A 72,089-nucleotide genomic window follows, 5' to 3' on the forward strand; every position below is an offset into this window, starting at 1 on the left:
TTCAACTTCATATTTTCAAATCACGAGGCAGTTGGTAACTAGGTCAAGGTGCCCTTGCAGACTCGACTATTGGTAGGTGTCTCGACATTCAATAGCTGTACATTCGTCGAGTTTTTCTGCTAGACATCGAGTCTCCTTTTGATATGCATAGATAAACTTAATGTAAATTATTAGAATACATGTTGTAGACAATACATGTATATTTTAATTGAGTAATGCCAGTATGAGTTGGCAATGTCTATCACTATTTTGATTCAAAATTATGAAATGTGACTTAGCAATATTTGATGGAATGATGAGTAGGATAAATAGATAGGCTTGCTTGGGCTTAGTGGACTACGTCTATTGGGCCCTTGCGTCGGTCATGGCTCAGAATTTGGGTCGTGACAACTACTCTCTAACCAACGACAAATAACCCAAAATTTATCCTCTCTAATCGGCGACACCAAACCCAAAATTTATCCTCTCCATCGACAGCAACTAACCCAAGCTTTTCCTCTCCAACCGGCGGCACCAAACCCAAAATTTATCCTCTCCACCGATGACAACTAACCCAAGCTTTTCCTTTCCAACCGGTAGCACCAAACCCAAACTTTATCCTCTCCACCGGTGGCAACTAACCCAAGCACTCTACCCTCCAATCGGCGGCACCAAACCCAAAATTCACTTCCTCTTTTTATCCGAACCAAACCCTTTCAAAAAACCTTCGAATCTCTACTGACTATGAGAGAAAAAAATAGAAATCTTTCGCCCCCCCCCCCCCCCCGATTACTTCTTATTTTCAATTATTTTTCATAATTGTTTTTGTGGTTGTGGATTGTGGTTGCTAGAACTCTCTTAGGGTTTTTGATATTTTTGTTGCTGCTATGGTTTTTTCGCTTTGTAGCTGCTACAATAGCACTTTTATACCCATTCCAATCCTAGGTGCGGTGTGAACGCATTTGCTATACATGACTTTTTCATGTCTGGCAAAGCGCTCATGAGTTTGGTAGGGAGCTCTTGCGTCTAACAGGGTGCGGACGCACCCTGCTAGAAGCTAGTTGGCTTTTCTTTTATCTTCTTATTTTATTTTTACCACTATTATTTTGTCCTCATTCTCCATAACACTATAATGTTTAATTAACACATAAAACAAGTAAATAATATCCATAAAGAAAAAAAAGTATAGTGTCTACATATACATTAGGTTACACTTAATGTAATCAAAAACTTAGAATTTTCATAATTGAAAAATTTTCAAATAAACTTACGAAGAATATCGTGTCAACCACGCACACACAGGTAGTGTACAGCATCGACTTCAGCCTTATCATCTGCTTACAAAGTACATTGAGACATACGTCTATATGTTCACTACTCATTTCTTCTTTGGGATCCTCTAATGTTGTGAAAAAATCAACTCCTTGATCCCTTAAGATCTCGACGTTACACTTGCATATGTAACAGAATGAGTTTGAAAAGCCTTGGTGGATTAATGTTTCATTAAAAAACAATATTTGCAATGCTATTTATGAGCTTACCTCACGCAGTCGTCTTTCTTGAAAGCTTCGTACGCTTCAACAGTTGTGCTCTTTACATCCCAATGGCTCACTGAGGGGTTGATATATGGGCTTGCCTTGTATTTACTTGCCATTTTCACCTGAGCCCACTTAGTTGGGTCTGAAATTTCTACTGCATGATCATGGACATCAAATGACTCTGGTGACGACAACCGTGAGCCACTAGCTTCAAGAATGCTCTGAGGAAGATGGTCCCCTCCTGTTGCTGGCTCTACTAATGCATCGGCCTGAGGAAGAACCTCTCCTTTTGCCATGACTGAGTGAAGGTCCCCCTCCCTTCCAGCAGATGCATCGATAACCGGATCGACCTCAAGAACAGAGCTTCCCTCAGCACCAGCAACGTCATTGTGAATGTGCACCTCAAGAACAGGGTCTCCCTCAACACCAACAACGTCATCGTGAATGTGCACAGCAGGTTCATCATGGTGCCCATCATCAGCATCATCATGGTCCTCACCAGCGCCGTGAGATGAAAGACCGCCCTACATAACGAGACAAATGGGAAAATCCGTTAGCTCATATAATAACACAAACCATAAACCGAGAACAAAAAATAGAACTACACCTCCTAAACGTAAACGACCAATATATGAGCGAAGATAGAATAATGTACTAGTGATTTCAAGCCGTCTAGAATTTAAGCAACGACACAGTCCTCAAACGTTTGCATCGTTAGAGTCAACGACTGAATTGAAGCCTTCAACTTCGACATGTGCTTTTCATACCGGTGCATGATCCGTCGTAGCTGACGCTTCGTGACTACTCCGTCATTGACTCAACTGGGTCAACTGCAATAACATATATTATTGTGTTATTCAATAATCATATATGGAATTGTTGAATATTACTCGTTAGAACTTTAATATCCTTACCGGCGGCTCATTACCACTTTGTAGTTGAATAGGACCGATTGGTGGTTGAGGAGCTATCGTCGCATAGTCCAATTGCCAACACAAATACAGATATGTTATTTGACAATCACATATGGAATTGTTGAACACAAATCGTTATAACCGTCCTTACCGGCTCCTCGTTAGCACTGTCAGTATAGGAGGATCTATCGGTGGTTGTGGAGCTATTGTCGCATGGTCCAACTGCAAACACAGATATGTTATTTGATAATCACACATATGGAATTGTTGAACACAAACATTTAGAGCTGTCCTTACCTGCTCTTCACTACCATTGCCATGGTCATCACCTTCCCCCATCAACTTGAGGATTGAAAGCTCATCGATGAAGTAGAGGTGATGCACCTCGGCTTCATGGAACCGGTGGCTCTTTTGTGCTTCAAGTTTCTCCTCTTTTCCCTCACACCTAAGCCCCAATCCGCCTAATCCTTCATGTGCCCTATTGGCACATATTGGTGGCCCTTAGATAATGGGACATCAATGTCCACAAAATAATCCCAGCTTGCCTCATCCGGGGTGGGCTCCAAAGTCTCCACTACCCACAACTGCAAAATAGGGATTGTGATTAAATTTTAGAGAAAATTATTATACAAATTCATAGCAAAAATTAGTAACTGTTCACTCACTTGCTAAGATGACTCCAACATCTCAACTGCCTTTTAGAAGTCTTTTGGCTTCTGGTTGCATTGCCATCTGCACATGCGTGGGTAGACATCCTTCGAAGCAAAGGGGGCAACTATCTATTGTGAGGCTGAAATTGCCTCCATTGCCTAGAACTACAAGTCAAATGTAACTATTATCATACTGTAAATAATAAACGATTGCAACCATAAATTATTATGTCAAAAGGAAAATGAAAAATGTTACGTGATAGTACCTGTATCACCCACTCGAATCGTAAATGTTGTACCGTAAACGAACCTTTTGCACGTTTAAGGAGGGCACTTCGAACCCCTTCAAAAGGTAGTCCAAGATCAGCCTCCAAACGTAGTGATCCCATGGGAAGACATTCCAATTGTCGATGTCCTCCACCAACGAGAAGAGCCAAGGCGTCACCCGTTTACGGTAATCTTGACCAAACAAATTGTTATTCGTGATCAAGTTCAGTGCCATCTTGGTCGCGTCTCCCGGTCGTTGAAAATTACCTCTGCAGAACGTATCAAGCAAAGGCCTAAAGCTTAACAGTCTGCTACCCATTTCAGTATCATGCATGAATTTCGTCCGCAACAACCTCGTATGGTCGTGTAAACACATCTAGCATTCAACCAAACTTTAGTCTAGTGATAAGGCAGAACTCCTGCTTGGATATGCGCACTTTGCTTTTCCCAATCCCAAACCATAGCTCATGCTCCATTGAATCTGTCACAGTGATTCGACGGATCATGATGTTATGCAGGAGACCAGGGCAGAAGTAGCCTTGCAGATATACATCCAGCAACAACCCGAAGCACATACGCTTCACTCCATCATACTCCCTTTTCTCTTGGAGGGTCTTATTGATCTAATGAAGTTGGGACCACTTACAGTGGGTGTTAATAGTGACATTGAACGCCACTTCTCCCTTGGCACAATAAGCAAACTATCAAGATCCTCATACTGTCTGGACTGCATCTGCAAAACATGGCACACATGCACGAGTGAGTTAACCCATAATGTGGTAACACGCTATGCATATAACGTAAAATGTGGTAACACGCCATGCATAAATGTAGAATGTGGTAACATGCCATGCATTTAACGTAAACTGTGGTAACACGCCTTGCATATAAAGTAAACTGTGGTAACACGCCATGCATATAACGTAAAATGTGGTAACACGCCAACGTTGACACGCCAATCATTATAATTTCTATGTCCTTACACGAACTAGCCTAAAGTACCCGTGGTGTGTGACTCACCAATCAGTGTAATTACTGACCCGTTACACGAACTTCCCTAAAATAACTAATGTCATGACACGTTAAAAACCCCAAAAAGCAGTTTACCCACTATACACCATATCTGTTGTAGTTCAAAACTTTGGTACGACCATAAAACCAAGAAGAAAACAGTTTAAACATAACAATTGAAAAAGATTGAAAAAAAACCAACATATCAGACAAACCCAGCCAAAAATTAACAAACAAAAGAAAATTTTAAAAGGAGTTTTATATTCAGACTAACTGACCTCTTCACTAATAACTGAAATTATTTCTTTGGTGTCGTCAAGCTTACAAAGAAGAAAGTCGAGCACTCTGCTATATTTGGGAATGAGGAAGAATACAGACATTTGTAATTTTTGGAAAATATTCAATTAAAATAAAATGACCTCACAATCTCCTCTTATTTATTCATTTATTGAATTCATTTAGTTGAAGTCCAATTAGTTTCCTCATTATTTGCTTGCTTTTTTTCCCTTTTTCAAACCATGTCGTGTCACCCATCAATTGCCATGCCGTGTCACACATTCTAAACCCTGTTGTGTCACGGATCTCCATAGAGTTTGATAAACTCTGAACACTAGCATGTCACAGATTCCCTTCATGGCGTGTCATGACTTTGAACGCTGGCGTCTCACAAATTCCCTTCATGGCGTGTCACTAACTTTGAACGCTAGCGCATCACAGATTCCCTCCATGGCGTGTCACCAACTCTGAACACTGGCGTGTCACAACTGTGTCACACATTCCCACCATGGCGTGTCACAAACTCTAAACCATGCTGTGTCACAGCTGTGTCACACATTCCAACCATGTCTTGTCAGAAACTCTAAACCCTGCTGTGTCACAGCCCTACCACACATTCCCACCATGTAGTGCCACACATTCCCAACATGCCATTTCACAAACTCTAAACCCTGCCCTGCCACAGCCGTCTCACATATGGCCTGTTGTAGAAGGACCATTTCCTACTTTGGATTCACATCTTTCTCCTTTTGATTCACCACCGTATCATGGATTTTAGGTTTCACATCATTCTTCAAGCTTTTGATTCATCACGACCAGTTCCTCATTCGGTTTAATATCACTCTTCTCCTATTATCTAAATGTCATGTCCAAAATCTCTAAAACACCATCTCATACAACATTATTTTGTTTTGCACAAGCTTCGCGAAAAAAAAATGGATGCTTTTAAGGAAAATAATTATCTGTGTTTACAGTTGGACGATAATTCAGAAGATGGCTCAAAAAAATAGCTCATTAAGGGCATTTTTATCCCAAAATTTATTATTTTGGCTAAAAATAGTTAAAATTATCTGAAGGGTTATTTACAAAAACACGTTATTTTTAAGGGTTAAAAAAAATTTTATCTAATAATTATCAAACCCTGTTCTATAAAATAATTATGATGTCATTTACATGCTCAATAGAATGTTTACATGTTTAAGAAGTTCGAGGAATCGTTAAAAGACGATATTGCCCCTAATGGTACCATTAAGTCGATTAAGCCTCGAACTAGTTCAAATAGGAATTTTAAGGTGAAATTAAGAGTTTCACAGTTCAGGGATGACTCAAAATGGTAATTCGAAGTTCGAGGATCAATTTGGAGTCAAACCGAAATTTTCACTATCTAGGGGCAAAATGGTTATTTGCCACTTGGGGACAAAATGGAAATTTTAAGAAAAGATTTTTTGGCCCCATTTGATTTATTGGAGTATGATTTAAGGTTTAGAAGTGAAAAAAATTTTAATTTCGATATAAATTGGAATACAGGGGTGAAATGGTAATTTTGCCACCCCTGGGGTAAAACGGTAATTTTGCACCCCCAGAGTATTTTTCCAGCACAAGGTCTTCACCCATCATCATTTTTGACCCTTGAATAATGTGTGGTGGAGAGAGAAAGCTTAATAGTTAAGAAATGACACATGAACCAATAATAAGGTGACATGTGTCAAGTTTATATTCATTAATTATTTAGCTTTAAAATAAACATAAAATCAGCCAATTCTCTTTCATATGGCCGGCCAAACAAAGAAAAAGGAAGAACAAAAGGAGGAAAGGAAAAAACAAGAAACCTAGGTGGAAAAATTAAAGGAAAATTGGTGGATTTCAAGGAATCAAGCAATCAAAGGTAAAATTTCTTGATTTTGACTTGTGATCTACCTTTCCCATGCATTTCTCCTTATTTTCCATGGTTAGATTTCATGTTTTCATGGTGAATTCATGGCTGCCCAAATGGGTATGGAGAGAGAATGAAGTTAGATTAATTCGATTTTAAGTTATGTTAGTGTTTTTAGTTAGTTTAGCATATTTAGAAACAAAACAACAAGAAAAGAATTCATTTTCCTCCATTACCATTATTGGCCAAATTTTCTAGGGGAATATTGGCTGCTGATCTTGATGTTTATTTGAGGAATTATGATGAATTATGAGCCTAGAAAAATAATGGGAATTTTCGGAGCAAAAATACGAATTTTTACCCACTAGGGGTATTTTCGTAATTTACTATCGAGACTGATAATTTGCACCACATTGAGGAACATTAAGTCAATTTGGGTGCAATTGAGGTATAGAAACTGAAAAAAATTAATTTTGAGTTTAAACGGACGCGTATATCGATTTATCGGGTAAAAGATCGAAATAGGCTAACATCGTGTCTAGGCAAAATTTAGACATTTTGCACTTCATATCATGCATTAGTAGTATAAATTAGTTTATTTTGGTTTAGTACCAAAGTAGTAAACCTCTTAATTGTGCAATTTGTCAAGGTGGCGAATCCTCTGGCAAGGGCAAAAAAATCGCACCCGAGGAGTAATAGTTGGAGTACCCGAATTTAGTTTTCGAAAACTGTGAATAAACTTATTATCGTCTTAATTAACTAGAGTAGTTTTATATAATTGTGTGATTTTATGGAAAATGGGTTTAAATGGTAAATTGCTATGTTTTATGAGAAATTGTGATTTTATAAAATGATTTTATAAATTTCTAAAAAATCGAATATTGATTTTGAAAATAGAGTAATTGGGGACTACTTGCTTGTGTTGTAAATTTATGGTTTTAAATTGAATGGCTTATAACAATAAATGAGCATGAATGGCTAAACTGATTTTGGTGTTAGACTTATTTGTACTATGTATTCAGCCTTGAGAGGCTAGGTTGAGATAAATTGCCATGTCATGCAGTAAAAAGATTTTATAAATCAGGTGCTAGATAAAAGATTAGCTACTGCAGTGGCAGGGTTCCATGGACCAGCCTAGTAGAGGGGCACGGTAAACTCCTTTATATTCTCACCTTAGTCGTTGAGGCGCGTAGGGTATCTCCTAAGATGGGCTTTTTGAGTGCACTTCACGTGGACCATCGTGTGAGAGTGAGACTCAACCAACGCCAAGGAACGGCTATGTTGTCAAAATAAAAACAAGTTTTATGATTATATAAAATTTTTCACAGCCTTGGCGGACTCGGTTGGGTACCCCTGGTCCAGGTGTCCCCGAGTATAGGATTTGGCATGAGCCAAGTTTTGAGAAATTTACGAGCCATATTGATTATTTGGTTGAAATGAATATTTGTGTTGTGAAAAATTTGCTGAAATGAATTATTTTTAATTGTCTCTTTTTACTCGCCTTTAAATTATTTAGATGGTGTTTGTTTACTCACTGGGATTATGTAATCATAATCTCATCCCTCTTCCTATCCATTTTTCAGGCCAAGACAGTTTGTTGATAGTTGAGTAAGACAAGAATTAATCTCGGAGTTGCATCTTAGAAAGTAAGGGTTCGTAGCCCTACACCCTCTTGGTCAGTTAAGGGCCCACGTGTCACTGTAAAAGAAATTTTATACTTCAGTTATCTGATTTAAAGTATGTATAAACATATTTATCTTTTACACCATGTTTTTGGCGGGTTTCGGTATTTTTGAAGAAAAATGACGAAAATGCCCCTGTGAGCTAGAAAATAATATTTTATTATTTTGATTTGGAAACGACTTATGATTTCTTGAAATGCGAGATTTAATAACTGTCGCTCACCGGGGAGATGCGAAAGCTGATGCTAAGCCTTGTAGGGTTTCGATCGACATTCGGGGTAATGAGTGCCTATAGAAACGTCACGGCAGTTGTCACGGGCCCGATAGGAGTTTCGGGTCGTGACAATAATAATGCTGGAATTGTTTTTTTTTTTAATCTTTATCTTCACTTTTGACAAAATTTCAAGCATTAAATGTAACAAAATTTTTTCGAACATGGCGTGTAAAATTAATATTTTTTCAATATGATTTGTAACAACAATATTTTTTCAACATAACGTGTAACAGTAACTTTTTTTTCAATGTAACTTGTAACATGTTTTTGTGCATGGCGTGTAACAATAATATTTTTTTATCAACATGGCAAGTAACAACTTTTTTTAACCATGGTATGTAATATGTTTTTGTACATGGCGTGTAATAATGTTTTTTCAACATGGCATATAATATCATGTGCACTTGAATATGAGGAGGTTTCATTAAGGGTAATTTTGTTCAAATTGGATAAAAATAGTTAAAATTATACAAAGAGTTATTTTTGAAAATATCTTATTTTTGAAGGTTATTTTTTAAAAAATCCCTTTTGATTTTGTTTTTGTACGGTTGCTAGGGTTGGGGAATTGTTTATTTGACAAGGCTTTTTGCTTCCTTTGCCATTGTTGTACAACTTTCTTTTGCTATCCCAAAAAAAAAAAAGTACTTTAGACTCCTAAATTATCATTTTGCTATATTATACTCCCTCAAGTGATTGAGGAGAACACCACAAAAGCTTATGCTTGAATGGAAATATTGTTGATGACAAGCCTTTAGTGAAGAAGAAAACAAGTTGTGATTGAGAACAAAAATGAAAAATCTGAAGTAAATGCTTGTGGATAAGATCTCGAACGAAATAATAAGAAGCTGTGGCGGAGTCAGGATTTCACGTTTGAAAGGCAAAAACAATCTTTACAAAACAATCATCTTAGAAGTTCAATGTTAAACAAAAACATAAAATAACTTAGATGGAAAAATGGTTAAAATACTTGGGAAGTCCCTGCTTGAGTAGCCCCCTCAACCTTGCTTCCAATGTTAGAGGACTGATTACTCAAAATACTGTAAAGGGCAGATAAAGATGAACCTTGCTTTATAAATTATAAAATTTGGATCAAAGGACGAAGACCTCATAGCTGAGCTGTCACGACCCGGTACTCCCCTCGAGCCCGTGACAACCGCCGCGGTGTCCCGGTAGACACTTATTGCCCGGAATGTCAACCCGAAACCCCGCAAGGCTTTACTATCAGTTTCTCTGTTCCCTTGTGAGCAACCATTGTCAAATATCGTGTTCTAAAATATTTTAAGCTGTTTCCAACTTTAAACAAATAAAATATTAATTTTTCGTCTCACAAGGGTATTTTGGTCATTTTTCTCAAAAATCTTAAAACTGGCTAAAACGTAATGTACAAGTACAAAACACACAATTCATATTCAAAATGAGTTTAAAAGTCTAAAATCTTCATTTAAAACGAAATTATGGTTATTTGAATATAATAAGAAAATAAAAGAAATATTAAGTAAAATATTCTATTTTCTTATAAAACAATATTTATAGAGTTATACGTGAATAATTTTTATAACGTAAAAGCTAAATAAATTTATACATACTTAAATACAGTAAGCCAAAATATTTAATTTAATTTACAATAACAAGAGTGCCCCCGAATAAACAAAAGTAAAGAGGACTTTGAACCTACGGTTTGGAAAATGCAGATCCCACTGTAGTCCTCGATGAGATCAGCTATCTACAGTCTATATTGAACCTGAAATGGGTGGAAAGGAGGGTGGTGAGATTATAAAATCTCAATGAGTAAACAAACATCATCCTAAACATCTAGAGTTGAGTACATGGAGACAATAAAGTAAATCATCATAAACTGTGTTATAGCATTAGAACACATTTTATTCGAAACACGTAAAGAGGCTTATGAATCTCATAAAAATCTAGGCTTGTGCCATAAATCCATTCTCGGGGACACCTTGGCCGAGGCATCCTACCGAGACCGCCAAGGCTATTAAAATTCACATTTCACATAAATCATGTTTTTGTTTTGAAAACATAGCCGTTCCTTGGCGTTGGCTGAGTTCCCCCTCACGTGGTGGTTTAGCGTGAAGTGAACCCTAAACTTTACCTCAGGAGATACCCTACGCGCCTCTCCGTTCGAGGTAAGAATATAATGGGGTTTACCGTGCCCCTCTAAAAGGCTGGTCCACAGAAACCCCCTACTGCAGTGATTAATTAATATATAATCCACCATATAATAAAACTCAATAACATGATATGGCAATTTTGTAATTCGTAGTTTTTCAAGGTAACCAAACAATTCGCATTTCAATACAATTGCCAACTAGCCAATCATGCTCGATTTATCATAAGCCAGTTAATTTAAACAATCAAATTGCCACAATTAACAGTCTCCGTGTACTCTATTTTTCAAAATCACTATTAATTTCAAAACAATTTATAATTTAATTTCATTGAAACTCATTTATTCATAAAACATGAAAATTTATCTTTTTAAATTTCTTTTTCCATAGAATTCATGAAAGCATCTAAAAACCACCCTAGATAATTAAAATGACAGTAAGTTTACTCACAATGTCTAGAATGCAGACTTTCGAAGCACTCTGTCTACTGGTCCTCGGATGCAATTTCCTTGCCTTTATCGGAGGACTCACCACCTTGACACAATACAAAATCGAGAGTTTCACCAAGTTGGTACTAAATCAAAATTAAACTAATTTAGACTACCAATGCATGATATGGAATGCAAAAATGCACTGGTAACTATCTAAACCCGGTATTGGCCTAATTCGTCTTATCACCCGATTAAATTCCTAACGGGTCCGTTTAAACTCCAATTTAATTCTTTTCAGTTTCTATACCTCAATTGCACCCAAATTAACTTAATGTCCCTCAGTGTGGTGCAAATTATCAGTCCCAACAGCAAATTACGAAAATACCCCTAGTGGGTAAAAATTCGTATTTTTGCTCTGAAAATTCCCATTATTTTTCTAGGCTCATAATTCATCATTCCTTAACCAATTCTCCTAGAATAAAATCAAACTCATCCTCACTCACTACATGGTAAATTCAGCCATTAATGGTTGGGGGAGAAAATAAATTCTTTTCTTGTTGTTTTGTTTCTAAATATGCTAAACTAACTAAAAACACTAACATAAATTAAAATCAAATAAATCCAACAACTTTCTCTCTCCTAACCCATTTTTCCAGAATTTAATTCATCATGAAAACATGTAATTTAATCATGGAAAATAAAGAGAAATGCTTGGGAATAAGAAAACTCAAGCTTAATAGAAAAAACTCACCTTTTTCACTTAATTTCCTTGAAAATTCACACTTTTTCTTTGATTTTCTCTCTCTAGGGTTTTGTTTTTGTTTTCTCTCTCTTCTTGCTGGTTTGGCCGGCCATGGGGTGGAAGATGGGCTGATTTTGTGCCTTTTAAAAAGGAAAAAAATAAATTAATAAAGGCATGACACATGGCATCATGTCATTGGCCCGTTTTTAAAATTTTAAAAATTTAAACATTTTATCTCCACCACATGTTTAGTCAAGGGTCAAAGATGAAGACAAGGAAGACCATGTGCTGGAAAAAATATCCTGGTGGTGGAAAATTACAATTTTGCCCCTGAGGTGGTAAAATTACCATTTTACCCCTATACTCCAAATTATACCGAAATTAAAATTTTTCACTTCTAAACCTCAAATCATACTTCAATAAGTCAAATTATACTCTAATAAGTCAAATGGGGTCAAAAAATCTTTTCTAAAATTCCCATTTTGTCCCCAGGTGGCAAATGACCATTTTGCCCCTAGTTAGTGAAAATTCTGATTTGACTCCAAATTGATCCTCAAACTCCAAATTACCATTTTAAGTCATCCATGAACTATGAAACTCTTAATCTCACCTTAAAATTCCTATTTGATCTAGTTCGAGGATTAAATAAACTTTGTTGTACCTCTAGGTACAATACCGACTTTTGTAAATTTTTCGGGACTCTCCTAGCATGCAATCATGCTATCATCACATGTATGTCATGAATAGTATTTTATAAGGTCGGGCTTTACATGAGCCTACTAATTGTAATTTCCTTAGCAATTTCCTTGTTGACTATTAAGCTAATACATTGACGATGAAGGGTCTAAATAGAAGCATAATAATTTCCTTATGCTTTTGATAGAAAGCATGGACCAAATTAAAGACATAAAATATAACAAAACAAACCATTTTTATTAATTATTTTCTAAGAAATAGTATGTAAACATATAGTCCTTGGTCCTACTCATAGTCAAAGTTGTCATTTAGTTTTTTGGTTATGTGAACCGACTGGGGGTACAAAGGTATCACAATTTCAAAAGAGGAAATTATGGGAAATGACCTTCATATTAAGGTGACTTCAAAAATAATCGTCTCTATAATTTTAACTGTTTTTAGCCAATTTTTGGCATGACTTGACAAGAATACCCTTCAATCCAATTAATCCAAATGAAAACGCATCTCAGTTTCTTTCTTTCTACTCTTCCGTCATTCAACTTAAAATTTCAAAATTAAATCTCGATTTAGATTTAGATATCCCTCCGTCCAGCTCTCCAACGCCATCGAGGTCTATATCAATAGTCAAATTTCTCACGATCCCAAAGTACAAAGATGACATCAAGGTATTTGTTATGGGTTCTTGCGTTTATTTAGGGTTATTCATAGAATGAAAAAGTTGATGGGTAAATTATGTAAGTTTTGAAACTTAAATCTGGCTGGGGGTAGCGAAATCAATCAGTTTATAGGCGATGCATGAATATTTCTTAGGCATTAAGTCACTGGATATTAAGGTGTGTGACTGGATATTAGGAATCGTTACCTGTTTTTTTAGCATTAGGTGTCTGAATATTTGTTGAGCATTGTATGAGTTTTTTATAGGCATTACATGACTGAATATTTGTTAGCATTGCGTGACAGGCGTTACGTGACTGAATATTTGTTGAGCATTGTGTGACCTTTGTAGGCATTGTGTGACTTTAGCTACCTAATGCTGAAGGTGATTCTCTACTGATTATCTACAATAACCTAATAAGCTCTAATATAATTCTTGAAGTTTATATATAATTTCAAACTTGTATAGTAGCAATAGTATTAGATTTTGGTTGGTCTACCATGATGCCTAAATTTAAAAAAAAAAAAGGAAGAGAAAAGAGGTAACATTAAAATCCTTGTTGATTAGTGAAAAAGAGAGAAAACCTTTAAGCTACTTTTTATTAAGAATTTCTTGAAAAATGATGTTTGGCCTGGCTTTTGCTTTTAAGAGGTAGATAAGATGAAAGTGCAGGCCGAACAGGTACTTAATAACCAATTCAACCCCCCTTCATTGCACTGATATGGCTATAAAAAACGAAGAGTCAACTTTCATGCCTATAAATAAAGGGAACCATTAACCATTTGAATCAAATTCAATTATCTTAATCAATCTCAGATGATTGAAAAATGATGTCCAGAGATCCAAGAGTCGAGAAGGGGAAAGAGGCAGCCTCTAAAGAGGAGGAGGTGCCTTTGAGTGTGAGAGACCAGTTGCACATATTCTTGAGTGTGAGGGACTAGTTGCACATATTCCAACAGGAGATGCAAGTCCTCATCGACAACCTGATGCAAAGGACTTTTGACCTGGAGGCTGCCATCTTGAGCAACGAAAAGATTCTTGCCGAGATAGAGTTCAAAATAGATGAACTTATGAAGAAATGAACTACAGTTCATTTTTTTTGTATCATCTCCTTGTATTTTCGGGGGGGTCTTTTTAATAAAATTTGAATAAATTTTATAGTAATTTTTATTTTCATTTAGCACATATTTTGTTGAGTTATTTTGTTCGTTTAAGTTATATTATGCTGTATAACTTCGGGAGTAGATGTTAGGCATTAGGTGACCTATTATTAGGTATTGGGAGAGTGGGTTATACACGGTGCGTGAATTGTGCAATGCATATCTTCTGTTGAGACATTGCGTGAGTGGTTTGTATGTATATGGAATAGAGTACCTATGGTGACGTGTTGTTATGTATTGCGTGACGTTGGGCCAGTACATGATTGTTTAAGTTGGCATAACGTGAGTGGATATTAGGCATCGATTAACTTATTATTAGGTATTGCGAGATTGGTGGTGCATGACTTGTGTAATTTACCTCTTGTTTAGAGGCTTATTATTCATTGAGTGACTTATTCTTAGGTGTTACGAGCCTGGTGGTGCGTGACTGACTTGTGCAATTCATGTGTTGCTTTAAGGCTTTTGTTCAGTAGTTTTTTAGGCAGTGCGTAACTGATTTTTATATATTGCGTTACTTGTTGTAGCGAGAGTGGTGGCGCGTGACTTGTGCAATTCATGTGTTGTTTTGAGGATTTTGTTCAATAGGTTTTTAGGCTTGCGTGACTGGTTTTTATATATTGTGTTACTTGTTGTAGCGTGAGTGGTGGCGCGTGACTTGTGTAATTCATGTGTTGTTTAAAGGCTTTTGTTCAGTAGTTTTTTAGGGTTGCGTGATTGATTTTTATATATTGTGTTACCTGTTGTTATGTATTGCGAGAGTGGTTGCACGTGACTTGTGCAATTCATGTGTTGTTTAGAGGTTTTTGTTCAGTAGTTTTTTAAGATTGCGTTACTGGTTTTTATGTATTACGTGACCTGTTGTTATATATTGCGAGAGCGGTGGCGCATGACTTGTGCAATTCGCCTCTTGTTTAGGGGCGTTTGTTCACTAGTTATTAGGCATTGTATTAATGTGTATTAAACATTGCAACACTTAATTTCTGTTAAATTCCTGCGGTCGGCCAAATGTGACTTAGGCATTGCATAAGTGGTTTCTATGCATTGAAGGCCTATTTTTGATAAATTGACTGATCGTGACACTTATTTTTTGTTAAATTTCAACAACCTGCCAAATGTGAAGCTTATGATTACATACGGTGGTCATTGGGTCGATGACACTTACAAGGGTGGTGAGACACGAGTGAGGGGTGTTGGGAGTGATTTGTCATTTTCGAGACTAGTGAAGCTGGTTAAAGAGGTTGTTGGGGTCAACTCACATAATAATGAAATTGAGCTACATGCATCGCTCAGCCATGCCGTAGGGGTTTCGCACGCAGTTATTAGGGATGATGAAGATGTAGCGAGTATTTTGCGAGATGAGAGGGCAGTTGTTGTGTTTGTACAGTTAAGGCAGGAAATGCAAACAATATTCCACATGAGCACGGTATCCAACATAGTAATCAACAAGAACAGAATGTTTATTATTCTGACATACCACACCATGCATTTCCTAACAAACAACCATGGCAATCACGTTTGATGTATCCTCATGAGTTTCAGTAGCCCGGCGCACACATGAGGTGTTTGCAAATGATGTCTGCACAATTTTGATCGGAATGTGCATCGAACGAAATACTCGGTACTTTGCAACAAACACAACTGTTGCTCAGAAATGCATTGGGTCCATTGTCATTAGCAAACGTCACTATGATGGTTGTGAGTGATGACGATGCATCTGATCAGATTGAAGATGATGGTCCATTGTCACAACTGTGTCACACATTCCCACCATGGCATGTCACAAACTCTAAACCATGCTGTGTCACAACTATGTCACACATTTCTGCACAATTTCGATCGGAATGTGCATCGAATGAAATACTCAATACTTTGCAACAAACACAACTGTTTCTCAGAAATGCATTGGGTCCATTGTCATTAGCAAACGACACTGTGATGGTTGTGAGTGATGACGATGCGTCTGATCAAATTGAAGATGGTCCATTGTCACAACTGTGTCACACATTCCCACCATGGCGTGTCACAAACTCTAAACCATGCTGTGTCACACATTCCAACCATGTCGTGTCACAAACTCTAAACCCTACCATGTCATAGCCTTGCCACACATGCCCACCATGTAGTGTCACACATTCCCAACATGCCGTTTCACAAACTCTAAACCCTACCCTGCCACAACTGTCTCACATATGGCCTGTTGTAGAAGGACCATTTCTTGCTTTGGATTCACATCTTTCTCCTTTCAATTCACCACCGTATCATGGATTTTTGGTTTCACATCGTTCTCCAAGCTTTCGATTCATCACGACCAATTCCTCATTTGGTTTAATATCACTCTTCTCCTATTATCTGAATGTCATATCCAAAATCTCTAAAAAATCATCTCATACAATATTATTTTGTTTTGCACAAGCTTCGTAAAAAAAAATGGATGTTTTTAAGGAAAATAATTATATGTGTTTGTAGTTGGACGATAATTCATAAAATGGCTCAAAAAAGATAGCTCATTATGGACATTTTTGTTCCAAAATTTATTATTTTAGCTAAAAATAATTAAAATTATCTGAAGGGTTATTTACAAAAGCACGTTATTTTTAAGAGTTAAAAAAAATTTCCCTAATAATAATGTTGGAATTGTTTTTTTTTTTTTTATCTTCACTTTTTAGACATAGCACAAGCTTTTTTTTTAGTGTTGTAATAACACAAGGTTTTCTTTCATCATTTTAGACATAATAGACGTGCCAAATGTTGCCGCAAAGAATCATCCTCTATGTATCAAAGGATAATATATAATTATATTGAGATTTTTATAATATATAAAAAAAGTTAAACAGGGGCAATTTTTTTAATATTCTATATGGAATGGCCCAAGTGTAGAGAAAAGGAAGGTTGTACGGACGAATGGGGACCAAAATGCTGCATACTGTCATCCTGTGATAGGTTCTACTTTTTGTATTATCAATATCTGTTTTTTATTCTTTTTGCTTTGTACTTTATTAACTCTAACTATAATTACTTTAATATATAGCGTGGAACTGGAAGCTAGCATATGCTTCTTTAAACTTTTCAAAGGATTGTATTCGAACCTAATGGTCCATATTTTATTGTTTTGTAATAAACTAATAATATATACTCAACCTCGGACCTTATTAAAATCAACCATTAAAAAAAAGTGTAAAACGTTTTAATTTAACGCTTATGTAAATAAATCTTTTTTCATTTTAAAAGATCTCAAAATAATAATATATGGGCCAGAAATTTAGTAGTGTAATTATTTTAGGTAGAAGGATCCACATAGATGGGTGTAAAATTATTTGAGTTTTTACATTTTCATATCTATTTAGACTTTTAATTTTCATTATGTTAATCTAATGGTTAGATTTCATGTTCTATTTAGGTAAATCATGCATACCAAATTTCAAACTAATTAATAATGCCCAATTATTTGTTTAATTTATATAGTATTAACTATTTGTTATTCTGGGTGGTACGTCGAGTGAAAGCTTTAGAACGAAGGTTTAAATTCTCAGGTCTATTTATAATGGCAATAGATTCTAATTGGCATTAAGTGTATTCTCACAATAAATCAATGCATGATACTATGTTTTTCATTAAAAATATCAAAATAATAATCGAACATGAAAATATAAAAAGACACGCCGGTGTGTGAGTGAATCTTCTTTGTACATTCCATGGTTCAATCTCTGTTTACATTCGATGGTTCAAATACAATCTCTTGAAAATTTTAAAGAACCATCTGCTGGCTTCCAATACTGAAAAAATAAGCAAAGCGATCACGAGCCCTGCAATATCTGGATCCTTGCTGTATATATATATATCATGAGCTGGTCTTATAGTCCACCACGCATAATATAAGGATCGGGTTAGAAGTACCATTAGTACTTCAGCCAGAATCGCGATAACACTACTACCAGTAGCAAGTTGGAGTATGGCAATGGTAAGAGAGAATGACATAAAAGCCAAACAAAAGAGACTCCCGAAGAAATTTAAAAAGGTATTCACATCCATAACTGAATTGCTAACCCTAGTGCCATTGGGATCGTTGCCTTGCCAAACACCGCCCGGTGGACTGAGTAGGGATTCAAAAGTGGCTGTTATAATCAGTGCTAACGCTACTAGGAATGCATTCATACTCTCAACCGACATGTTCATGATTGGCCCCAATGCTCGAATTGCTGCTTTCTCGGGAAATGTGATCCTTGATCTAAACTTCTCGTGTAAGGGTTCAGCTTTAGGATTAGGTTTGAATAAAGCACTCAAACCAGCAGAACCTTCCGCATCGTGTAGAATCTTCAAACTGATTTCTTTGTCTTCAATTACACCATCCCTTTGGCGCCTAAGGACGTTTAAAGCAGTCAAATTTTCTGAATTAACCGCCTTCGTATCCACCATACAATCTAATAACAGCCTGATCATCTAAACAAATATATCAACCAAAGCCAAGATTTATTGACATGTATAATGTATAATATTGTTGATAACGAAAATGATATGTTAAATATTATTACCTTGGGTTGAATATGGGAAGCGGCTAAATGTAACACCGTGTTGCCATCTGTATCTTTTGCATTCAATAGGTGCTTTCTTGAAACTTTGCCGTAGAGATGAGTCCTTTCAAGCCACCGCACAAGGATTTCAAGAGCTTCAAATCTATGTTTTTCTGCTGCAATATGTAAGGCAGTCTTCTTTTGAATTGTTACATCTTCGATGCATGCCGGACAATCTTTGAGAAATTGAGCCAAAAGTTCAAGGTTCTCGTTCTCAACCACGTAGTGAAAAGCAGTGTAGCCCTGCTTCCCTTTTACGCGAACAAGATCTTTGTCAACGTCCAGGAGACGAAAAACCGTCGACGTTTGCCCTTGTTGCAAGGCAAGGTGAATGGGGCTAAAGCCGCCTTGGTTCAGCTTCCTAGCAAATGATGGCTTTAAGTACATGATCGCTATTGCAAAATCAGCATGGCCCCTCTCTGCAGCTACGTGTAGTGGAGTATCAGCAAATTCTGCATCATCATAGCGCCTCAAGACATCTGCATCTTCCCCAATACTGTTATACAATTCATCGATATCTCCTGCTTCAGCAGCCCTTCTCAACCTTTCCATCGCCATATGATTGACCGATAAGGATTCTTGAGAGTAGATAAAAGAAAGTTTGGTTTCTTACAGTGAAACAAGGAAATGTGTGGCAAAAGAGAAAGAGATAGGGAAAGGGTTCAGCTAATATGTATATTTATGTCACATATAGAATGTGTACATGTGTACATACACATTTAAATTACATTAGACTCCTTATTGCCGTGCACATTGAGAGGTTCTGTTTTTTCTCACTAGTTGCCTGGTATATTTTCATTTTTTATCCCCTATTTCTTGCTGTCCTTTAGTTGAGTTGCTTTTGTTTGAAAAAATTGTGAGAAATGACCATTTTGATAACTTGATTTCAAAAATAACACTTAAAATTAAATTAATTATTTTTAGTCATATTTAATCATGACTTGACAAAAATACCATTGAAACCATTTTAAATAAATTAAACTATTTATCACAATTTCCTCATATTCATTTATGCTTCGGATTTCTCTCGCTCACCATCTAGCTATATCTAATTTTATTAATTTTTCTCTTCAGCATCCGTTTGTTATACTCTCGATTTTTCTCTCTTGCACTTTCAGAACTCCAAGTAATGGTTTTAATGTACTTGCGATGGGTGGTCATTTGAGAAATTTGATTTTCAAGTGTTTTGCATGAAATTAAAATGGTAGAAATAATCACAGATGTTTGAAATAGCTTTTAATTGGATCAATTCGGAGCATAGACACTAATAAACTAAAGAATTTGAAATTTATAAATCTAGAGTTTTAAAGGAAAATTTTTCAATTTTTAACCGAAGCAGGTGCTTTATATATGGAAAATTGTGTTTTGATTTAAGAAAATATGTTAGAAATATTTTAATCGGTGCCAAATCGTAAAAAAAAAAACAAAAAGAAATGAAGAAAGTTGAGAGGATTTGAAATTTTAGTTCACAAGTAGCAACAGCATTTTAGGCATTAAATGTAACAAAATTTTTTCAAACATAACGTGTAACAATAATATTTTTTTTAACATGATATGTAGCAACGATATTTTTTAAACATAATGTGTAATAGTAACAGTTTTTTTCAACTTAACTTGTAACATGTTTTTGTGTATGGCGTGTAATAATAATATTTTTTTTCAGCATGGCATGTAACAACTTTTTTTAACCATGGTATGTAATATGTTTTTGTACATGGCGTGTAATAATATTTTTTCAATATGGCATATAACATCATGTGCACTTGAATATGAGGAGGTTTCATTGAGGGTGATTTTGTTCAAATTAGCTAAAAATAGTTAAAATTATAAAAAAAGTTATTTTTAAAAATATCTTATCTTTGAAGGTTATTTTTTAAAACGTCCCTTTTGGTTTTGTTTTTGTGCAGTTGCTAGGGTTGGGGAATTGTTTATTTGACAAGGCTTTTTGCTCCCCTTGTCATTGTTGTACAACTTTCTCTTGCTATCCCAAAAAAAAAAGTACTTTAGACTCCTAAATTATCATTTTGCTATATTATACTCCCTCAAGTGATTGGGGAGAACACCACAAAAGCTTGTTCTTGAATGGATGAAATATTGCTGATGACGAGCCTTTAGTTAAGATGAAAACAAGTTGTGATTAAGAGCGAAAATGAAAAATCTGAAAAAAATGATTGTGGACAAGATCTCGAACAAAATAATAAAAAGCAATAGCAGAGTCAGGATTTCGCTTTTGAGAGGCAAAAACAATCTTTATAAAAGAATCATATTAGAAGTTCAATGTTAAAAAAAAAAAACATAAAGTAACTTATATGGAAAAAATAGTTAAAATACCTGGAAAGTCCCTGCTTGAGCAGCCCCCCTCAACCTTGCTTCCAATGTCAGAGGACTGATTACTCAAAATACTGTAAAGGACAGATAAAGATGAAAGCGTAGGTTAATTTTAGAAGGTAAAGAAGTGCTCAATGATGAAGGTATTAGACTATTAGGTAGTCCAAAAGAGAACTTTAATCGTTATAAAGGGATTATCTTCTGGTTTAGTAGGATGGCAGGAAGAGCGAAACTTGGATGAAGTTTGAAATAACTAGTAATTATTACCATGGACGGAATCTTTATGCAGGAGAGGTCACTGATCATAGCCAGTTGCCAAGTTTTCTTGCTTTACAAATTATAAAATTTGGATCAGAGGACGAAGACCTTATAGCTCAGCCTCACTCCTACCTAATACCATAATAGTACTAATTGTAATTTCCTTAGCAATTTCCTTGTTGACTATTAAGCTAATACCTTAACGATGAAGGGTCTAAAGAGAATAAGCATAATAATTTCCTTATGCTTTTGACAGAAAGAATGGACCAAATTAAAGACATAAAATATAACAGAACAAACAAACTTTTGTTATTATTTTCTAAGAAAAAGTATGTAAACATGTAGTCCTTGGTCCTACTCCTAGTCAAAGTTGTCATTTAGTTTTTTGGTTATGTGAACCGACTGGGGGTCCAAAGGTATCACAATTTCCAAGAGGATCATCGTGTGCTTTGTCTTGTTGACTCCTCTCTCCTCTATGAATTTGTTTATTTTGAAATTAAACAAATAGCCATGGACTGTTTTTACTTTTTATATTTATTCTTAATTTCATTTCTTTTATTTTATGAAGTTGATTGTTCCTTACGTTGGGGGAATTTTAAGACTCTCGCAATATTTTGGTGAAGTCCCAAAAATGTTATCTCACCTTAAGAATTTATTTATAAAATTATCACTACAATATTCAAACAAAATTCCATCCTTTTTAAGGCACTTTTATTTATTCTCTATTTTTCTTATCATTTTCTAATTACGTATTATATAAATAACACGGGAATAACACCAAGTTGTACAAAATTAGAGAATTTAATGGAACAAATAGATATATCTCATTGGAAATTTTTCAAGAAATTCTTTTATTTTTTTTTTACTTATTTGAGTTCAAAATTTAAGGTTTAGGGTTAAGTTTCAAGAAATTTTAAAATCGAACACAAGTAAAACACCCATATTAGAAAAACTATTATTTTATCAGCTTATTACTGGGCTTGAGATTAACTCAGCCTTAATTTTTCTTGAAAATCTAACTCATGCTTCTAAGGAAAATTAAATTTCATCTACCAGTGCCCAACCATTTAAGCTAAAGCTTAAGTACAAGATTTCCTACAAGTTACTTAGACTTCGATTATTTGATATTTTTACTATTTATTTTTTTATTTTTTGTATATAAAAGTAAAAAATTAAAAAATAAAATACAAGTTTATATTTGATGCACTTTGTGTATAGTTTTTTTATATAATGTTATGTCATCAAATGATGTCAAATCATTATAAAAATTAATAAATTTATATTTAATGTATTGATAGTATATAGAAGCTATACACTATAAGCTTACTAAATGTTGTCACCTCGTTAATGAGGTAGAACTAAAAATTTTTAGAGATTTAAAATTAAATATTAATAATTTTCTTTAAAAAAGTAAATAAAAATAAAAAAATTCCTTTTTTCTCTCTTTTACTCCCTCACAATCTTGCTGTCCTCTTTCTACTCTCTCCAACTTCATCATCTTCTTTTCCTCTTCTTCTTCAATTAAAATTAGGTTTGGCAAAATTTGGACTTAGCAAAATTGTGCAACAGATAATTAAATATTTTAAGGTAATTTTTACTTGGGGACTTTAGTGATATATTTTTTAAATGATTTCTACGTATTTTAATTCTTATTCTTTCAACAAAAACCGAAAATACTCTTACCAAATTCCTCAATCTTTTAGGGTTTCAATAATTTCTCTCTCTTAGAGTTTCGATGCGGTGTTTTGCTACGAATTCCTATTCTTTCAAAAAAAACCCAAAATCCCCACCAAATTTTTCAATCTCTCTTTAAGGGTTTCAGTGATTTCTCTTTCTTTGGGTTTTAAAAAAATTATTTTGGATGCCTGAGGAAGAAAAGAAAATAACCTAAAAATGTGAAAGGGATTTTCGAGAAAAAAGTGATAATATTTTATTTTTTATATAATTAAAGATAAATACAATTTTTTCTCTCTCTTCAACTCCCTCCATCATCTTCTTCTACTCTTCTTGGTCCATTAAGAGCAGGTTTGGGATTATTTTTTCACCCTTATTGTCGATTGTGAGTTGCATTTGTACACCATTGAATTACAAGTGCTCAATCTCACATCTGTTCTATTGGTCAGTTGTAGCATTCCTTTTACATCAATCTCTGCCTGAACAGGAATAGCTAAACTAACAGATATCTACATTTTGGTAGGTCATATAGTTTATTAAAATTTGTTAATTCTGGAAATTCTTGAACATAAAACCTTTTTTACTTTGAACTTTGTGCTATAAGCAAAGCAAATAATATTGTTGAATAGTCAAGCCAACTAGTTAGGGAATATAAATATTAATTTATAAATTTTAGTCACAAAGGAAAGTAATTTGTAAGAGGATATCAAATGACCCAAATCTGAAATTTCAATATGAAAACTTCTAGGTGGAAAGGAGAGAATTATATCGCATCGTAATCTTAAACTTAATGTAAAAATCAGTTTAAAAAGATATCATTATAGTCAATAAGTAAAAGTTAATTACTTCAAAACTTTTGATTATCTAAATATTACTGAAGTTGCACAATTTTGTTAAATATTATTCAAGATAAAATTAATGAAAAAATCAAAGAAATCAACAAAACATATAGTGATAAACTTGAACCTTGAACCTAAGGGTTACAAAACATCCTTCTAACTATTACAACAAAGCCAAGCAAAGTTTCATCGTAGATAACTGTCATTTTGTATTTGAATATTTGACTATTTGCTAAAAAAAAAAAAGAAAGAAAGTTTAAATCCCTCTTCTTCTTTATTTAAAAAAAATAAAAGGGAAAACAAAACTTTGCAACTTTTGGCAATCGGTTATTTTTAGGCCTTTTTCTTTTATCTGGCCAAAAAAAAAAAGGATTTTAAAGAGCACTTGATAAGCTTCTGCTTTTTCAAATTGCACAATGATTTTTTTTAATTTTTAATTAAGAAATCCAGGTTTTTTTTTTGGAAAGAGAATCTAGGTTTTTAGTTGATAATGTATTTTTTTCAATTCATATTAATGTGTAAAATGTTTTAAGATTTTAATTATTCAGAAATTATTATATGCTACATTTAATTTAACGGTTCAGAGTCTATAAACGAACAGAAGCAAAAAAATATCTCAACACACCCAGTCGCCTGATTAGAAGTCAGACGCCTTGTCCATTAGGCCATGAGAGCTTCAACACAAGACATAAATCTGATAAAAACAGATATTCTAAATCTATTGTTACAAAATACCTGAAAATGAGTAAGGTCTTGAACGAATACTCAAGTTGTTGGACTTCAAATTAACCTGTTAATTTCCCACCTTTTCGCCTAGTTTGAGTTCATTTTACCTTGTTCATTTGTCACTAGAACCAGTGGGCAAATTAGGACATTTCAAAGCAAGGAAAATTATTTTGTAGTTTCAATCATTTTGAATTCCAATCATTCAAGTTCTATATTCAAATTATTCGATTTTAAATCATTTAAATTCGATCAATTCAGATTAAATCATTTAAATGTGGATCATTTTGAATTCAAATTATTATTTATAATCACATTTAGATCAAATTACTAAATGAATTATTCAAATTGAATTGGATTTTATCAACCGTAGTTAAGTTATTTACAATTACACTTTTATCAATTTGTAATATAAGTTATTTATTATTACACTTTTGTCAACTTGTGACATACGGCGCACCGCATACTTCCAATTTTTATTTTTGATATCATAAGAATTAAAAATCATTTACTAATATGAAATTATTTTATTTTTATATATAAAGTTACTAAGAATTTGTTTTCAATAAAAAAATATTTATGATTGATATTTAAATTTAATTATCATTACATTGATTATTGTTAACGAGTCATTATGATTTTTATATGAATTACGAGATTAAGCATAACTCTAGAAATTAGAAGTGGTGTTAATTAATTTTTCGAATACTAAAAATTTTATAGACAAATAAAAAAATTTTAAAAAAGTAAAAATTTTTATTTTTATTATTTGTAAAAATATAATAGTAAGCAATAGAGATTCTAAAAGATACTTTAGAGTTATTAAATATTAATAAACTAATAATTTGTATTACATTTATTTATTTTGATTCAATTAATTTTTAAAAAAATTAAAGAATACTTAATTTGGGTTTGAGATAAAAAAAATAGGTTCAAGTAAAAAGTAAACTAAACATCAAGTTCCTTTCATAACCAATAAGCAGCAGCCCCATAACTAGTACTTGAGACTTTTTAACCTTAAAAACCTCATAACCTCATGTTCAAAGTTATAAAAGAGTAGGTGAGACTTACACAACTGAGAATGGCACACTCATTGTGTTTGCTGACTGAGCATCTTCATGATAGCTACCTCATATATGATTTATTGAAGGCAAGTCAGTATGTCAAGCATACTGTTTTATGCTATACATGTCTTTTTATGCTTTCCTTGGATCATGGACTTGCTAAACTGTAAAACTTCTGATGAACATCAGATGCAAAATTGATACTAATCTTCAAGTTCAAGGATCTTCACCACTGATGCATCACCAAGCTTCTGGCAAACAACGACTCGGTCATGTGGCTTTATAACACCTGAAGCTTTTCCGTGATCTAGAGCAACCTTTAAAACCGATTCATTTGTGGAATTTTTCGACTCCGCCTGCAAAACCAAATATGTACACATTTGTTCTTCTAACTACTAAGAAGGTAATAAGAGCTTTATGAGATTAACATGAATACTATTGCTATATTATATTATTCCAGTGAGCAGCATTTGAAACAAATGGAACCCAATCAATTATATCCCTAAAAGTGAAATACCCTTAATTGTTTTACCCTTTTGTAAAAAATAAAGAAGCAAGCATGACTCAAACTGGCATCTTCCCAAAGAAAAAAAAAGATTTCAGACCAGTCAACATAAGGCAGGAGAGAGGTTATGGAAGAAAGGAGGGGGATGGAGGGTTGAAAGGATCATGGAGGACTATACCCAAAGTCCCAAGAGATGTCTTGAAGAAAGAAATACAGCTCTTCTTCATGTGATTTCTCATTCTAAACACTTGAAAAAAGTTATGCTTCAACAGTGGAAATCTCAAGCAGTGCAAATGCAGCAGCATTCTTAGTGTAAAGAAACAATTAATTTCAGGCACCAATGTGTTCTGAATGCCTCCTACGGCACGCCTACCAGAGTTGTGAACACTGAACAGACTGATGGGTCAAAGATTAATTTTCACAGAAAGTGAGTTCTCAGTATTAAATAGATTCTGAGCAATATCAATACTACTTAAAAAGGAATGGTTAATTATGAATGACGGACAACGCAAGCATCAGAATATCACAGCCAGGAGGACCAAATTCAGAAACTTGTAAACACAGGCTAGTTGATGGTGTTCTATGTAACTAATACGATCATCATTACTATTTCCGTCCTTAGCAGAAAATCTACGAAGCATAAAATGAATCTTACTGGATGTCGAGGGTCTGCCAGCATGGGGAAAAGGCCTCTGACAATGAGGGATTGCCTTGCCTGCCACAAGCATCCAAGAAAAGAAATAGTCATAAAAAAGTTTTGATTTCAAGTTTTCAACTAATAACCAGCTATTTAGAGTAAGGATTACTATAACACATATTCAAGATAAAATAAACAGTTCATCAGTGGAGGAAGAAGGCTGAACACATAAGCAGATAGAGTGTTGCATATTATGAACAAATAAACCAAATTGCTTCAAAGAAAATATGCAATTTATACTATTGGTATTTTGGTTTATTTCTTTTCTTTGGAACAATCATTATATACAGATATGTCAAATATTAGAAGGTAATTTTGCAAATAGCTTGAAGAGTGTTGCTTCATTTATTTGAATTATCATAAAAGCATTCAACAGAGCAGCATGGCAACAAGTCTCTGGAAGAGCGGAGAGAAGAAATTTTCTTTGAACTCCTCTGCACCTAGTTAGGTAATTCAAATATCTCATATAACCTGGTGAAACAAACTCATTCACATGGGAGCCCTGATTAAAGCATACCTCAAAAGCACCAGAGAAAGTCCACCGCAGTTGATTTGTCTTTAGCCGAGGGATAACAACAGAAATCACAGGCATGGTTGGCCTGTACTTTGCAATCAGCCTGCAATAATACAGAAGCTTTTAAACTTATAGTTAATCTAACAATGAATCAGCAAAAATATAAGTTTAAACATTGACGGATATACATGGTTGAAATTCCAGCCACAAGCATTCACATCCATTATAGAGAATAACAGCACATGCACACATACATACTCACAAACAAATGCAGAGACAAAATAGTAAACAAAAACCTGGCAGCTCTTCCAGATGAAGTGAAGCAAATAATTGCAGAGGCTTTCACTTTGATAGCTGCACGCACCTGCAGTATATTAAATTCAATTATGTTCCTGAGGAAACTTGGGAATTTAACTTCCAAACACACTTTAGTTAGAAAACCAATTTCACAAGGCAGTAATGTGTAAAATGGCAAATGATCAGAAAGACACAAATGGAAACAGTTTAAAGGAGGAAATATCAAACATCATTACCGCTGAGGACGCAATGGATTCCAGATGAGTCATTGGTTCCCCAACATATTTGACAGTTTTCTTGAAATACAAATCTTGATTAAATACTTTTTCTGCCTGCAGAAAGCAATTTAATTAAATAAGAATGCCAAGCTGGCAACATGGTGGAATAATGTACTAAAAATTCACAGTAAGAAACATGGAAGTAATAATTTTGCTTTGTAACATTTATAATAAAGAATTTGCATTATCACTACCACTCAAAGAAGTTTCTATAAAGCATTGATTCTTTTCCCATCTTTCCATTTAATAGCTTGAGCAGTTGAGAACTTGCAGGGGCAATGTTAAGAACAAAGGTCAGTAATGAGCTGATAGAAGGGTGAATTCAAACCGTTGTACTCTTACATAGACCTGTAAAAATGGGCCTTGTCCGTTGGGCTGGCCCATATTTTATTAAAATGGGGTGAGTTGGGTCATAAATATTTAGGCTCATATTAAAACCGACCCTAAATGGGCTAGCCCGTTTGATTAAGGGCCTGACCCAAGTTGGTGCGGGCCAGCCCTGTGGGCCAAAAGAAAAAAAATTAAATTTAAACCTAACTTAACTGCCTAAGGCTAAGTGGTGGGCTGGTGGGCGGTGGCTAAGTCCTAAGTCCCTAAGGTAGTAAGGTCACCTTACCGTGTAAGGAGCAGCCAACTAGCCAAGGGCCCAACTGCCCAAGGAATCAAGGACCCTAAGTCCCTAACCGGCTAACTTAGCCAAGCTAAGTGCTGCTAACCCCTTCTGAGTTCATGGTTTGTCGGTTACACCCTAACTCCCTAAGCAGTTGCTTTCTCAGTTCTTAGTTTCTCACTCTCAATTCTCGGCTTCTTGCCTTCTCGGTTTCACTTCTCACTCGATCACTCCCCATCCGGCCATCAGCATCTACGCATCACACCTTCCTTTTCTCCAGAGCTCCAATCGCACCTTCTAACTCCTTTGATTTGCTGGACGGCGGCAGCTTTATGGCTTTCAATCGGTTCCTCCTCACCTTCGCCTGCAACATATATCCTCACCTCTGCCAGCGACATAGATCCTCACCTCCACCGGTGACATATATCCTCAAATCTGAGTTAGATTTGCTTCTCTCATCAGGGCTAGGTTAGCATCTCTCCTCCGGCAGCCCCGGTAAACTTCCGATCAGCTTTTCTTAACTTTTCTCGATTGTTTCATTTTATTGCTATTTTAACTTTGTTTTGCTGTGTGTTAGTGTTACTGTGTTAGTGAAAAATGAAGTCTAAAAGTATCACTTTTTGTGTTTTGAGATTTTAATTGATGTTTCATGGCATATTTAATTGCTTGACTTGGCACTGGCAAGATGATTAGATGAATAACTAAAAAGCAGAAGGGAAGATTGGGTTTGATATTACATGATCCGTTGACAGGAATTGATGTTGTTATAAAGAGAGGTTTTGGTGGCTTGTCGGTAATTCTATAACATTAGAAGAAATTATTTTGTTCTTCTCTTTGAGGGATGAGATCTATTGTAATTAGGATAAACTTATAGATTAATTAGAAGCTACCTATTGGAATGAACTTGTACTTCAAAAAGAAACAAAAATGAAATTGTGGATTCAATGTATTGCCTTGAAAGGCAAAAACTTATTGAATTATGTAAGGTAAAATTGCCGGTGATTGTTGGTGTAAATATTTAACATTTATTATTGTTATTTGTTAACCAAAATAAATATTGTTATTTGTTGGTGTAAATTTTTAACATTTTTTATTCATATTTATGTTATTTGAATGTGATTGTGATGGATCAATCAATTGAAAACTGTATAAATTAGGATGATGATGTGAACATTTTGAATGGAGATGAAATTCCCTCCAATCTCATATATCTGAATCGGAACAATTAAGTAAGAAGGCCAAAAAAAAAACTTCAAATGTTTGGAATTATTTCACTAAAATAGGCAAAAAGCAAGATGGAGTAGAAAGGGCAACTTGTAACGGCTGTAAAACGGAGTATAAGATTAGCCCTAAACCTGGTGGCTCTAATTATGGCACTTCACATTTGCATCGTCACATTGACACTTGTAAATTCATTTCATATTTTAATTTACATCAAATGCTTATGGATTATGAAGGGAAAGTAAAGGCTCGAAAATTTGATCCTAGAATTTCACGTGACATGCTTGCTGAAGCCATAATTAAGCATGACTTGCCTTATGCTTTTGTTGAATATAATAAGATTAGAGCTTGGGCTAAGCTTGTAAATCCAGATGTGGTGATGCATTCTAGAAACACTGTTGTATCTGATGTCCAAAGAATTCATTTGAAAGAGAAAGAGAAACTCAAACAAGTCATGGCCAAAATACCTAATGGAATTTGTTTAACTTCTAATGTATGGACAACATCTACTTCTGAGGGCTATATTTATTTGACTATTCATTTTGTCAATGAAAATTAAAAGTTATATAGCAAGTTACTCAACTTTTGTCGTATGCCTCCTCCACACACTGGAGTTAAATTAGCTGTTATTGTATTTGATTGTTTGAAAGAATGGGAAACAATAAAAAAGTTTTCTCTCTTACTTTAGATAATGCTTTTGCTAATGATAACATGTAAAAGGCCATCTTCATTTGCAAAGTAGCTTGATTTGTGATGGTGAATTTTTTCATGCGCATTGTTGTACTCACATATTAAATCTTATTGTTCAAGAGGGCTTGAAAGTAGTCAATGAAGCATTGTTTAAAATTAGAGAGAATGTGAAATATGTAAAGGTATCGGATGGGAGGATGAAAAAGTTTCAAGAATGTGTTCAACACGTTGGTATTGATGCAGGCGTTGAGTTGCATTTAAATGTGTCAACTAGATGGAATTCAACACATTTGATGCTTGAAAGTGCAATCAAATATCAAAAAGCTTTTGCTAGCCTCCAATTTGTTGATAGAACTTATAAATATAATCTATCTAATGAAGAATAGGGTCAGCAATGATAATCTGTGAACTCTTGGAGCCATTTTATGATACCACAAACTTGATATCTGGTTCATCTTATCCAACTTCCAACTTGTATTTCATACAAGTTCGGAAAATTGAATCGATTTTAAACGAGAATTTGCATAATGAAGATAAGGTTATCAAAGATGTCTCAAAGGATGAAAATGAAATTTGATAAGCATTGGATAAATTATAATGTAACGCTTGCATTTGGAGCTATTCTTGACCCAAGGATGAAGCTTGATTTCTTAAAATTTTGCTATTCTAAGATTGATGCTTCTACTTGTCATGAAAAGTTAGAAAATGTGAAGACAAAGTTGTACGATCTCTTTGAAGAATATGCAAGCAACACTCATGCATCAAGTACATCTTCTCACTCAATGAGTAATTTGCCTATGCAAGCCAAAGAGGGAACTAAACTCAAGGGATTAGAGATCTTTAGTGCAAGTTTATGTCTTTCCTTCATCCTATTACATGAGAATTTATGTTACTTTATTTATGTTTTGATAATTTTTTTTTTTGTCTATGTATTTAAAAATTGTAAAAGTTCAAAATGTTTCAAAATGAAACAATTTCTACTGCTGGAAAGTCTGAGTTGGATATTTATTTAGATGAGGCAAAGCTTAATTATGAAGTGTTTAAAGACTTGGATGTGCTTAATTATTGAAAGAACAATGCTAAGCACTTTCCTGATCTTTCTATTATGGCACGAGATGTATTGAGCATTCCAATTACTATGGTAGCATTAGAGTCTACTTTTAGTATTGGTGGTCATGTTGTCACCAAGTTTAGAAGTTCCCTCTGCCATGAAAATGTTCAGATGCTTGTTTGCACGAAAAATTAATTGCGTGGCTTGTCCTTAACTACCGATGGTATTGTTTAATTTATTTTATATATTTCAATGTCTTTAATATTTACATGTTAAATTAATAATTTTAGTTAAAATTGAAACTCACTATATCTTTTTCTTTTATGGTAATGAATATTAGATTATACTGATTCAGACTTTGAGACATCATTGCTGTCCAAACAAGACTCAAATGTTTTTATTGAGGATGAAGATTGAGATGAACATAAATTAGTCTTGAAGTTTATAAATATTTGATTATATACTTATGTTGATGAGATTGTAGTTTGTGTAATTGTATTAAGGATTGAAATTTTATTTATGTTTGATGTAATATATTTGCTTATCTATGTTTGATGTAATTTATTTGTTTGTAACATGTTTTTATTATTCAATTGATGGATTAAATCATGGGATACTTTTATTGATAGGGAGTAAAAATAAATTTTTTTTGAAAAAAAATGAGCTGACTCAGCCTGGCCCATGGGCTAGCAAGGGGTGGGCTGGGCTGGGATTTCATAGCCTATATAAAAAATGAGTTGGCCCGGCCCAACTCATATTTTTTCAGCCCACAAGGGCCTAGACCCAGCTGGCCCATATTAACAAGTCTACTCTTACATACTTGTTCACAACCAAACATGAGTGCTTCATGCCAAACATAACCAGAAGAGAATACCAACAAAGTAAGAGGTATAGAATATGCATATGTGTGTATACAAGGAGAGAACAGGGCACAAAATTTTCCATACATTGCCTAATATGGTTTGTATAGTGCATTGATAAAAGAGATGAATGAGTCAGAAAGAAGATGAAGCCACTATGTTATATGAAAATAAAGGGATGAAATGAATATAAACAAGGGCATTCAACAGAAAATGTGCAGTGCGAACAAGATAAACACATTTAACATGCCGGAAACAAGAGAAACATCCACAGCATAAACTCACCTCTGCACAAATTTTCCCAACTGTAGAAACAGTCTCAACAGGGTATAAACCCCGCAAGGTCTCAGCACCTAGAATAATTGCATCACTCCCTGAAACAACAAAGTAGACGAAAAATAAAATTCCAAAAACCTGATTCCAACTATACTTGAATGCATACCAGAAGTTATTTATTAAATAAGGCTAAAGGAGATGGGGAAAGAGTAATACCATAATTAGGAGATTCCACCAAAACTTTTGACACACAGAAGGAAAAAGAAGCATTATGTGTCAGAGAAATACAATTTACCATCTAACACTGCATTTGCAACATCAGTTGCTTCAGCACGAGTAGGTCTTAGGTTGTCTGTCATACTGTCCACAACACGAGTGACCACTGCAGGCTTTCCCACCATGTTGCACTTGTAAACAGCAGCTTTTTGAAATAGAAACACCTGTAAACTCCAAATGGAAGAATACCAAGATACTGAATTTAAATGTGTGAAAATTTGCAAGCAAGAATGTATACAAAGCATGATCACCAAATATGTTAACATTGTGATAATTATTATTATAATCAGAAACAAAGATAACCTTCTCTGGTGGAAGATCTATCCCCAAGTTTCCCCGAGAAAGGATGATTCCATCTGCTTCTTGTAAGATCTCATCAAAATGAGTAAGCCCCTACAAGTGGTTATGATAAAAAGACAAGATTCATATTTGAAATCAAAACGAAGTCTCGAATACCAATCAAAAGAGTGTAAAAAATTGCATGGTTACACATCAGACCTCTATATTTTCTATCTTGGCCAAAATTTGAGTCTGGTTTAGGTCACCCAGTTTAGAAAGAAAATCACGAGCCTGCACACAGCAATGTTGAATATAAGTAGGAAAGTGAAAAGATTCATAACTGCGAGCTCTTAACATTGTGTTGGAATTTAAATAAATAAGGATGACGAAGATGCAAAGGGATAAGCTGAAATAGCAAAACAATATCCAAGCAGGAAAGTCCTTACATGGCGAACATCTTCTGCATGTCGGGTATAAGACAAAGAAAGGAAGTCTATATTGTTACGAACACCCCAGGTGCTTATAACCTGATATTAATCAATAAAACATCATGAATGCATTTAAAAAAATTTAAACATATACCTAGAAAGCAGATATATCAAGGGAATCCTTTTTTGTATAGTTGGACAAAACAATCTTGTGATGACAAAATGTTTATGTCTATTTAAAGTGAGTGTGGTTTGTAACTTAAGTGAATTATAAGATACAATGAATTATTCACAGAATCCATTAATAATGCTACATAATCTAGGTCCATCATCAAAATGGATCGTAACTGCTAGAAGGGATAACTTCAAGAAAAGAGATTTGCAGATATTTTTCCTACTGTAGGTTCTCCTTGAGCAACATTTCAAGTATAATAAACACTACCTCTCTCACAAGATTAATGGAATGATAGAAAATCATCAGATAAAAGTAAACAAGCACCAGACAGATATAGGCAATTACCTCTTTATCCTTATCTGTTAAAGTGGGCATATCAATACGAATTTGAGAGACATGCAAAGTATACAACGGCCCAGACAAGGTAGCAGAATTCTTGATTAGACAAACGACATCTTCACCACTCAACTCATCAACCTGAACAGTGAGACAAGCGCTGCATTAGTAGCCCTTTGCTGTTCATACCCCTCCCACTTCCCATCCCACAGGCAATATATTTTTCCTTATTAGTAACTGGCTTTCTTGCATGAGATCAACCTCAGTTCAACTAGAAGGATATGAGAAAGCCAAGTAACCTGTGTCCAGCTCTAATGAAGTGTCAATAGTCAAGAAATTTATGTCCATATTATGTCTGGTCAGAAATGTTTTACTCAGATTGACTTGATAACTGAGCCAATGAGCCCCCATCCCTTTAACATTGCCTTACCTCTAACCACACAGAAGTAGTTTCATTTCCAGTAAACAGGTATTGGCCAATAAAGATAGTATCGCCCTTCTTGACTGCCTGCAAGGACCAAATGAAACTTCAAATATGACAACAGAACCAACAAATGTGGCTAGGATGGAATAATTGCCACACTACTTTCTTTCATGATAAATTTTGGGGTAAGAGAGGACACAGAGAGAGATCAGAAGACAAAGAAGAAGTATATGGAAGTTAATAAAGTCCCCTTCTCTACAAAGTGGATTTAGAAATTCATCTAACTAGTATGTCAGGAGTACATAACGAACATGAAAATCCCCTTTATTAACATAAAACCTGTAGAGACAAGAAGAGTGCATGGAACTAGAAAGAATGCGACGGGAAGCAAAAGAGTTCACCCAAATGCTCTTCATAAAGATTCTTCACTTGGTCAAACCATTATGTTAAACTAGTTCCTGTACATTTGACACTCAAAACCAGTCAATTATTCCTTTTGAAACCTAATCACATCTAGAATACTTAGAAATGTAAGAAGAATATCAGAAAAATGTCAAACTGAAACCATCCATAAATAAAATTGACAATTAAAACACTAAAAAACAACAATGCACAAGTTTTAGTAAAACCATCAAAATTTTCCTTCATATCCATTTATAAGATATTCAAGTAAAAGATAAAGAAGATACAAGAAGAACCAAGACAAATATCAGACTAGAGAGAGTCCAAGAAAATTTATAAAAATGTTTCTCACCTTAGACAGCCCATGAAAATTAATTGGTAGCAGATTTGAAGTAGCTTGTTTATCTTGATCTGGGGTGAGGATGACCTTCGTATCTTCCTCAAGGGAAATGGGGTGCTCTGTTCTATTAACTACTTGCAATTCTGGACCCCCAGTGTCTAGCATAATCTGAAATAAAAGGGTACAACCTTGTAATATTTCTAGGTCTTTGGAGCATGAGAATTATCAAGAAAAATGAAACCAAAAGGAAGATCTCATTAAGCCTTGGATAAACCATTGTCTATACATATCAGGGGAAGGACTTTAATGGTGTAAAATAATAGTACAACAAATAAAATGACAGTTTTGAACCAAAGAAAAAAGGACACTTACAGCACAGAGCTTCTTAGTACTCTTAACAGCTATCTTCAGATTTTCCAATGTCTCTTGGTGAAATTCAGTATCACCCCATGAAAAATCGAACCTTGCCACTAAAAACAAAACACAATCACCTCAAAAGATTTAAAATCCACAAATGCCCAATTCTGATTTTCAAACACTCTGTTAAATATACAAGGACTTTAAAATCCACAAATGCCCAGTTCTGAACTTCACACGCTTTGTTAAATATACAAGGACATATATTCATTGTCTCTTTTCTTCTCTATGCACATGCATGATTGCATCCAGAAACTGCTTTATACACTATACGTTCACCATTTGAATATCAGCCAAACTAAATTCTCCAATCAACTGAGCCTGATGCAAATATCTTTTTTTTTGGAAAAGCCTGATGCAAATATCTGACACAGGTAAATGGAGAGAAACAACTTTTCTACGCAAATGAACCAAGATCAAGTAAAATTGCATTTCAAACTATGATCATTTAAGGCTAACATAAGAGAAAAAAAGGCAATACCAGACATTCCAGCCTTGAGACAGCCAGAAATTATCTCCACACTTCGTGATTTTGGACCGAGTGTCCCCACAATTTTGGTCATTGCAGGAAAGAAAGTCTGCAAAATACATTCATACCAAAATATAAGCAACGTCAGTCACATTAAACAAAAAAGTGCTTTTCTTCAAATATACTCAGTACCAGAACTATTTGTTCCTTGATTTCTCATTATTTTACTATGTACCCAAAAATCAGAAGCTTAATAAATTAACACCCCAAAAAATAAAACTTTAAAAACAAATCAACTTTACAAGAAAGAAAATGTGTTTTTTGTTTTCTGGGTATTGTCAAGAAAAAACAAAAAACTTACAGGCTTAGATGGCTCAAGAATGGAAGCCATTCTCATAGGTTCTTCAAGAAGTAAGTGATTTGAGTTCATCTTTTTTTTCCCTTCAAAACCACACTCAAGAAAAAGAAAGCTGAAGAAGAGAGCAAGAGCAAGTAACTGAAAGAAAGTGGAAGAGATTTTCTGCGTTGGTTTTTTTCCTTCTGGATTCAGATTTCAGAGAGATTTCTTTGGTTAATAGTACCAGGCTTGTATTCCTCGCATCACTTTCATTTTATATTCAGACAGATTGCGTGACTTTCAGTTTTCTTTTCCTCTCTTCTATTATTTTTGTTTGTTTATTTAGTTTTAGCGTAATAATCGTAATTTTATTTTGTTGCTTTCTTATTACACGACACAGATGGACAATTATTTAATACGCAATCATTAGTGTATTTAATAGTCAAAATGCTTGAAAAATCCCGTATTAAGATTATTTCTTTTACTCAAAATTATAATATTTTAATTCTTAATTTTTAAAAATTATTTTAATTTAATCCCTCTAACATTATTTATTTAAATTTACAACTAAGATACTATCATTAAAGCTAACGTGACATCTCATACTAACGTGGCATTACCACGTCATCACAAAAAGTGACATGACATTACCACATCACACTTTGAGTTCAAATGTTGACGTGGCACTATAATTTCACTTTTATATGGTAATATAGTAATGTCACATCTAAAAATTTTAAAAATATAAAATATTTCAAAAAGACATAACTTTGAGAAAAGAAAAAAAAGAAATAAAAAGAGAAAAAAAATAAAACACAAGCAAATTATAATTACGAGTAAAAGTTTGGATGTGATGGTAAAGGCTTTGACATACTTGTTAGAAATCTTGAATTTAAACCTTAACAAGAACACATCTTGTTTTGAATAATAAAAGTGTTATGTCAACGTCATATCAATGTTAACATCAACACTGTAATAATTAATTTAAATAAAAAATATTAAAAAAATTAAATTAAAGTAATTTTTAAAATTAAAATATTATAATTTCGAGTAAGGAGACTAAATTGAAGAAAACGCCTTAATGCAGACATTTTAGGTATTTTAACTTACATTTAATATAATGTTTTTTAGCGTCAAATTAATGGTGATATAAAATTCCACGTGTAATTTATAGGCCGATGACAGCAGTACTATCAACCGCAGCTAGTCATGGATTTTGCTGTCACGGTCACATGTTACTTATCCTCATTTTTTTTCATTTCAAATATTTATGGTCCTTTCCAGAAGATATGGGTTTTAAGTAAATTCACGTGTGGGGTTTATCAATTTATAAATAAGTCATTGATTCGTAAATTAGATATCGCAAAGTACATACCACCCTAGGTAAAAAGCCCACACAACGAAAATCCAACAACAACACACCAGGCTACGCACCATAACGAATAATTCTAGCAAACAAAGTTCAAGAGATCAAGACTGAAGTTAGTCAACTTTTGTTGGAAGGGTAAAGACGATGAGGAACAAAAGTTAAAATTTTTTAAAATTAATATATTAAATTTAATTAATAAGTAAAAGATTTATAATACATAATAATTTTATATAGCATATAAATTAAAAAAAAACAAGAAAAAAAAGATTTATAATAGATTTTTTGAAAAGTTGTGCTTGATGTTTGAAAAATTAAATGTGTTTTAGTAGTGAGTTATAAAGAAGAGATTAAAATAAAAATAAAAAGAGAATGCTTGTTAACTTCAGTTTCATAACATGTGCAACCCATCAAGACTTGTATTTATGCATTAAGTTATTGGTTTGAAAATTGATAGAGATTCTCTATGATAGTTGATAAATCAAGATCAGAGAAATGAATTAATTTTCTTTCGATATTGATGCATAGGTATAGCGAAGTCTGTCTAGTAAGGGCGGCAACCAATACCTGTTGAGATTTTCTGTAAACTAGAGAGCTTTACATGGAGTTTGTGTAGGACCCATGTGTTTCAAAAGGAAATGGCTCTAAACTTTAGTTATTTCTACTGGTAGACTGCTTCATTATACGCAACTTATTTCATATTAGAGACACATCTTATATGTTTGGGTTGCAATATTATCAAAATGAGGTAGGTTTTGTACACATCTATTAAGTAATGAAATTTCATCAATTGTTTTTTAAAAAGTAAAAAATAAAAAGATAAAAGAGAAGAGAAAGGGAAAGAGAAGAGAGAGAAAAAAGTGTAGAGAAACTTAAGAATTAGGATAAAATTGAGTAGGATTTATGGTATCATTTTATTATTTTTTATTTATATAAATTATTAAATAAAAAGTTATTTTAAAAAATTAAAAAATATATAATACTTATTTGGGAGGCAATGACCCTAATAAATATACTATCTTTCACTCTTGATTAAAAATATATATATATATATAATGAATAAATAATTTTAAAATTTTGGGGGGACATAACCACCCTCCGACTATGCAAAGGATTACATGAATCTATTAAGATAAGTACTAACATAGTCTTTAATAGCTTTTTAGCAGCAGCACTTTTCATGTGAATCTACAGAATAATAGCTCTCGCAGTAATTTGAGTAGAGAGACTCTTTGCTCAAAAACAAATTTGTTTCTATTTCACCATTAAGTAAGAAGAGGTAGTCACAAATGCAACTCAAAGCACTTCAGATTTCGCATGTTTCCCCTTTCTATTGTAAATCCAATCAAATTCAAGATGCTAACTAATTGGAAATCTTTGAAGTCGAACCAACTATACACGGCCTGCCAAACATCCTTAGCATGACTGCACTCGAAGAAAAGGTGCCACCTATTTTCATCAGCTTGTTTACATAACTCACAAAGACCATGAAGCACAACATGATATCGAACAAGTCTATTTAGTTAGCTACCTATCTTGCACAATAATCCAAGCAATAAATCTATGGTTGGGGATGCAAAGTGAGCACCAAACAAGTCTTCTCCAACCCACACTAGAATGCCCTACATAACCTTAAAGTAAGCTTTCCTTATGTTGAATTTGCCACTTGTTACATAGTTACCAAATTCATCTTAATTTGTATTTATGTCCATTACTCAAAACTTTCCTCATGACCCAAGATTTTTCACTCCAAAAATCATAGAAATAGGCCTTCCTTTGAAATGATACTCATGTAACCATTTAATCCAAAATTTCTCCTTTTCAACACTCAAACACCAATAGTGCTTTAAAACAACAATAGTATTCCACTTAAATACATGACATGTCTTCAAACCATCCTTGTTCTCTGCTTTGCACAGGTGAGACCAAGCAACTAAGGGCTTTTTTCCGCACCAAAGGATCTACATTCCATTAAACAGATTTACAAATAGCTTCAATTTTAGACACTATCTCCTTAAGTAGCAAGAAAATGTAGCTCCAAAAAGTTTGTAAATTGAAAATAATTGATAAAATTAACTATACTTTTCCCCATACGAAACAAATCTAGAAGTCCATGACTCAACTCTAGCAACAATTCTCTGAATCAAATGTTGACATTGTTGAACAGTTAACTTCCTAGCAAAAAGTGGTACTCCCAAATATTTAATTGGTAAAGTACCAAGTTCACAACATGTTGTTTGCAAAATTTCGATTTTATCTTTATAACATGCCCCAGGCCAAAAACACACAGCTTTTTTGAGGATTCGACTTGCGCCCAAATGCTCTAGAAAACTTTCCAAAAGCATCAAAAAGTAACTGAACAGAAGAAGTGTCTCCCTTACTATAAAGCAACAATTCACTGAAAAAAGTAAATGAGGAAAAATGTCTAGTGACGTAATTGAGGTTTGGTGGAAATTTCACTTACCCCATAATTTGGATAATACTCTTTTATTCGCTGAAAAAGGCAATATTGTTAATTACTAAGTTAATTCTAAATGAAAGGATAAGAATATATACCCTTTTATTTATTTTTTCACTTCATACTTTATTTCTTTTTCTTTTATTTTTTATCTCGTTTTTCTTTTTCCCAAGGTGTTTTATTTTTAAGTACAAAATTTCAAGATTTAATTAGTTACAAGTTATAGGATTGTAAGATTTAAATAGTTTTAAAATGATCTTTGATTACTTTCAAATTAAATTTTAATTATGTTAAATTATATACAGTTATGTATTAAATATATTAAGTTATATTAATTCAATTGACAAGAGTAATTGTGATTCATGAAGTTTTATTGAAGATAAGCTTACCTAAGTTTCAAAACACTCTTTTTGTCTCTTGAAAAAGTAACTGATACTAAGATTCCACTAGTCAAACTAATATTTGTTCAAAGCTTACTTTAGATAATACAGATACCCTCATTTTTTTTCATTTTAATACTTCTTTCTCGCTCCATCTTTTTCGCATTTTCCCCATTTTAATAAATTCTTTAACACTATACCTTTTTTGTTTCAAATTATTGGTAATTAATTGATTTCACTAAAGATAATTCTCAAAGATAATGAATAATTGAATTATATATAATTTTAAAATATTTAATATTTAATTGAATTAGAATATAACTTAACTAAAATTTAATTTGATAGTAATTAAAGATGATCCTAAAAATAATCAAATTTCTCTAACTAAATCTTCTAATTTTTTGTTAAAAAATGAAATAAAATAAATGAAAAAAGACAAAGAGTATGTTTGTCTTTTTATTTAAAGTTAATTTAGTAATTAATATCATAACCTTTTAAGAGAGAAGAGAGGATACTTTTTAAACTAATGAATATACCTGTAGCTTCTATTAAACCTTAAGAGAGATTGTGTATTTTACACCATTAATTTTTGGTAATGGAGAGGATCCTCTCCCACAACTATTTATTTCTATCATTTATTAAATTTGTTTATGAGTAGGTAAGTAGCTGTGGATTCTTATAAATTTGGCGTAAGGCCCAATTAGCTGGTTAGATTGAGTCCACAAGTGCTAACAATGTCATTTATGTTTTCACTAGTTATACTGGTTGTTCTTTTGTACGGTAGAAACCTAATCAGATTAAATCTCATTCAATTTATTTGAAAAAAACAACATACTCAAGTCAAATTACAGGTACTGGCCAAGTTGGTATCGGATTGGGTCATTTTCGAGTCACATATATTATTGGGTTATACGATATTCATGTCTAGTCATTTTCAAGTTGGAGTTGTTTCTTTTATTGGGTCACTCGAATTTTAAGTCATTTTAAATTGAGTTAAGTTGGGTTTCAATTATTAAAGGTGAGTAAACGGGTGGATTGAGTAGTTTGATCCGTCATATTTAAAAACCAAATTGATCAAATATTTTTAAAAAACTAATAAAAACCGACCAAATATAAAAGAAGACCAAGCTGATCAAACATAGAGTTGGATTGGTCAGTTTAGTTTTGGACTAATAGATCAAAATTTTATCATTTTTTTTTTACAAATTAAAATATTAAAACTTATAAACTTCATCCATAATTATAAAATATATAAATAATCTAAACATAAGAAAAAAAATACATTTGTTCCTTCACTTATATAATTATATATTTTTACATAAACCATCAAATTAACATTCAAGATTCAATATAACAAAAAGTTAAAGATAAAAAAATTAACATCCAAAAAATAAAACTATAATGCTATAATATTTCATATCAAAGTTTGTATAAATAATAACTAATTATGAACAATATGTTATAAAAACTAAGGTGATAACTAATAAAGTTATTAAGTGTAATCACATAAATAAAATTTATTATAAGTTATAGGAATTATATATTATAATATTTTAAGTTTTATATCAAAGTTTGTAAAAATAATAACTAATTATAAATAATATGTTATAAAAACTAAGGTGATAACTAACAAAGTTTTTAAGTGTAATTATATTAATAAAGTCTATTTTAAGTTGTAGTAATTTTTATGTATAAATTAAATATATGCATATATATAATATTACTTTATTATATATATGAAATTAATGACACAATTTATATGTTATAATGTTTTATATCAAAGTTTGTATAAATAATAACTAATTATAAACAATAGGCTATAAAAACTAAAGTGATAACTAATAAAGGTATTAATTGTGATCATATAAATAAAGTTTATTATAAGTTATAGTAATATTTATGTATAAATTAAATATATGTATATATAATATATTTATACAATTATATATATATATATATTTATAACATTTTGTATTATGAAACATTACTAAAGTGTAATAATTATAATATATTAATATGTAGGATATTTACTATTATATATTATAATATTAATAGATAAGTTATATCATTTAAAATATATAACTTGTAATTTCATATTAATACATGTTTATAAATAAATAAATATATATAGTTAATATTAAATTACTATAATTATGATTTTGTATACGTAAATATAATAAACTAATATATTTTAAATATACTATTAATTAAGTTTATTATCAATTCTTCTTAATCTATATAAAAATATTATTAATATAATATATATAATTAGTTTGGTTTTTTGAGTGTGACCAAAAAATTAATTAGACCAAATATTTTGAACCAATTGACTAATTGGACGAATTAGATCAAATCATCTTCACCAAATTGCATTTGGTTTGAATAGATAATTGGTCTGATTTGATTTTACTCACTCCTACAAACTACTATATATATCATTTTGAAATTCGAGTCATTATGGATAAGATTATTTCAAATTTAGGTCATTCTGAATACAAGTTATTTTAATGTTGGAATAATTATGAGTTAAAATGATTTAGATTTTGAGAAAATTAAAATTGGTACTCTTTTTGTTTATCTTCTAATATATTTTGCTTATAAAAATCATTAGTTATATCAATCTCGCTTTTAGATAACATTTTACTAACTTATTTTCAAGTATAGACTTTACGGATTGATTTGATAATTCATAATTGCTTAAGATTAAACCTTTGAATATTAATAACATTTAAAAGAAAATTTTATATTTTAATAGAAAATTATTATATTAAAGGAATTTTTTTTTTACAATCAATAAAATATTAAATTTGATTAATAAATGCATGAAAGTCTGATCTTTTTTTTTTTTTTGTTGAAAAGTCATGAAAGTCTGATCTTATTAATAAATAAAATAGATAGTTACTTCTTAATTAATATTTTTTTTTGTTTTTATAATATTATGAAGGACTTGTATATAGATAATAAGCTGTCCTCTCACCTTTTTAACATGATCATTAAGCGACAAAACTTTCATATATAATGTGCGCATAAGAAATTTAAAATATAAAAGTTCATTTCAATATAAAATTAGTTATGTCAAGAATCATGCAAAAAAGAAAAATAAGAGATATTTTATTAGAATGGAATTCAAATGATGCCGCTGTAAAACAATTAAAAGCAAGAAATATTTATTAGGATGAAATTCAACTAATAATTAAAAGTTTGACAGTCTAATTTATTTTGTTATATGTATCCCTTTCCAAAAATTGAATAATCTTGCTATCCAATTCTTTTTTATGTTAATAAAGTTTTTAATTTCTTTAATCTCTATACATGTTTTTGTATTTATTTTTAACATATATATATATATATATATATATATTTCAACTAGGTGATTATTCAACAAAAGAAATGAATATGTTAAATAATTAACTTTATTTATTGAAAATTTTGGTTATATAAGCATGTCTGGATTATTTTAAGATAAATTTCAGTTGAATCATTTTAGATTTTGAATTAAGTTAAATCGGATTAAGTCGGATATCAAATTACTTTATTTTTAAATTATTTTGAATTCAAGTTTGAATGATCTCGATTTGGATGAATTTAAATTTAAATTAAACTATTATATTATTGGATTGTTATTGGGTTTCATATTTGGAACGGATTGAATTTGTTCCTGGGATCAAATCAGTTCGGGCGCCGCCTATAACTCACACAAGTTTAAGTTTGTTTGAGCGGTGGACTGCTGCAATGATATAATCTTGATGAAGACAGTTTCAAAAGCAAAAGTTGGTGGCTTACTCTTGGCATTAAATAAATTTTGAAATGTCTTCCTTTTTCATCCGTCATTCAATGCCAACAACGAAGGGAAGACTTACCAAACTTAAAGGTTAGAAGCCATCTTATACAGTCTACATACAGTTGGATGAGTTGTATGCGTCTGGGATTTGTTTTTCTCCTTTTATATGTTTCTCTTTCTATAGATTTGACAGCTTTGGCTTAATCTCTTGGCTGATTATATACCACTCATTTGGCTTTTTTTGGTCATACCTGCGAGGAAGCCTCACCAACTAGGATTTACGATGTCTACCTTTAGTTTTGTCAATTTTTTTCCCCTCTATTCCTTGGAATGATGACTATTTCTTAATTGATCAACATTTGTCACGTTTGATTGGAAAAAAAAAAGGTAGATATTCAACATGAAATAAAAGGAATATACATGCATCATATTGTCCTATCTTCTTCTGACTGGAACTAGAGAATGACAGCTGCAATTGTCAACTTATGCTTCTCATGTGTTCTTGTCCTCTTCCAGCTACAAACCATAAGTCAAACGTCCAACTAAGAATGTCTGCGCTTCCGCGGTTGCGTGTCCAAATAGTTTGCATGTTCCAGTTCATGGTGATATCTTCTTTCTTCAGTGAGTTCATACCATAAAAAGAGGAAGAAGAGAAAAGAGTTGAGAAATTTCTTGGTTCCTGGATGTGCACATTAAGATTAGCTTGAGTTTGAGCTTGATCAAAGCTGTCAGAGGGTGTGTTTACTTCCTATAACAGGTGAATACATTCTTCACCCTGCTTCTCTTAACTTGCTCTTTAGTGAGGAAGATTTTAATTTACAAGCCAAACTTCTTTGTTCTATTGATGGCTGCATTTCATCTTTGTCATGGTTTACAGTTTGGGTTCTTCATTATAAAAAGCATATGACAATGTAAGAGTTTGCTGTTGTGATTTAGTCCTGGATAGAATAGGATAGGTACATTTTTACTTTTTAAATTGGATTACACCTTCCAAGAAACATGAAACTTGATATGTGAAGAATACAGTATTTGGGATCTGAGAGACCTTCAAGTTTGCCAATCTTTTAAAAGAAATATTACTAAAGTAATAATATATTTGGATAGAACTTTCCAAGAATGTATATATTAAACATCAAAGGAAATGGAATCGCCATTCTGAATAATCTTTCTTATCCATATTTATATCAAGGGAATGGCCATTCTACATTTTAGATGTTTCTTATTCTACATTTTAGAGAAGTGAGTCTATCAACACCCAAACAGTTTCTTATTCTAGACGTTTTACATGGTCTGTTTTGAATGCTCATTTTTTCCTTTTCTGTCACTGGACCCTTTTACTTATAAGCCACAAATCAGGATATTTAGTAAAATCGGCGAACCTAATGGATCTTTCTGAATAGAATAATATTCGTTGGAGACTTTTCCTCCTAGTCAATCTTATTTCTGGCAAGTGCTTCTTCATATGTTATTTATATATTTATTTATTCTGGCTAACAAGTTCTTGTTAGAATCTGTTTTGCTGCTAGAAGTATTGAGACTCCCTGTCAAGTTTCACAGCAAAGTTTGGCAATGGGATTTCTGGATCTGTTTGTTGTGGCAGTGATGCCAGTTCTAAAAGTATTATTGGTAACTGGTGTTGGCTTGTTTCTTGCTACGGATGGCATAAATCTCTTGGGGCCAGAGGCAAGGAACTACTTGAACAAAGTAATACACCCCTCTCTCCCCTTTTACTACTATCCATAATATAATGTTGAAAAACCTTTATATCAGTAGTCAGCTGATTACCATCATCTTTTATTGTATGTTTGGATTGATTCAATTGCCTTCAATTGATATAAAAGTTGGTTCTTCGATCTTATCAGTGGGATTTCATTTTAATATACTGACAATAGAATTTGATTAATTAACCCCATAAGCATCCTTTATGCTGCTTGCTTGACAAGTGAGAGTTCATAAAATATATGTTGTATAATTCTCTTTTATGACTATTATCATGATAAAAAATAAATGATGGGTAGAGTCCGGACATGATGTTGCTTCAATGCACAATCATTTATTTGATTATCAATTTCCAGAACCTTTACTAGATGTCTTCACATTTGACTAATGCATAAATCACTTCCTTCCTAGATGACTTATTTAAGTTCAGATATTATACCTTCTTTTTTTGATAAAGTATTTTACCAATTATCATTTTCTGATGTATAGATTGTATTCTATCTGTTTGGTCCTTCGCTTGTGGTCAGCAACTTGGCAGAGACTGTCACTTTGGAAAGTTTGGTTACCATGTCAGTTCCATTCCATTCTTTTCTGCTTCTGCTGCTTACTTGCTCTCTTTGCATCTCTGGCTAAATCATGTTAGTCGTTGATTCTGTTTCTCATTTCTTGTAGGTGGTTCATGCCAGTGAATATTTTTCTAACATTCATTATTGGCTCAGCACTTGGTTGGATTCTCATAAAAATCACTAAAACTCCCGAACACCTTCGAGGAATGGTCATTGGTTGTTGTTCTGCAGGTTTTCCTTTTGTTCCAAACTTTCCCTTCCATTATAATAAAAAGATCCTTATGTTTCTATCAATTGTTGTGTTACTGCTATTGTCAATCTAATAATATATTTTTCCTTTTCCCTTTATTTTTTGGTTTGGGGAAATTTATGATGTGCACAGGAAACTTGGGAAACTTGCTTCTCATTATTGTTCCAGCTGTGTGCACAGAGTCAAATACTCCATTTGGAGATTCTTGCTCCACATATGCAGAGGCTTATGCTTCACTATCTATGGCGGTGTGGTCTCTGATTCTGATCTATATATTTAAAGTTTAAGAAGTTCTCTAATGTAGATTAGTAAGCTGTTTGCCCCATTTTCTACATCAAGTGTATAATCATCTGCCTTCCGAATGTAGTGCCATGTGATTCTTTCTATAAAATATTTATACATTTAAAATATTTTTGACTAGGCTCTATCAGTGCATAGTTATGTCTTAATTGTTTCTTTTGTTTTTATTTTTTTCGTACCATGCATCTACAGGTAGGAGCCATTTTTATATGGTCATATGCATATCCTTTTGTGTATGCTTATGCTAGTAAGAGCATGGAACAAAACTCTTCGGAAGGGGCCCCTCAATCATTTCCAGACAGTTGCACGGAAGCATTACTACCGTCAAGGGATTGCAGTAATTCTGAAGACTACTCAGGGCAAGGTGTACTGCCTCTAACCAACTCTGATAAAAGAATAAAGGTTTATCCTGTTTCTATTTACATATTAAGTTGCAATCTTTTACTCAGATTTCTTTTTAATATCCTGCAGAATCTGTTGTGATGTAACAATACAGATTAATGGAAAACTTGTTGGCTTGGTCCAAAATAGTAATGCTGTTACTCGATAATGACTAATTGTTATGGCTGCTCGTAAAACATGGTTTCATTGTAGTATAAATGTAGGTTGTACTGAGAGTTTCATCGTCTGTTAGCATGAGGTATGAAATCGGCTTTGACTCTTGAACTCAAACAGGTTACCGCAACCACATTCACTTCTTTTGGTTCTATCTTCATGTTGAGGTGACGACGTGAGTCCATTTTAATAGGTTGTCCATTCGTAAGTTCTGTCTCGCATTGGGAAAACGATAAAATAATGGACCAATGACTTAACAGTCTTCTCTCCCCAGTCCCATTTTCTCTTATAAGTACATAATATGTAGAACAGAAAGAGAAAATCATGTTTAATTAAGCTTCTTCATTTGCAACTATTGGTCCAGACTTGTTGGCACCATAGCAGCATAACAAGATGTCCCCTTTTCTTTTACTTCTCTGTTTTTTCTTTTTAATTTCGGCCGGGACTTTCTCAGGAATTGACCCAACAGCATGCATTCTGTTAGTTCTTATGGACGTATTTGAATAGATGTCAGTTGTGAAGAAGACTGTTGAGAGCATCAAGATTATTATGGGGAAGATCGACCTGAAGAGGGTGTTTGCACCATCAGCAATTGCAGCGGTATGCACCACGTTTACAACATCTGCTGCATCTGTATCCCTGCACATTTAATATCTCATCATGAATTTTCTTTATCCCTTTTCCCTTTCAGGTTGTTGGGTTTATCATTGGGACAATCTCTCCAATCCGAAAAGTACTAATTGGTGACAATGCTCCTCTTCATGTAATTGATACTTCTGTATCTTTGATAGCGTATGTCCTATTCATCCCTTTTGGATTCTGATGATCGAACTTCACATGCATATATATATAAGCAGTCTTACCTTTCCTACTACAAAAGATTATATAGAAATGTATCTGACTTGCAGGGAGGCAGCCATTCCATGTATGACCTTGATAATGGGGGCAAACCTTCTTAAAGGTGGCTAATTTCCTGTTTCTATATACTTGGTATTTCTTGCTGCCCTCTGGAATTGTTAAAAGAAACCGAAACATTTCAGCAGATAAAGAAAATTTATGAGATTAATGCTGTTGCAGGTCTAAAAAGATCAGAGGTGAGCATGTTGGTGATTATAGGGATTGTAGCAGTGAGAAACATATTCTTGCCTCTGTCGGGGATCGGCGTTGTTAAAGCTGCACACCATTTTGGCATGGTTGGATCAGATTCCTTATATCGGTTTGTTCTTATGCTTCAGTATGCTGTTCCACCTGCAATGAGTGTAGGTATGATGACTCACTACTATCGCATTTACTATTTCGCCCAGGGGCCAAGCAAAAATATCTGTTTGGGGGGCAAAATAAAATTTATTTGGTTTATACTTTATATAAATAATCAAAATGATTTACTAAACAAACCAAGAATACTTAATTAATTAAGTACAATTATAGGATAATTGGATAATAGTGTATAACTTTCTTAAATGGAATAAAAATATTTAATTTCAAATGTTATTCATATTCATATTCGATATAGAAAGAATTGAATAAAAAGTTGAAGTCTCAATGTAAAAAAAAAAAAAATCTAATTACTAACTAAAAGAGGCATAGAAAATACATTTTTACAAAAAGTTAAAATGTATAATTAATTTCTATAAAAATTTAATGATTTAAAATTGTAGGCATATTAAAAGAGTCTTTAAATTATTTAGGAAAATTCAAATGAGCTATTTTTTATTATATTTAATCAAGCTTTTGTAATTTATTCTAAGTTAAATAAGTGTTTATAACTAATAGTTGACTAATTATTGTTAATCAAAATATCATTTATTATTTCATATCATGTAACATTGACATGACATGTTAACATGTCAATGTTATGTGGTATTTTGATATAACATAATAATATAATTATATGATATTTTTACTATCCATGTCCAGGGGCGGCTTAATAAGTTTAAAGGCTTAAAGCAAAATATTCAATGAGGCATTTTTTTATTAAAATTAAAAAAATTATTAAATTTTTATTCTTCTAACTTTTTGAGATACAAAATTTTTATATTTTTTAAATGGCTAATACAAAATCAACAATCAAAATTTTTTATTCAAATAAATCAACTATCACATAAAATAAAGACAATATAACAATATAATATAAATTAAAAATTAAAATAAAAAGTTTGTAAATATTAGAACAATAGTATTTAATGGTTGAATGCGTATTGCAAACTACAAATGAGGTTCTCGACTTTATGAAAATAATAACATAATGAACTTCTTGTATATTTTTTGGAGAAAAATTGAAGTTACAGGAAGAAGGAAAAAAAAGTAAATGAGAAAAGAAGAATTCAAAAGTAGATATTATACATTGAAAAAGAAATAATTGGTTTATATATAGGAGAAAAAATAGTTGTTAGAAATCATTCAATATGTTGATTGGAAATAAGAGAAATAAGTGAGAAAAAAATAGTTGTTGGAGATGATTAAATATATACGACCGTTAGTTGATTGGAAATAATATAGTATTTTAGAAATTAGAAAGTGATAGAAAATTGAGATTTATTAGACACATAATTAAAAAAATGAGAAAACATGTAATTTTATTAATTATTTTTTATTTTTATATATTTTTAATATAATAAATTATATTATAAAATTATAAGGCCTCTCCAAATTGAGGGCCTAAAGCTCTTGCTTAAGTGGCTTTACCCAAGGACCGGCCTTGTTCATGTCAATGTCACGTCAGTGTCATTTGAGTATAAAATGAGAAGCATTGACTTATGAGATAACTAATCAATCATTTGTCATACGGTCTTGTTTAATCCAAAATAAAAATATAAGAGTTTGATTGAATGAAATAGAAGAATATGAATTTATTTGAATTTTTTAAAATAATTTTGAGAGTTTTTTCAAGTATTATATCAAACTTTTATAATTATTTTATTAGCTTAGAAAAATATCTGTTGACAAAGCGTAATTTCACCTTTGTTTTTTAATTGAAAAAAATGAGGATTTTCAATGGGACAACCCCCCTAGGTTGGCCCCTGTTCTTGTTCTTGAACCTCTTCAATCACTGTGGACTAGCTAGCTGCCATCCTGATTGGAACAGCTTTAAACTATAGTCAAATTTACATCACCATGTGTTGAAAGAAACTTATTGCTGAACTCATGGAAATATGCCATAAAAATGAAAATTTTGGGTTCCCTGTGGGAGCATTCTTCACTAATTGGTTTCGAGTATCCTTAAGTTAATGGAACGAGCTTTGGCAGGTACAATGACTCAATTATTTCAGAGTGGTCAGGGTGAAAGCTCTATGATTATGCTATGGACTTATGCTGTGGCTTCCATCTCCCTCACGCTTTGGTCAATGTTATTCATGTGGCTTCTGTCTTGATTTGTTGCTCAAGTTTATTTCTTTGTCTCCAGCTTATGCCAACACAAAAGCATCTGCAACGAGGTTATCCATGATACATATTTTACACCACCAGGCTCTTCTGCCTACCAAATTGGGCATCTCTTACTAAATTTTGTTTGACACAGATCCCCTTTCTTTTTGTAGTGTAAACAATTTTTTGACAAGCTCTAATTAAAATTTCACTAAATATTAAGACTTTTGTTTGTTATGTAGTAATTGTCACAAGCAAATTATATAAAGCAACGATGTGAACTTGATTTTTTTTTTTTTTGCCAAAGGTTTATCTGTCAAGTAGTTTACATAATGTTTTATGTTTGGGTTTATACTATTTATCTTTTTCTTTAATTGTTTAGCAAGTTGTTTTATTATTTTTAAACAATATTGATATTTTAGATATCTTTTTTGATCCATCAAAAATAAGATATCTTATTTGAACACATGAATTTTATTATTGCTCTTTGAAAGGATTTAATGACAGTTGAAAGCATGAATAACTAAATAATTTATAATGGTATGTACCCAAAAAACAAATTTACAGTGGTAATTGTATTCTCTCATCTCTGTAATCCAAAACAGTGTTCTTCTCTTTTTTTGAGTTAAAAACTATCAAGTTAATTAGTTTCATTATAGGTACAGATATTGAAGTGTTTTTGCAATTTTGAGAATTGCAATACTTAATCCATTGTTTATGATCTGAAAATCTTATCAAAAGAAATAGAAAATCTAAACTTTAATTTGTTTTCTTCTTATTTTAAATATAGTTTTGTGTATTTTAATTTTAAGATATATTGATGTGAATTCTAAAAAAAAAAAAAGAAGAAGATATATTGATGTGAAACCCCACACCTTAAGTGTAGATTAGTTAAGTAAAATCTTAATTGGCGAGCAATTTAAACATGTTTTAGTTAAAGATCTTGAAAAATGTTCTTTAAAAACGTCTAGATTTCAAGTTTACAAGTATATGTGTAATTGGAGAAAGATTTAGACCAAAAGGATGGGTTTTCAAAGTAAAAATCATATTTGGGAATAGGATTTGGATCAGTGAACATGTATGGATTCATTAAATCTAGAAACTCATGTATCTATACTTGATTCCGTTTTTTTAAAAATAAAAAAGGTAAAATAACATTTTTTTTTCATTTAAAAGTTACACTAAAAGGAATATTTTCTTCAGTCTAAACCATTGGCCGCCTTTTCACTACTCTCTCTCAACTCTCAATACTCTCAAACCTTCTCTTCTACCAAAAGTCCACATTCTCGAAGATTTGAATATTGGAAGTTGGTTTTGGATTTTCTAACCATCAAAAGTAATGTTTTTCACATTTTAATCTTTCAAAACTTAGATTTACTCTACTAATTTTAAATGTTTCAATAGATTTCATGATTGTTCAAAGAAGCTAAAGTTTCCAAAGAGGTTCTATCTTTAATAGCTTACCAAGGTAAGGAGTGGAGTAAGATTTAAATGTCTATGTTACAAGTTAAGTGAAGAACAGTGGACATTGAGCTAGAAAATTAAATATTGATTAACTTGACTAGTTTCGAGTTATTGTAGTATGAGTACTATGTGTTATATAGACTGAGTAATAACACCAATGATGGATTAAATACGTAGGTGTTGTAGAAACTTTATGGGATTTGTTATAGTAAAGTTTTGCTTAGTAGAGGTCGAGTCTTCGAATAGGTGAGTAAATACACCTTTCCAAGTATTTTATATGTAAAGTAAGCATGATTTTTTGAGTTGTTTATCTTGCATGATTAAATGCCATTTCTACAATGCCTATTCAAATATTTTGAATACAAATAATTTTCCAAAGAAGTTTCGAATCTACCATGTACGTAAATATTCTACTATGTATTAGCTTTCAACAACAGGGGACAAGCTCTTTCAATGATTTCCTTTAAAATGAGTTGAAGCAGATATGATGAATATGAATTGCATGTATGCTTAATAAGATGTTTTGGTGGATGTAGACATTCCTATCCATGAGCTTATGAAAGATTATGTAATGTGCATTTGAGCATGAAATGTATGTTTATGAAGATGAGGTGCTTTAGTACAGTAGACATTTCCACCCATAAGCTTATGAATGATTATGTAATATGTCCAAGAGTAAGAAATGTATATTTATAAGTTGTATATGATGTAGTTCTACATGCCTTATGAGATAAGTATAAGTATGAAGCATAAGGTACAATATGTATATCAATGAAATGATGATGAGTTATGGATACAATAAATCCTATATGTTTATGAGAATCCAAGATAGTGGGGATTTTTACCACTATTCGCTTTGAGTTGGGGTGAACTACTACTCTTAGTATGAGTGAGGTGGGATGCCACTCATAAAGTGCATTTACTAATCCAAAATAATGGAGATTAAACCCTGTCCGTTAAGAGTCTGGGGAGATTACCACTCCCAAAGAACCCAAGAAGGTGGGGGTGAAACCCTATCCATTTTGAGTTAGGTGGGCTACCACTCATAGTTAGTTAAGTTCTAGATGATTCTTAAAAAGATTTTAGAGTTTAGATGTTAGTGAGATGATGTACAAGTTATGAATGAGAGATATGATATGGTATAACTGAGAAATCAATTGAATAGTGCTTAGTTCAAGTGAACCTTTGTGTGAAATCCCACCTTGATGTAAGATGCTAAGTTAAGAAATCCTTAGGTGTGCATGCATGTTTCATGTTTTGAAAATTCAAAAATAAGTTTTAATTTGGGAAAAATTTATGTTTTGATGTATTAGAGTGATATGCAAAGTTTGGTGTTAAAAGGAGTCCAATTGGACAAGTTTCTAATGTTTATTTTTGCTTAGCCTATCTATCAATAGATGCAATTTAAAAAAGTTTTCTTAAAAGAGCATTGAAGAATAGTTATGGTTAGATGGTCAAATCTATCGATAGATAGTCCCATCTATCAATAGATAACAACCAAAGGGCTTTTAAAAGAACCCTAAAGGATATCTATTAATAAATGGCTCCAATCTATCGATAGAATACATTGTTTTCAGAAAAAGAAAAAGGGCAAATGTGTATTTCACATCCCAAACTATAAATATGTCATATCTTTCAAGGGTTTTCATTCTAGGCCGTCTGTCCTCTATTTTTCATCAACTTTAAATCCTTTCAAACCCATTTTTCACCCAAATCATCATTTTTGAATATTAAAAGCTTGGTTTTGACTTTTTGTGAACAAGATAACATTTTTCAACTTCCAAATCTTTAAATCTTGATTTTAAGGTTATGAAAATATTGTTTAGATGTCTAGATTTTCTGTTGGTTCCCGGAACTCAAAGGGTTTGTGATTTTACTTAACATCAAAGCTCACCTAAGGTAAAAATGATGGATTTATGAATTTTCTGCATATGGGTATTTATAGAACAGTAAACTTAAGCTGGAAAATTAACTTTAAAAGAATCCGAATAGATTCAAAAGTGCTTAGAATGCTTAGTACTTGATTCCTAAACTGATTATTGATTTTAAAAATTATTAAAAGTTTAGGAACAATCGAAACTCCAAAGGAATTGTTAAAGTAGATTTGTGCTTGATTATAGAGGTTGACTTTTTGAGATGAGTGGATAGACCTCTTCAAGTATTTTAATATGTAAAGTGAGTATGATTTTTATGGAAATGATTGATTATGCATGATGTACTATTGTTTCAAGAATGGTTTATCAAAGGATTTGACTTTCAAGGTTTTCAACTAGTTTTCAAAAGTATGATCAAATGATTTGAAAGGATGATGATTTATTATGTAAGTGATACAAAAGATTTTTAAAGTATTTACGAATCTACTATCTATGTAAATATCTTATTATTTAGTAGTTTTCAACAAGAGGGGATAAGTCTTTTAAAGTGTTTTATACTAAATAGCACCACTTTTATCAGATGTGTATGAAATGCTTGGAGCATATTAAATTACTATGATTATGTGATGATGAATACCACATAGTAGATGAGTTACAAAGGCCTACATGTTTATGTATGTTAATTTGTATGTAATGACATTACTACATGCCCCATGATTGAGAATAGGCATATGATATATATTATGTTAAGATATGTGAGGTAATTTCCACATAACCCTTGATATGAGAATCAACACATGTTGAATTGTCATGGTGCTAAGTTAGTGAAGTAGTTCCATATACCACATATTACAAGTATGAGGGCATAATATGATGCCAAATGAATACTTTGACCCTAATGAATGGTGATGAAATGAGTATATGATGTTAAGATGTGAAATGTTGGTCATTGCCCATGGTTAATAGGGGTTATTCCATTATTCATGCGGCTTACTTGGACAGTTTTGGAAAAAGGTCACCTTAACAGAAATCTATACGTATTATCTTTTGTTTTATCAACAATTATGGTGTTAGGACAAAAATGGTTCTTTTGTGTGTTCCAATTCAAGGTGTCTTTATTAAAAAGGTTGGCATGATTTTACTTAAAAGCTGGCTGCTTACAGTTTTCTATATGCTGAGTTTAGTTTTACTTAAAGCTAAAAGTTCTTAAATTGTTCCTTATTATAGTCCCACATGGATTAGTAAGGCATCCTAGTCTTCACCCATTACAGGCTTCAAACAGACTAGGTTCAATTTAATTGAGAGCATTTCATTAGCCCATGAGGAGGTTGTTACCTCACGAGAGCATAGTTACTTAACTCTCCTCCTAATGAGGACAAAGCTTGGGGTCGAAGGCCCATGCATGAATTCAATGTGTCGTGTGTGTGAAGGAACATACCAAGATTTGACATCTTAGTACATACCCCTGTCCAAAGCGCTCCACAATTATTGAAAGCAATAAATAAATGACAATAAGCAAAAGTAACCAACAAATAAATAAAAAAATGAATAAAATAATGCCATTTAATATTTAATGAAAGTGAGTGAAATATTGACTTAACATTAATTATTTAAGGCTTAGGATAACTTATAATTAATTACTGGCTTGACTCTCAAAGTCTCTAGTGGAGTTGCTAATTTGTCGTTATGTGCAAGTTCGGAAACCCATTCACCTTAATATGGAAAATTTTGGAAAGTCGCCACCAATATTTTTTATAAGGTGTAATTGGTCACTTATTAAATTTGTTCCATTCGATGAGGTCCTAAATTGATTTTAGATTTGTTTAAAGAACAAAAACCTAATCTATCAATTTTTGAGTTGGGTTTGGGAGTACGATTATGCACAGATAAGGATTAATGCACACGTGATGCCTGTTTCATAAATGGTGCCTTTTAATCATATATTATCCTATTTAAGTCTTAATTTTTAATTTAGTTCTTGTGTTTCCTTAATATTTGTTTATTATTTTATCTTCGTAACTTTTTACTTTATTTTTCCTTATCCTTCTCCTCTTTCTTTCCTGTTTCTTTTTTTATTTTATCTTCACTGTTAATTTATTTTATTTTTTATTTTTATTTACAACCTAAAGTCTATTATTCCACTTTATGGATGCACATGATGCAATTATGAAATAGTGACATGATACAATTATGAAATAGTGATATGAGTTACAAATTTTAAATTATAGGAAATGAAAACCTTATATCAAAAAAAAAAAATCATTCATATACCATCCCAATATTTTGGTAAAGTTTAGAAGTTTTTTTTTTTCATTTAGGGAGATTCCAAGTGAACTCGTTACTACAAGCTTCTTGAGAAAATCCCATCATCGAGGTTTTCATACCCATAGCAAAATAATCAAGTAACGTGCAATGCAAAATAATGAATGCTTCAAAACGAATAAATTTATAAATATAATATTTAATTTTAAACTTTGTGATTATATAATTGATATTTAATTTTAATTAGATGCCTTATATTCTTATTAGATTTTAAAATAATTATTTGAATTAATGGAGTTTTGGAATATAAAATTAGAATTTACCTCAACATTCGGTGAAACCCTAATCATATTCCTCACCTAAGAAAATCGTTTCAAAAATGCGACTCTTTGCATCATCGAGTGAAACTCCATCATTGGGTTATCTCAAAATAACCAAATTTTTTTATCATATTTCTTCTATATATATAGTATATAACTAAATATTTTATTATTACCATTTTTATGTCCACCTATATATATTTTATATAACTAAATATTTTTTTGTCTATTTTCTTCATGTCTGCCTAAGTACATTTAATTCATTATTTTTATGCTAACTATACTAATAAAACTTTATAAAATAAAATGAACTTAAAATAAATAAAATAAAAGCCCTTAGAGACTCACTTTTAGTGGACTAGGTAAGAACCCACTATTTTTCACCATTGTTGAGCCTCTATGGGTTTGGGCCCATTTTTACTTTTTCTTTTTTTGTTGGATCTCTTATTTTCTTTCTTTCTTTTTTTTGTTAGATTTTTTCTATGGGCTATCTCATACTTTTCCTCTTCTTTCTTTCTATTTGAACTTCACCCTTTAAGTAGCCCAAGTTCCCCCCCCCCCCCCCCCCCCCCTCCTTTTTTTTTTTTTCCTTCCTTTCTCCTTTCTTGGTGCTCTAGTCACCCTCACATTTTTCTTTTTTTTTTTCTTTTTTAACTTTTTCTAAATAATATCGTTTGGTGCCTTCTCCTCACCAAACCATGTGTATTTAAACTTTTTTTTTTCTTTTTACCCTCATTTTCTCTAAACTCTTTTTCTCTTTAAAACAAAAATGACCACCGTCATCTGTCATTTGTCGATGTCATAAAATCCATAAAATTTCACCAAAAACTCCTCTTGATCTCCTCCACCTTTAGATCAAGTTATTTCTTTGAAAAACTTCTCATATTCTTATAGATCTAAGAAAAACGAAGCTAAAAGTTTTTTTGTTTTTTAAGTTGTGTTCATGATGGCTGTTAAATATAAGGTTTTTTTTTTTTTTTTCTGTATTTTTGGATTTCCTAGAGTTTGACTTTTTTAAGGTTTCCTTTTCTTTTCTAGGATTTTTTTAAATCTCTTTTCCATCTTTTTTTAAAAGTTTTTTCTAGGGTTTCTTCCTAAAGCTATATCCTAGGTTTTTTTCTTGGGATTTTCCTTCTTTTATTCTTTTCTTGTTTTCTTATTTTTGGTAGAATCATTTTTTTTCCTACTTAACTTTGCTCCCTTCTTCTAGTTTTATAACCAAAGGATCTCCTTTCTAGTTTTATAATCAAAGGAGATAGGGTCACTTTCATTAACAACGAACAAAAAGCTTGTTCGTTGCCTTTAACACCGTTTGATTTGACTTTTCCCTATTTTTTTAATTTGATCAGCTTTTAGTTTGTGTGTTCTTGTTGTCTTTCGATTTTAGGGAGGTTTATAGAGATTTTGAAGAGGGTATTTGGGCAAAAAAGGAGTTGCAAGTGACTATAGGGAATAGAGGTGGCAGCTGCGAGGAGGTAATCTTGGCTTTTCAAAGATTTTCTTTGATCTTTTTCACTTTTTTTGTTGTTTATTATTTTTATTATTTAATTTTAATTGATCTTTCTTGGGTGTTGTTATTAACTTCATTTAATTAAGGGAGTTTGGGCTTAAGAAGTTCAAGAAAAGTTTATTTAGTGGTGGTTCAATACGCATTACACTTAAAAGCCCATAAGACCTAACCTCAAAATTAAACTTCCATTCTAAAAGGTCCAATCACTTAAAATAATATCTAATTTGGCCCCATTCTAAATAAATAAGAATAAAAATAAAATAAAATAAAAAGTAATAACTTAAATTATCTTGGACAAAATGAAGTATCTACGTTAAGACGACCAAAAAGCGAAAAGAAAAAAGAAAAAAAGAAAAAGCAAAACCTAAAAGAAATTTACAAAAAAAAAAACAATAATCAACTGAAATCTAAAAAAAAAAGAAAAAGCATTTGAAGCAGCAAAAATAAAGCAAGAAAATCATAGAAAAAGAGGAAAACAAAACAAAAGAGTAAATGAGACAAAAAAACAAGAAAAAAAAACTTAGAAACCCAAACAAAAAAAGAATAAATGAGACAAAAAAGTAGAAAAAAAATCCAGCTAGAAACCCAAACTAAAAAAGAGTAAATGAGACAAAGAAGTAGAAAAAAATCCAGAAAACCAAATCGGAAAAAAAACCTGCAAAAAAGAAAAACAACCCTAAAATCTGAAAAAAAAACTATCAGTTGAAGAAACAAAGATAAGGTAAGAGAAAAGAGCAAGAAATTTGAAGAAGAAGAGTGTAGAGAGAATGAAAAGAGCAAATGAAACAAAGCAAGTAAGAGAGAAATTTCTTCAAGAAAGATGGAAAAATGGAAAAATCAAAGTGAAATAAAAAGATAAAAAAAAACACCATGAAAATACTAAAGTAAAATGAATAAAGGAGAGAGAGAAAGAATAACAGAGAACTCTAATTAATTATAGGTCACAATTACCAAAAAACCCTACACTTATACGTTAGAAAGATAAAAAAAAACAAAAAACTCTCTACTTTCTACAAAATACTATGTGCATCTTAAAATTAGCCCATTACAAAGATAAAAAAAATCATCTGTTTTCATAGAATATCACCTGCACCCCAAAATTCAAGTCAAAATCAATCTTGTTGACTTGGCGCTCTAATTTCACTCAATTGTCCCCTCCTCGGGACAACATTTAATTATAGTAGATTCTTAACATTATTCCTAAACACATTATTGATATATGATATTTTATAAATATTTGTATAGTTTGTTTCTTACAAATATTTTTTTATAAAAGAATTAAATTTATTACGACATTAATTATATGAATATTTTAAGTCTTATTGACCTATCAATTGCTCAAGTATTACATATTCTTAAATTTAGGTATAATTCAAAAAAGTGACTGTTCATATTTTTGAAAGATTTCCCATGGAATTTTGGATAGAATATGATGCTTTTTCGATGGAATTTGTTAGTATTTTTGACGGAATCCGCAGGCCTAATTGATGGAACTCGTAAAAAATTCTGAAATAATTGTAAGAAATTCGATTAGCTATTTCATCGGTATTTTTTCAACAAAAATTTTGAGATTTTTATTTTTGATGGAAATTCATAATTTTTGACGGAATTAGTTGACTGAAAATTGTTTTGTTGACTAATTTTTTTAGGAATTTTTCCTTTGAAAATCAGTTAACAAAATAAATATATATGAAACATTATTTTTTTTTCTATTAAATTTTGTGGTAAAATGGGTTTTTTTTTAGTGTTTCTTATAAAAAAGCCAGGTCAAATTAGGCTATAGCTTGCTAAACTAATCATCAAAGGACAAAGAAAAAGGGATAAGTAGAGGAATGTAAAGCACTATGAATTTCTTCAAGACTAGCACCTATCTAATTGAAGTAAAAGATTAAATTTCTTAATCAGGTGCCATGATTCAAGTTCAATATCCCAATCCAATCCTGAAATGTGCTTTAAAGAGAACGAAACATTGTACCGAGCAGCGAGAGCTTGAATTGTCTTTCAATTCAAATCATATCTTGAAAAAAGGGATCTTAAGTGAAATTTTAAGCAAAATTTATAAAATACAAGAGAGTTACCTTCGCTTTTGCGTAATAAAAGATTGATTTAATCGTGTTTTTATGGTCAGATGATATCAGACATATTTGCTGTAGACACGTTGAAATTTGCCCACAACTCTATTTTTGTGCGACTATCTATATTACTTGCCATTCAATGGCAACAACAACTAGTCTAAAGAGTCTCTAAAGCGACTGCTTTTATGGTAGTTCAGGCTCTTAGCAGATTTAGACATATTTGTATTTTCTTTGTAGTAATATTGGATTAATTGCCTGTCTCGATCTTAGTCGTCCTACTTTTGTGGCTTCATTTCTTGTCGTTTCCAGGTTTCTTTTGACTTGGAAGTTTTTTACTTGATTGTATAACAATCATGGTAGCATGCTTAAAAGCATGTATGAAATAAACTGGCAAATGGAAACTGGATTTGAACTCGTCTAATAAAAAATATAACCTAACACACCTAAGCCAATTAAATGTAGTAAATAGACCACATCTGTAGCAAAGGGTCTCTCTTCTTCTGATGACTGCCTGAATTATTGTCTAGTTATGTTTTTAGTTTGTTCTTTTCCTCTTCTATAGCAGGACCTTAACTACAAGTCAACCATCAAATTTATAAGTGTATCACATTTTTTTTCCGTGTATTCTTCTTCAAATGAGACGTATATGTCACTTACTGGGGATATCTTCAATGAGTTAACACCATAAAAAACTATTGAAAGAGGTTCAGATATTTTTTGGCTCCTAAACTCTGGAAATCAAGTTTAGCTTGAGTTTTTCCAGAATCAAAGTAGCCAGCAGGTGTGTACCCTCTCTCAAGCTGCTGCATGCATGTCAACTTACAGGCCAATCTTTTGCTTTTCTCGCAGGCTGCATTTCATCCTTGGTATTGTTTTACAGTTTAGATTCTTCACAGTAAAAGCAAATAAGAGTAAGAATGATAGAATCTGCTATTGTCATTTAGTCCTGGATATGAATAGGTGCATTTTAATAAGTTTTTCAGCAATCAAAGACAATTTTAATTGGCTCAAACCTTCCTGTTTTTCAAACTTTGAGTTTGTCATCTACTATATGTGATTAGGGAGAATTTAATTGTGTTTTCTTCCAAGAAACAGGCAGCTTCATCAGTTTCTCATTCCAATCTTAAGAATACTGGTACTGGTGAAAGAAAAAATAGTAAGTTGCAGTACTATATTTGGATAGACCTTTTGTGAGGAATGCATAAATTGGATACTAGAGAATAGTCATTTTGAAGTTCCATTTTCTTTTTCCCCATATGCATTTAACTCTTTGTTAGGTGGGCACGTGAACGTCTCAATTCACTTAGAGCAAGTTCTTATCTGAAATTTTAGAAAGCCTGTCTTTTCAATGTCCTCTTTCCCTTTCCTGTTGTTGGACTTTTTTAGTTACTAGGCATAAGCCGTGATTTCTCTTCAAAATCAGCATGGTTTTCAAACATAATCAAACTTCCTAAATACAGTAGTATTGTTGGAACCTTTTTCCTTCATCTATTTATTTTGGCTCAGAAAGGCTTCTTAAAATCTTTCTTGCTGCTAGAAGTTTTGAGATTTTTCCTAAAAGATTTAAAACAAAGTTTGGCAATGGGATTTCTGGATATGTTTGTTGTGGCACTGATGCCAGTTCTAAAAGTATTACTGGTAACTGCTGTGGGCTTGCTTCTTGCCATGGAAAAAATAGATCTCTTGGGGCCAGAGGCAAGGAACTACTTGAACAAAGTAAGTTAATACATTTCTGAATCCCCTTTTACTACTTTGCATATTATGATGTTGGAAAAACATTTATATAAGTAGTGAGCTGATTACCAACATCTTTTACTACTACTTTTTTTGGCGTGATTCAATAGCATTAGCTGTCAATTCAAACTTTGGTTCTTCAGTCTGATCTGTGGGTTCTTATTTTAATACAATTCTGACTTTCCTAAATTGTTCATGCTTTTAAACTTTTATGCAATCATGCTTCATTCCAAGAGGACTTATACAAGTTAAGATACTTTACAACTTATCTTCTTCTGATGTACAGATTGTATTCTATGTGTTAAGTCCTTCTCTTTTGGTCAGCAACTTGGCCGACACTATAACTTACAACAGTGTGGTTACTTTGTCAGTTTCCCTTCCACTCTTTATTCTGTTTCAGCTGCTTGCTTGGTTCGTTTTCGCATCTCTGGCTAAATCTTATGCTAATCGTTGGTTCTGTTTCTTATTTCTTTATAGGTGGTTCATGCCATTGAATATTCTCCTAACATTCATTATTGGCTCAGCTCTTGGTTTGGTTCTCATAAAAATCACTAAAACCCCTGAACACCTTCGAGGAATTGTCATTGGTTGTTGTTCTGCAGGTTCTTTTCTTCTCAGAATTTTCCCTATTTTTAATTTTTCCCTGCATTAGAAGAAAGGGTTCCTTTTGTTTTCATCTTTCTTGTGCTGCTGCTGTTGTCAATGCGCAGGAAACTTGGGAAACTTGCTTCTCATTCTTGTTCCAGCCGTATGTGAGCAGTCAAATAGTCCATTTGGAGATTCATCTACTTGCTCTACAAATGCTGTGGCTTATGCTTCACTATCTATGGCAGTATGATCTCTGATTCTAATCTTTTAGAATTTCAAAGCTGGCTTTCTAGCAATTCTTCCAAATGTGGATTACTAAGTTGTTTTTTTTTTATAAGAGATTACTAAGTTGTTCACCCTTTTCCCCGAATCAGCCTTAGGAATGGCGTGACATTCATTTAAAATATGTTTTGACTTAGCTTATCAGTAAAAGCTTACATCTTGTTTTGTTGAACTTTGCATCTGCAGGTAGCCGCCATCTATACTTGGTCATATTCGTATGCTGTGGTGAGTGCTTATGCTATCAAGAGCCCGGAACACAAGTCTACCCATTCTTCTGAAGAGGCCCCTGATCCATCTTCAGACAGTTGCACGGAAGCACTACTACCGTCGAGTTATAGCCAAATTTCTGAAGAAAGCTCAGTGCAAGTTGAATTGCCTCTCACCAACTCTGGGGAAAGAACAAAGGTTTACCCTGTCTTTATTTTCGTATTAAGCTGCTATCTTTAGTCACGGATTGGTTATCCATATCTAGCTGAATCATTCGTGAGGCTAGGATAGTTGCTGCCAATACTGATTGGACCCTGATCTTAAGTTTAAACATTCAATATATCAAAGCTTTGGGTCAAAATAGCAATGCTGTTATTCTGTAGTGACTATATGTTATAGGTGCTAGTAAAACCCTGTTTCATTGCCGTATATGCAAGTTTTGCTGAGAGTTTAATCTCCTTGTAGGATGAGATATCACTCATCAGCTTTTATTTAATTGGCTATGACTGCCATTGAGCCGTAGGTGTTGGATTCATTTTATTTTATTTTTCTTTTCTATTCGTGCTGAGATGACAGAGTGAGTCCCCTTTTGTAGGGTGTTCATGTGTCAGTTTTGTTACTTACTGAGAATTAAAGATCACCATGTTTGGTGTCACATAAAATTAACCATGCTTTAAAAGTTAAAAAGATTTTGAAAGAGTAAAAACTTACTATGTAATTTTTTTTATATGTGAGAGAAAGTAAGTTTTTTTTTAAAATATTTATTTACAAGTTAAAAGATTAAAATTGTTTGTAATTGATTTTTATAGATCACTACACCTCAATGGATAAAAGTTGCTCATCCTTTTGGATGAAAATAAGATCACCCTTCAAGACAATGATCTAATCACTCTCGATAATCCAAGTTTATTGTCATGTAAAATCACTAAGTTTCACCAAATACTGCGATTTAATCACTAAATATATGTCACCTTTTGATTTGGAATTATTACCCCTTTCCAATTTTTTGTTTTATTATTGTTTTTAATGTTATAGAATGCTGTAGTGATATTCAGGTTTAGACCTGTCAGCATCTATGAGGAATCCTGTTTTTGCTTTCAGGAAACCTTTTGTTAATCTCCATAAAGTAATACATTAAGGCATATTGCTGACCAAAGCATATTGATCAGTGATGCTACTAAATGCATGCAGTTGCCTTTTCTGTCGTCCCTCCAATGACAATGTTATCAACTTCTTATAGATGTCATTTTGGAAGAAGATTGTTCAGTGTGTCAAGAGCATTATGAGCAAGATCGACCTGAAGATGGTGTTCGCACCATCAACTATTGCAGCGGTATGCACCATGTCGGTGAAATCTACTGCATGTTTATCCCTGCACATGAATGTCTCATCACTAATTTAACTATCCTTTCTTTATCCCATTTTCCCTTCAGATTATTGGGTTTATCTTCGGGATAGTCTCTCCAATCCGAAAAGTACTAATTGATGATAGTGCCCCTCTTCATGTAATTTACACTTCTGCAGCTTTCATAGGGTAATCTCCTATTCCACATCCCTTTTCTATTCTAACGCATGGAACTTCAGATATCTTTTGTACTAAAAAAGTAATTGTATCTGACTAACAGGGAGGCAGCCATTCCCTGTATGACCTTGATAATGGGGGCAAACCTTCTCAAAGGTTGGTTCCTGTTCTCTTTTTTAATAATGCTTGCTTTTACCATTTAGTTGTTGGGACTGCCTTCAGATTAGTAAAAGGAAAAACATTTTCATTTTAGCAGAGATTTAGTTACAAGCTTGTTCTTGCAGGTCTAAAAAGATCAGAAGTGAATCTGTTAGTCATTATAGGGGTGGTAGCAGTGCGGAACATTTTCTTGCCTCTCTTGGGGATTGGTGTTACTAAAGCTGCATATCATTTTGGAATGGCTGGATCAGATTCCTTGTATCAATTTGTTCTTATGCTTCAATACGCTGTTCCTCCTGCATTCAACGTAGGTATGATTAGCCTCTATCATATTCTTTATATGCATACATACTATCAAAGGCAGAGTTAGGATTTTAAATTTGAAGGGGCAAAAATAAAAAATTTAATATTGAAGGAGATAAAATTATAAAATTTTTTAAAAATAAGGGTGAAATTATAAATATTTAAAACAAAAACAAAGAGAAATATTATAAATATTTGGAACTTTGGGGGGTGGGGGCCCCTATTAAGCCCTGGTTCCTCCGCCTTTGCATACTATGTATGTGTGTATGTATTAGGTATATTTCAAATTTTAGAGTTTCCACGAACATAGAATTTTTATCCAATCTTGAACACCTTTAACGACTCTTGACTAAAATCCTGGTTTGAACAACTTTGCATTATAGTCTACATTTTTTTTTTTAAAAATTAAGCATCATTTCAATTCATTGCAAAAAGGGTAATCCCCGTATACAGATTTCAGGAAGGCCCAGAGCTAAGGAGAGCAACTCTGTTCTTTCAATTATTATCCTGGCTATACAAAAATTGCCAGTCGCTTCAACCCTTCCTGTTCTATGCAAAAACAAAAAATGTAACCCACAACCCATAACATCCTGTATACCTACATGAGACCTTCATAACCAGAACATTCCATAAAGCAAAATCGGTAAGAATGGGAACCAAAAGCAGAAACTCTGTTTCCTAGTCTTACCAAGTTCAATAAACCCTATGCCCCGCACACAAAAATCTTCAAAATTTATGGACGAATTGAAGCCAAGTTTTGTGAGGATATCATGGCACAACATGTCGCCCCCTCCCATCTGTTCAACAGAAACAGCACACAACTAACACAACAGACTCAGGGGGAATAATCCCCACAGTCACCAACGATCACACCTACCTTATGGATACACCCTGTAGCAGGTCATTAGCTCTTTTGTCATGAAAATTGTAGAATAATCTCAAAAGAGTTGTTCAAGATCTTATCAAATCAATAGAATAAAGAAAGAAAGAAATCAAGCACACTCATAAGAATACAAGAATTTACGTGATTCGGTCTTTTGATGGCCTACGTCTACGGGCATAGTAACAGAGAACGATCCACTAAGAGAAAAATCAAGAGATTGCAAAAATAGTTTTAAACTCACAACCCTTATCCCACGTACACCCAAATCATTCTCTTTAAATCTAAATGTTCACTATTCTTTAACCCCATAAGATTCTTTTATAAAGCCAAATACAATAATCTTATTCTAATACAATTAGGATATGTTATCTTAATCTAGCTAGATTGAAAGACTATCTAAATATGGTATACAAGTTTAATTAATATTAAAATATCCTAGTCTAACTACAATTCAAGACTATTTTAATGAATCTCCACCTTAGGCTTGAATTAGCCACCTTACGAACCATTCTCTGCCGACACCATTAATGCTCTAAAGGGCCTCAAGCACTACGAACACCGATCAAGTCCAAGCAAGGCTTGAACTTTATCCCAGACATTGTCTTAGTCAACATATTTACTAGATTTTCAGCTGTAGTTATTTGCTTCACTACAATCTCACATCCAAAAATAATCTCTCGAATAAAGTTGCACATGACTTGCATGTGTTTGATTTTCTCATGAAACATTTGATTTTTTGTCAAGTGTATGGAACTTTGACTATCACAAAACACAAGTATATGCTTGTCCAAAACCAAGATCACTAACTAAGCCTTAAAGCCATAAAGCCTTTTTCACTGCCTCGGTCACAACCATATATTTAGCTTTAGTTGTAGACAAAGCAACTATTGACTAAAAAACTGCTTTCCGACTGATTGCAAACCTTGAAAAAGTGAACACATACCCCGTTTGAGATCTTCTACTATTTAGATCACCAGGAAAATATGAATTGGAGAAGCCAACCACATTACAACTAGTTTTTGCACCTCCTTCACATATTAAGCCAACATTTATAGTACCTTTAAGTGGTTTCACAAGCTTCCATGTTTGATCCCAATGTAAAGACTCAATCTACTTAGAAGACTCGGCACATGTAATTGCCTCATGATAAAAGTAAGGCTTATCAATCTCTACTTCCACAAATAAAATATAAGAATGAAAATCACTATTGACACAAGTAACAAAATCATCATACTTTTTAGGTACTTTTGAATTCCTTGTAATAATGCCTCATTGTTGTATATGAGATACCAATTCTTGTACCTTTTGTGATTCATTTTGGATTTCACTACCATCTTGCATTGTCTTCGGAGCATTGATTTCAAGCTCCACCTATTTGCCAACTTCTTGGTTTGATGTGATTATAATTCTAAACTTTATCCCACGAAGTAATGCAAACTCGTCAAAGGTAACACCCCAACTCACCATAAACTTGGGGGACTTACGATCTGTACACCGCAATCAATAGCCTGTTACCCTATATGCATAGCCTAGGAATATGCACTATGTCGTTCTTAACTCAAGTTTACCATCACTTATATGAGCATAAACAGGACAACCAAATATTTTTAATATAGAGTAATCAACTGACTTACTAGACCAAATTTCCTCGGGAGTCTTAAATTCAATTGTAGTTGATGGAGGCTGATTTATCAAGTAGCAAGCCATATTGATAGCTTTTGTTCAAAATTCTATGGATAGCCCAACATTAGAGAGCATGCATCTTACTATTTCCATAAGTGTTTTTTTCATTTGCACTGCAACACCATTTTGGTGTGGTGTTTTGACGATAGCACGATGTCTAACGATTCCCTCATTCTTGCAAAACAAACCGAACTCACTTTTGAAAAATTTCAAACCATTGTTTATTTGAAAGCTCTCAATACTTTTCTCAATATGCTTCTCTATCAATGCAAAAAAGTGTCAATACTTCACTTTTAGTCTTCAAAAAATATGTCCACACCTTTCTTAGAAAAACATCAATAAAGGTTTATATGTGTAATGATTCACCTTTTAATGGCACTAGAGAAGGACCCCTCAAATATGAATGGATGTAGCCTACTGTACTCGTAGTTCGATGAGTTGTAGTGCTAAATTTCACTCTGTATTGTTTGTCATAGATGCAATGCTCACAAAAATCTAGCTTCCCAGTTTTTTGACTATGTAGTAAACCACGTTTACTCAGTTTTGTTATCCCTCTCTCACTTACATGACCCATTCTCATACGTCATAAACATGTAACATCATCATTAGGATCATTAGATGAGACTACGAAAACAGTTCCAATGATCGTGTTTCCCACTAGACGATAAAGGTTACCAGATAACTTAATCTTCATGATAGTTAAAGCTCCTTTAGATACCTTTAAGACACCATCTTCACCACCTCATTTGTAGCCCCTCTTATTTAACAAACTCAAGGATATCAAATTCTTTAGGGTAAAATACCCCCGCCTCCTTAAGTTTTAATCGAAATTCCAAGTGAGTCCATTAATTTTCAAAATGAAAACTTTAATCCAAAAATAAATCTTTCGCTAGACACATAAGCCCAACTGTTAGTCAACTGTTAGTGTTTTCATCAGTTTGATGATGTGACAATATTAAAAAGATAATTTTACCGTTTATTAATTTTAAAAATTATTATTATATAATTTATCAGTTTTTATTAATTTTTAAAAAAGGCTTAGGATTGGGCTCCCCAAGGGAGCACCGATCTGATGTTCTCCAGGGGAGTGCTGGGTGGTTGGTCGGTGCAAGAGACGGTGCCAACTAATTTGACAGAAAAAAATAATGAAAAAAAGAGAAAGGGTATTTTAGATATTTCATATTTAACATTAATGTCGTTTAGTCATTTGGGGCAAAGTGTCTATTTTGAAAACTAATGCATCTCTGTGTAATTTTGATCAAAACTTAGGGAGTGAGGGTATTTCACCCAATCTTTTTTTATGTCAGGGACATGTCTCACCTCAAGTGTCCTTACCATATAATCAAACATCTTGATTCAAATGGTGCCAATCCCAACAATTGAGAGAGATAAATCATCTCGTAATTGTATAGTGCCCATATCAACAGATTGATAAGTTGAAAACTAATCATGCTTAAGACATATGTGGAAGCAATTGGTGGAATCTAAGATCCATGTATACCTCAGGTTACCGTTGGTAATTGCAAGAACATTATTAGCTTATTCAAAAGTATCAAAGTCATTTTTAACCACATTTGCAGTACTCTCAAGCTTGTTAATCTTTTCATTATCTCTAAATTTGATTCAATCTTATTGGAAGTGCCCTTTCTTACCATAATTCCAACAAGTCTTCCCTTTTACTCTAGATTTACCTTTTTTATCTAAGCCTTTTTCTGTATTTTTTCTTTATTCACAATCAGGCTTTTTGGTTGATTTTCATTATGGATACCACCAATTTTCTTCTTCAATTCCTTGGAATTTAAATATGCCTTTACATCCTTAAGAGTGAGTATCTATCGACCATATAACATAGTATCCACAAAGTTTTCATATGATGGAGGCAAATAACATAGAAGAATTAAGGTTAGGTCTTCATCCTCAATTTTAACAGTGATATCCTTTAAATCAAGAATAATTTTGTTGTATTCATCAATGTGGGTATTAACAGACTGAACTTCAAACATATTGAGAGTATACAATCATTGCTTTATATAAAGTCGATTCGTCAGGGATTTGGTCATATAAATACTGTCAAGTTCAAGCCACACTGCAACAGCAGATTCTTCATCCGTAACTTCTCTTAGCACCTTATCAGACAAAGTTAGGAGAACAACATTATGTGCTTTCTCCATAAGGTCATCTTTCTCACCATCAGATAGATTTGAAGGAAGATGGTTTTTTCCCTCCAATGCCTTCAATGGTCCTTGTTACACTAGCGATGCACGCATCTTAACACAACATAGGTTGAAATCTTTTTTTCCATTAAAATTTTTAATCTCATACTTGGATGTTTTAAATAGTGACATAAAATATATCAGTAAACTCACTAACATTATAGTCTACAATTGCCTTGTATTGAACTTAAATTAAAAAGACTTTTTTTTGAAACTAATTAAGTTGATATGTTTACAAAATGGAAATTTTGAATTCGGGTTGTTGGATCTAGGAAAGAGAGTGTTCTTGATTAATTGCTTTTAATGATCCTAATGCAATTTCTTTGTTGCTCTAATGAGCTTTGCAGGTGTAATGACACAACTATTTCAACGTGGTCAGGGTGAAACTTCTATTGTTATGCTATGGACTTATGCTGTAGCTTCAATCTCCTTGACACTTTGGTCAACATTGTTCATGTCGCTTGTAGCATGATTTATAATTCAAATTCCATTACTCCAGCTTTTGCCACCATAACACCACAAGTATGTAACTTGATTATAGGCACATTGGTTAAGTTTGCTTTGCTTCAATTTCATGATTTTTGAAAGCTGTGCTTGAAGCTTTTTGTAGCTTTTTGTTTGATGTAAATCTTTCTATTTCATGTAAGAGATTTGTAACTGATGAAATATTGGTACTAATTTCACATTTATTTAATTTTCAATAGCATGAAAATCTTTAGGATAGAACTCATCTATATACAATAAATCTCTATAAATTAATACTTGATAAATTAATAACCTCGATTAAATAATATTTTTTATCAGTCTTGACTTAAGACCAACGTGGTAAATTAATAATTTACTAAATTTATAAGATAATACATTTTAAAAAAAACACATAGGTTTCACTTGATATATAAATTAATAATCTCATTATACATCAAAATTATATATATATATATATATATATATATATATATATATATATATATATATGAATCAATTATGAAGCCTTTGTAAAATATGAGTACAGTGTTACTTATTTCTTCTTGAAATTGATGTCTCCTTGGACTTCATCTTTAAATTTTCTTAGTGCATTAAAAAGCTTTGGTGTAGTGATCCCGTATTGCAATAGAAAATTATGCAATGTGATTGTTGCTTTGAGTGCATTTTTACACTAGATATGCTCCAATATAGAACTATTGTCTTCAACTTCATCTTCTTTATCATTTCTCATGCGTTCTCAACAATTTGCTCGTCATGAATTGTCACGACCCGGAACTTCCCTCAGGCCCATGCAATCGCCGCGACGTCCCCGATTGACACTCATTATCCGGAATGCCAACCGGAACCCCGCAAGGCTTACATATCAGTTTCTTTCCTTTCTTGTGAGCAATCGTTGTTAAATATCGAGTTTTTAGAGAATATACACTATTTTAGATAAAAAACAATCAAAATAAAATTTTCACCACACAGGGGTATTTTGGTCATTTTTTTCTCAAAAATTTCGAAATGAGTTTAAAAGTCTAAAATCTTCATTTAAAACAAAATTACGGTTATTTGAATATAATAAGAAAATAAAAGAAATATTAAGGGAACTATTCTATTTTCTTATAAAACAATATTTATAGAGTTATACGTGAATAATTTTTATAGCGTAAAAGCTAAATAAATTTATACATA

The 72,089-nt window shown here is 32.6% G+C and overlaps 4 protein-coding genes and 1 long non-coding RNA gene across 14 annotated transcripts; 2 read left to right on the forward strand and 3 right to left on the reverse strand.

The window, feature by feature from the left end:
* Positions 1-10,011: 10,011 nt before the first annotated feature.
* On the reverse strand, positions 10,012-11,868 carry LOC148760324 (uncharacterized). Its single transcript, XR_016028812.1, has 3 exons — positions 11,773-11,868; positions 11,041-11,124; positions 10,012-10,205 (listed from the first exon to the last, which is right to left on the reverse strand). It is a non-coding gene; the product is annotated as an uncharacterized LOC148760324 (long non-coding RNA).
* A 6,047-nt stretch (positions 11,869-17,915) lies between these two features.
* On the reverse strand, positions 17,916-21,569 carry LOC18586611 (ankyrin repeat-containing protein BDA1-like). 2 transcript variants are annotated; one of them, XM_088810663.1, is made up of 4 exons: positions 21,438-21,569; positions 21,174-21,244; positions 18,804-19,420; positions 17,916-18,711 (listed from the first exon to the last, which is right to left on the reverse strand). In XM_088810663.1, exons 3-4 carry the CDS (start codon positions 19,398-19,400, stop codon positions 17,983-17,985), a joined length of 1,326 nt encoding a protein of 441 aa, XP_088666789.1. In that variant the 5' UTR covers positions 19,401-19,420; positions 21,174-21,244; positions 21,438-21,569; the 3' UTR covers positions 17,916-17,982. The 2 variants fall into 2 exon arrangements, with proteins under 2 accessions (XP_088666789.1, XP_088666790.1); XM_088810664.1 differs by having other exon boundaries at positions 17,917-18,711; positions 18,804-19,386.
* Positions 21,570-25,608: 4,039 nt separating this feature from the next.
* Positions 25,609-36,889, reverse strand: LOC18586612 (pyruvate kinase 1, cytosolic-like). Its single transcript, XM_007010095.3, has 16 exons — positions 36,635-36,889; positions 36,286-36,382; positions 35,760-35,857; positions 35,400-35,555; positions 34,652-34,729; positions 34,231-34,362; positions 33,729-33,809; positions 33,502-33,573; positions 33,307-33,396; positions 33,023-33,167; positions 32,737-32,825; positions 27,978-28,073; positions 27,741-27,808; positions 27,448-27,547; positions 26,889-26,948; positions 25,609-26,084 (listed from the first exon to the last, which is right to left on the reverse strand). Exons 1-16 carry the CDS (start codon positions 36,701-36,703, stop codon positions 25,932-25,934), a joined length of 1,584 nt encoding a protein of 527 aa, XP_007010157.2. The 5' UTR covers positions 36,704-36,889; the 3' UTR covers positions 25,609-25,931.
* Positions 36,890-45,147: 8,258 nt separating this feature from the next.
* On the forward strand, positions 45,148-51,576 carry LOC18586613 (protein PIN-LIKES 3-like). Of its 4 annotated transcripts, none has more exons than XM_088810563.1 (11): positions 45,148-45,352; positions 46,094-46,299; positions 46,804-46,883; positions 46,987-47,111; positions 47,263-47,378; positions 47,623-47,832; positions 48,493-48,585; positions 48,677-48,777; positions 48,894-48,946; positions 49,063-49,248; positions 51,232-51,576. In XM_088810563.1, the coding sequence occupies exons 2-11, from the start codon at positions 46,165-46,167 to the stop codon at positions 51,354-51,356; spliced, it is 1,224 nt and encodes a 407-aa protein (XP_088666689.1). In that variant the 5' UTR covers positions 45,148-45,352; positions 46,094-46,164; the 3' UTR covers positions 51,357-51,576. The 4 variants fall into 4 exon arrangements, with proteins under 4 accessions (XP_088666689.1, XP_017985172.1, XP_088666690.1 ...); XM_018129683.2 differs by having other exon boundaries at positions 46,104-46,299; XM_088810564.1 differs by having other exon boundaries at positions 46,122-46,299.
* A 9,849-nt stretch (positions 51,577-61,425) lies between these two features.
* On the forward strand, positions 61,426-71,128 carry LOC18586614 (protein PIN-LIKES 3-like). Of its 6 annotated transcripts, none has more exons than XM_088802568.1 (11): positions 61,431-61,634; positions 62,394-62,569; positions 62,874-62,953; positions 63,065-63,189; positions 63,298-63,419; positions 63,644-63,862; positions 64,905-64,997; positions 65,098-65,198; positions 65,290-65,342; positions 65,471-65,656; positions 70,775-71,128. In XM_088802568.1, exons 2-11 carry the CDS (start codon positions 62,435-62,437, stop codon positions 70,897-70,899), a joined length of 1,239 nt encoding a protein of 412 aa, XP_088658694.1. In that variant the 5' UTR covers positions 61,431-61,634; positions 62,394-62,434; the 3' UTR covers positions 70,900-71,128. The 6 variants fall into 6 exon arrangements, with proteins under 6 accessions (XP_017984984.2, XP_017984983.2, XP_088658694.1 ...); XM_088802569.1 differs by having other exon boundaries at positions 61,437-61,634; positions 62,532-62,569; XM_018129495.2 differs by having other exon boundaries at positions 61,426-62,569; positions 65,471-65,652.
* The last annotated feature ends 961 nt before the right edge of the window (positions 71,129-72,089 follow it).

Source organism: Theobroma cacao, chromosome 10 (genome assembly GCF_053813885.1).
Source record: "Theobroma cacao isolate CCN51 chromosome 10, ASM5381388v1, whole genome shotgun sequence".
In the NCBI taxonomy this organism is placed as follows: domain Eukaryota; kingdom Viridiplantae; phylum Streptophyta; class Magnoliopsida; order Malvales; family Malvaceae; genus Theobroma; species Theobroma cacao.

Coding starts and splice junctions, on each gene's coding strand:
- LOC18586611 (XM_088810663.1), bottom strand. CDS start 19,400: ATGGCGATGGAAAGGTTGAGAAGGGCTGCTGAAGCAGGAGATATCGAT. Junction 18,712..18,803: donor CTTCCCATATTCAACCCAAG/GTAATAATATTT, acceptor ATATTTGTTTAG/ATGATCAGGCTGTTATTAGA.
- LOC18586612 (XM_007010095.3), bottom strand. CDS start 36,703: ATGAACTCAAATCACTTACTTCTTGAAGAACCTATGAGAATGGCTTCC. Junction 35,556..35,759: donor GTACTAAGAAGCTCTGTGCT/GTAAGTGTCCTT, acceptor CTTTTATTTCAG/ATTATGCTAGACACTGGGGG. Junction 27,809..27,977: donor AATCCATTGCGTCCTCAGCG/GTAATGATGTTT, acceptor AATATACTGCAG/GTGCGTGCAGCTATCAAAGT.
- LOC18586614 (XM_088802568.1), top strand. CDS start 62,435: ATGGGATTTCTGGATATGTTTGTTGTGGCACTGATGCCAGTTCTAAAA. Junction 62,570..62,873: donor CAAGGAACTACTTGAACAAA/GTAAGTTAATAC, acceptor TCTGATGTACAG/ATTGTATTCTATGTGTTAAG. Junction 62,954..63,064: donor TACAACAGTGTGGTTACTTT/GTCAGTTTCCCT, acceptor ATTTCTTTATAG/GTGGTTCATGCCATTGAATA.
- LOC18586613 (XM_088810563.1), top strand. CDS start 46,165: ATGGGATTTCTGGATCTGTTTGTTGTGGCAGTGATGCCAGTTCTAAAA. Junction 46,300..46,803: donor CAAGGAACTACTTGAACAAA/GTAATACACCCC, acceptor TCTGATGTATAG/ATTGTATTCTATCTGTTTGG. Junction 47,379..47,622: donor ATGCTTCACTATCTATGGCG/GTGTGGTCTCTG, acceptor ATGCATCTACAG/GTAGGAGCCATTTTTATATG.